Source organism: Micrasema longulum, unplaced genomic scaffold (genome assembly GCF_059751315.1).
Source record: "Micrasema longulum isolate JH-2025_06_02 unplaced genomic scaffold, ASM5975131v1 h1tg000683l, whole genome shotgun sequence".
Lineage (NCBI taxonomy): Eukaryota > Metazoa > Arthropoda > Insecta > Trichoptera > Brachycentridae > Micrasema > Micrasema longulum.
The window spans coordinates 48356-120444 of NW_028277879.1; the positions used below are offsets into that span (position 1 = coordinate 48356).

At 32.1% G+C, this 72089-nt stretch overlaps 2 protein-coding genes across 2 annotated transcripts; one reads left to right on the forward strand and one right to left on the reverse strand.

The window, feature by feature from the left end:
• Positions 1-3047: 3047 nt before the first annotated feature.
• Positions 3048-13765, forward strand: Hydr2 (abhydrolase domain-containing protein 2). Its single transcript, XM_088229592.1, has 6 exons — positions 3048-3214; positions 4957-5124; positions 6231-6417; positions 8982-9176; positions 10913-11067; positions 13120-13765. Exons 3-6 carry the CDS (start codon positions 6254-6256, stop codon positions 13389-13391), a joined length of 786 nt encoding a protein of 261 aa, XP_088085718.1. The 5' UTR covers positions 3048-3214; positions 4957-5124; positions 6231-6253; the 3' UTR covers positions 13392-13765.
• A 7810-nt stretch (positions 13766-21575) lies between these two features.
• Positions 21576-58024, reverse strand: LOC148279666 (uncharacterized). Its single transcript, XM_088229591.1, has 5 exons — positions 57726-58024; positions 30327-30423; positions 26255-26415; positions 23139-23378; positions 21576-21943 (listed from the first exon to the last, which is right to left on the reverse strand). Exons 1-5 carry the CDS (start codon positions 57948-57950, stop codon positions 21785-21787), a joined length of 882 nt encoding a protein of 293 aa, XP_088085717.1. The 5' UTR covers positions 57951-58024; the 3' UTR covers positions 21576-21784.
• Between the last annotated feature and the right edge of the window lie 14065 nt (positions 58025-72089).

Consider the following 72089-nt stretch of genomic DNA (forward strand, 5'->3'; position numbering starts at 1 on the left):
AATTATGTATAGGTGTTGTCTATAAAATAAAAACCAGAGCAAAGAAAGCGTCCTGTGGCGATCAAGCGATCTCTTTTAATAAACCGGAAAATAAAACATTTAAAACATATTACAACAGAGATGGAGAGCATTTGAGATGTGGAAATATGGAAGTCTAGGCATCTACAGGGATTATGTCTTTGGTGGTTTAAGTGGCCAATTTACACACTTTAATATTCACATTCGGCCAATGTTTGAACATCCATATTTTTTAATTCTTTGGTCTATTGTTTTTTCATGAAATTAATCAGGTGAAACATTTATAAATATATGCAAACAAATCAGGAACGCTGGAGTATAATATACCCAAAATATATTTATAACATTTATTTTTAAAGAAATATTAGCGCTCTTTAAATTTACTCGAATATTTAAATTTTAGCGGCCATTTTCAACGATTTGTAAATTATCACTATTATAAAATGGAAATCATGTTGGGGTAGAGTGGGGTTCGAACCTCAGACTCAGTTAGTTGCAACACTAGCCACGGGACCACGACCTGATTCGATTTAATTTTATACAATTAAGGTACATTTAGCACAGTTTCAGTTTCGAAACGTATTTAAAGTATAATTTTATATTTTTGTTTTTAAGGCTGTTCCTCTAGAAAAAAAAGACAAAAAGGTCTCGTACTTGTAGAGGGACTTACTCTAAATTATCGTTAGAATTTATACAATAAAATACATAAAATATTTCCATTTTTCAACTGTGTTTTGTATGTTTTCTAGTTGTTTTATTTTTAAGTGTTCCATTAATTTTTCCATGTTTCCAATATTAATTTACCGATAATTCAATAAATGGAAGGGACTCATATGCTGGGGATCTACATAAATCATATTTTTATGATTTTATGAATATTAAAGGAAGCATTTAAATAAACCGGCTTAGAAAAATAGGAAACACGTTGTGGTAGAGTTGGGTTCTAATTTCTAATATCGGACCTCGCATTCCAGAATCCGCGATTCTACCCGGCACCACTCATCTTCTGTATTTTGAATACGACTGTCATGTAATTGTTTTTTTCAATAAATAAACAAAATGTTTTTTTGCTAAGAGATCATTGGTGACTACTTCTCGCGATCTATTGTTCATAATTTCTCACATTTTTTTCTAATTCAATTTCACAACGAATATCAAAAGCGATTTAATGGCGGTATTGTGCACTCTTGTTTCACTGATTCAATCTAACTGAATGATTGCAACTTTATGCAAATTTCAAATGCTTATTATACATGAGTATTTTATCAAGAAAAGTGCACACCTACTTAATACGTGTATAATACTGGTATGAGTTACAAAATGAACACAAATATATTATTGTGAGAGTAAATAATTATCTAAATTTGTTGCGACAGAGAGGGAAAACATTTTTGAAAAGGGAATATGGAAGTCTAGGCTTTTACAGAGCGTATGACCTTTCATTGGCTGGTTTAAGTGGCCTCTTTACGCACTGTGTAACATTTACCATTCTGTCTAATTTTTAACAACCACATTCCCTAAACTCTTCCATCTGTTGACTTTTGTGAAGTAAAAGTGCTGAAACCTTTATCATGTGGTTGAGATTCTTCCGGCTTAACCAATTCACCTACTGGGCAATGCCTAAAAACATTTTTTTCCGTTTTTATACTATTTCTTTTGCCAGTTAGTTAATTCAACAATGTTTTAAGTATGTCCAAATGTTTACAGACTGGCTGGATTTCCTCCTTAGGGAGTTATTTAAATCGAAGAAATCCAGCCAGTCTGCAAACATTCGGACATATTCAAAACATTGTAAATAATTATGTTTATAATTGTCGGAAATCAAATCCGGGATCTCAAACCCTAAATTTTAAACCCTGGGTTTTGGTTCTATGATAATCTCACGGGCTTTGTGATAGGTTTTTATAACTCGATAAAAAAGTCTCTAAAAATTTTTATATTGTGGCAAATCGTAAATATTTTAATTTGAAAAACATATTATATTTGTATAGTTAAACAACTACCGTCAAGTGCCTTGACTTGAAAATGAGGCCGCACAAATCAGCTAAATGTGATGAATTGTGTAATAAATTATTAAGGTTGCAATTTGTGTTCAATATCAAGTTAATAATGCTTAGAGGAGTGGAAAAAAATGTACTGTCATTCAAATCTTCAATGCCCTCTGCTTTGTGAGTGCGTAACAATAAGTTTTCAAATAAATCATTCTAGTGTGCCTACTAACGCAAATTAAATTTCTATTAAAATATTTGAGTTTGTCCAAATGTTTGTAGACAAAAGTCTGGATTTCACCCCCTCGGGAGTCGTTAAGATTAACAAATTACAACAGGGGTGGAGAATACCTTAAATAAGAGAATATGGAAGTCTAGGCATTTACAGGGCTTATGACCTGTCATTGGCTGGTTTAACTGGCCACTTTACACACTGTGTAACATTCACCACTTTGCCTGTGTTTGAACATCCATATTTCTTCAATTCTTCCATTTGTTGATTTTAGTGAAGTTAAAGAGCTGAAACGTTTATTGTTGTCAAGAGATTCATCTGACTGAATTATTTCACATACTAGGCAACGCCTGAAAACAATTTTCCAATTTCTATATTTCTTCTTGGACCAGTTGGTTTTATTACAATATTTGAGTTTGTCCAAATGTTTGTAGGCAAAAGACTGGATTACACCCCTTTTTAATTAATTTATTTATTTATTTTTAATTTATTAATTTAAATTACAACAGGGATGGAGAATACCTTAAATAAGGGAATATGGAAGTCTAGGCATTTACAGGGCTTATGACCTGTCATTGGCTGGTTTAAGTGGCCACTTTACACACTGTATAACATTCTGTTTACTAGGTTCACCGACAGGCACTAACACATTAACATAGGGTTATCATACATTTTAACGCTCTGTACCTACGTATAATAACTTAATGATTACACTTAAATATCAAAAGCATTTTTTTTATATTTTTGCATTCTTGTGATTGACCAATATAATAAAAATAATTGCTCGAAATTTATCTTTTCAGATACATTCCAACTCGGTTATGGGGCTTCAGTGGGCACGTTCAGACTATCCTCCACAGCGTCATCGGGAGAGTTCGCTGCCCGTGGCCAATCGGCCAGCGGGTTTACCTCACCTTGTCTGATCGCTCTACATTAACCTACGATTTGTACGAGCCCCTCGGTGGCCCCTATGAAGGTATTACTTCTTCGCCCTACTAAAAAATATGAAAGCGCCAACCTCTTTCCTGAAACTGTTCATAAATACTAGTGTTTCTTCAGTTTTGCATATCCCCATCAATTTTTTTTACTAATTTAGCGAAAACTTCATATTTCTTTATAATCCAACTGCGAAAATAAAAAAACATAGAAACATTAAAAGCTTCATTGTACCCCTCACTTCAGTATTGTCCATTTGTGATCAATCAAATACACATCGTCAATACATTCACCTTAATCTAGTTTCCCCGTGTGATAGTGAAGGACACAGAAGAGCAATGTCTTTACTCAACTGTATCACTTCAGATATTGACATCTTTCATGTTACTGAAGAAAAGTTCAGAGATGATAGCTTCGTTTTACTTTAATTTCTGGGTATTTTCATGTTAACATTTTTTGCATTCAAATACCATTGTTAATTTTCCTCGTGTCATGCATGCCTTGAAATATATATTATGTATTGTACATATGAAATAAATACATTAAAATAAAAAAATGTAAAAAAAAATAAATTGATACCTACTACATCATATTTTTCAAGGTACATCATATTTTTTTTTTACATGAATATTTTATGATGCATTAAAATTATTCTTGAAATAATATTGATGTTTTTTGTTGATATTTCTTACTAAAACTCCATAGTTAATGATTTTGATAAAATTATAAATAAAGTTATCAATGAAACTTCTTTGTTTAATTTTACTTTTATTATTTTGACCAACGAGCGCTTTCGCCTAAGTAGGCATCTTCAAGACTGGTGAATTTTTACAACGTTTACAGCTTTTATACTATTCTTAACATATTTTGAAGATAAGAAGTTTAAATAAGTATTTTAATTCCTGAAATTATAAAATATACTGTGATTTCAATGAGTGCCATATTAAAAGGAATAATGAATATAATTTTTAACTTCTTTCTTAAATATTTTGTACTCCTGACTACTTTTTGTTAACCTTATTAATTTAATTTAAGAAAATTATGTTGTCCTGTTGTTTTTAGTTTTGAAATTCAGAAATTCCCAATTTTTCTAGATCTCTTACTTACATATTGTGACGTAGGAACATTATTGAGGATGTTTTATTTGTAGATTTGAAGTAAAAAAAATAATTCATAACGGTTTTACGTCTAGAACCCTGAATTCCTTAAACAATTGGAGTAGAAAAAGTATGTGTTTTTTTTAATCCAACTTTTTTGATTAATTTTTTAATTTTGTCAACCCGTAAAGTATTATTTTTAATTATTACAATCATCATCAGATTGCCCCATACTGTAATATAGGTAGATTAAATAATGCAAAGTAAATTGATCTTAATCTTTCAATTGTCAATATATTTCTTAGTCTAATAAATATATTTATCCGTTATAATAATTATTATTAATAATTGATTGATAAATTGACGAAGAATACCCAAAATATGTCCTTAAATTTGGGCCAAAATTCAATAATCAGCTATTTCACACTTTATGCTAGACTTTATTACAATTATTTTAGTGCAAATTGCATGAAAAGGTGAAGTATTAACTAACACCGACACATTTCCAGGATTCTGGCAAAAGGTTTTTAATAGTTTTGCCAATGTGTTGCCTGTATCCGACAGAACTTTTTTCTTGTATTCCTTAATAATTTCATTCTTCGAGATAACCAAACGGATTTCCATTTAATAATAATTTGAGCAACCGTTATTTCTCCATAACATAATTTATTTATTTTATTTATAGATGATATTACAGTAGCAATCTGTCCAGGAATTGGAAATACATCCGAGTCGGTCTACATTCGCACATTTGTACACTATTCCCAGTACCACGGGTATCGATGCGCTGTACTCAATCATATAGGAGCTCTTAGCAGTGTTCAAGTTACAGCCAGCAGGATCTTCACTTATGGTATTTATACTCTCATTATATCTGACGAAACACGGAAACACAACCTTATTTATAAAATCGCTGTCACTAATGGGCAATTATCATGGATTTTTTTATTAGCTAATAAATTAATCTAAAAAATCACAAGCCGATCGGTACTATTCTTATTACAATCTGTTAAGAAATAAGGGAAATATAAAGGATTAAATTCTAGTAATTTGAATGGTGCCAAAAACAAACAATTCGTGACGTCATCAAGTATGACGTCTTCTGATGTTTTGTGACGTCATCGAATTTTTTTTCATCAATGTCTATGGATTTTATAGAGTATTGTAGATAGCTTCCTTTTTCTATGTGTCGTTTGTTTACATACGGCGTTCTGTCACTTATTAAACCCTACGAGTTGTGATTTATAATTTTCATGGTAAATTGATAATTCAATTTATCATTTTCATAATAAATAAATATTTAGAAGCGGTTGAAAACCATAAAATAATAAAAGATATTCGAGATGCAACTTATGAAACGATCGTTTTCAAAAGACCTTATTTTCGAAACGAAAATAATGAATGAAAATATTCATTATAAGGGTTTATATAAACACTCGGAGCATATTTAAAAAAACTATTATTTGTAGAGTAGGTTAAATCCGATATTTTTCCCGAGTGATAATACTCTATTGATAAAATGTAGTTCCACTAGAAATTAGGTATTTTAAATATTTTTTTGCACACTTCTTTGGTATTTTGAAAAAAAAAAAAGATTTTCATAATTTCTCATTTCTTGCTGCCCTATTTGACCAGTCATAATCATCCATAACTAACAAGAAATATTATATAATAGTTAGTATTATTTGACTGATTTACTATTTACAATGCAATCTGAGAATGAAATATTTGAGTTAGTGAATCTAATTAAATTTATATGAATACCCCATTTCAATAAATCCATTGGATACTTTTTTTTCTTATTTCATGAGACCAAATACATATATAGCAGGTAACAACACTTTCAAATACAATTCAAAAAGTCAGTTTGCTGCTAAAAAGGCCTGCTTTTGGTTTTTTTATTTACATCTCGATTTCAAATTCAATGAAATATGTGAATATTTACAATGTTTGTTGCAGGTCACACTGAAGACTTCGGCTCTATGGTAGAAAACTTGTTGGATAGGTACCCGACCACACGTCTGGTGCTTGTTGGCTTCAGTCTCGGTGGGAATCTGATTACCAAATATCTCGGTGACAAGAAGCAGCCGAAACCACACCATATCATCGGTGGAATATCTATCTGCCAGGGATACAACGCGATAGAGTAAGTTTACATTGTTTTATTTACTCGATTGGTTGTTGGTATACAACCAACCAAAGGTCCAATGAATAAAATGACTCGCCTACAGTATGTATTGAATGCCGCAGCGAGACTTATTTTTAGAATCTCTAAGTTCAGTCATATCACTCCACTACTTCGGGAATTGCACTGGCTACGTTTTCCACAGAGGATGGAATACAAACTCTGCTGGCTTATGTATAAGTCACTACACAACTCTACTCCAGAATATCTAAGGGAACTCTGCATTCCAGATGAACTAGCTGACAGACGTCTTACGCTTAGATCAGCTACATCTACGTCGAAAGGAAAAGTTATTATACCTCTACGCAAACAGCGCACTAAATTCGGCGAACGTGCATTTGCGGTCGCAAGCCCTACGGCATGGAATGCTCTCCCAACAGAAGTCCGAAACTGTGAGAGTGAAGTGATGTTTCGGAAGAAACTTAAAACCCACTTGTTCTCTAAATCATTTGAATAAATTCTTAACATGTGGTGACAAAGTACATTATTTTTCTTAAATCAAAAAGTTAAAATTTAATTTATATCTTTATATAATCACTTTGTAAAGCGCCCTTGAGGTATTATATTACGAAAATGGCGCTGTATAAGTTATCCATAATTATTATTATTATCACTAGTACAGAGATACTATGATTTTGGTCTTAAATTTTAAAATTGTCAAAGAGAAGAAAGTAGAATGAGATTCAAATCTCGGATTATTCGCGATTATTCGCGGATCAGTTGCGGGTTCCATTCCCGCCAGTTGCAAGAAAAATAAATCCAACAAAGATTTTTTCTCAACTGGTCCGGGTGTTGTGGTGTATTATTAATCATAACTTGCTTTCTTTCCTACCTGCTGACAAGCCTCTAGAAAGGAGGCTTAGCGGGTTATTCCTTAAAAAAATGAAAAGAAATAATGACATAATATCATATCAATGAGAGATTTTTATTATCACAATCATAATAAGCTTAGGAAGAATTTTTTTTCAGTGTATATTTCAAAGATTGTTTATCTATTCAGATTATTCAATAAAGAACACGCGTAACAGATCGTCACATGACATACTTGACCTGCGTCCACTGTGAGTAAGGAATCATACACTCATGATTCCTAATATTATTTTTACATTGTTTATGTCACTGAATATATTCTTTTATTTCGATTCAATTACTTAACGCAACATATAAAGTTTGAAATTTTTATGGAATCTAATACAAACAAATAAAAATGTGTGGAATTTCTCAAGTGTCACGTTTTATAATAGTGTCAATTTCACCATCACAAAATAAATAAAAAAATATTAAAAAATGGTCTAGGTCATGCAAACTCTAGCTGATTATTAATCTGATTTATTTTTGACATCATTGTCATTACATATAGAAGATTAATTCATACTAATATCGACATATTAAGTTCTCATTTTGTATAAGACATTATTATTTTTCTTCTTCTAGAATATGTTATCTAAATGATCTTTGCACTTTGAAATGATTTGCAAATGACAATCGGAATCCCCGGTCTATCATTCTCAATTGCTAATCTTTTTCTTATCTCAGATCAACAAAAAATTGACATGAAATTAAACATTTTATGAAATTTTGACCCTTAGCACAGATGCTAAGAAATTTCAAATAAGATTTGAATTATATTTCTATGAGATAAATTTGTAATATTTTTACCCCTCTACGTATAAGTTAATTTCAGTATAAAATAATGAATTTACCTCAAATAGGCTTAGAACTACTGATCCAACGCCACAGTACATCCGTACTTTCTTCTTTTTAGTATGAAATTTTGTTATTTTTTTTATAATGATTAATAAATATTTGAAATGTTTCAATTTTTAAGCCATTTTCAACTAGTGGTAAATATCTATAAAATATATATAAATATCATGGGGTCGATTATTTGGGATAGTTGCTAAATCTTTAGTGGTTTATGCTATGTATATGTGCCGCATGTAATGTATATGTTTATGTATGTTTTATATGTGCGTGAATGGCTCGGAGTGTGCATTCGGTATTTTTATTTATTCTAATTTATTACCAACGATAACCTCCATGGAAAACGCAAATGTTAACAATTATTCTTTTCTTATTTATTTCATTTTTTTGTCACATTAAAAGCTTATATCTTTTGCATAATTTATGAAAACTTAATTAGTCTTTTTATGTTATTTTTTTTTGTTTTTAATGCTTATTATGTATGACTGTATGTTTTCTGAATAAAATAAAATAAATAAATATCTGTGCTGGAAAATGGGAATCAAGATATAGTAGATCATATTTATTATATTATTTTAATGAATATTATGTTCCTCGAGTATTTAAAAATATTACTGAAGAATTCGGGTTAATTTCTAACTTTCTTCAAGGTTCATTCTTTTCCACGTCCTGTTGACAAGTCTCTAAAATTGGTGCTTAGCGGTTCATTCCTTTTAAAAAATAATTTTACAAATATTCATACATTTGAAAAGTCGGTGTTGTTTATTAGGTTATTTTTCCTAATATTTTGGTAGTTTACAGTTGTATTTTATATTTATTAGGACATTAAAGGCTCTTCTTCACTGGCAGAACTTCCGACGTGTATATCTGTACATCATGACAGACAATTACAGGAATTTGATAACTCGCCACAAACATGTCCTTCTCTCGGAAGAAATAAAAACTCGCTACCAGCTCTCAGAACAAAGCATCATATCAGCCGCTACATTACCTGATTTGGATGAAGCGTATACAAGGTATATATGGCTAATTGATAAGAAAACTATTTATCTTTAAGTACCAATAAGGGTGATTATTCCCAGTTTGAATAGTGGCTTTGCTTTACATACTAAGTCAATAATATTTAGACATAATAAGTAAATAAATAATTTTTAACTTGCCGCCAAATATTTCAACTAATGTTAATAAATTAGTATATAATCGATTGATGACTTTTTAATGTCTAACGGTTTCGAATGTTGCAATCCTTGAACTGTTTTAAAACATTTTTCTGAATACTGTGGTGATGGTTAGAGTGATGTTGTATTTTGGTATTCGCATATGAATTTAGTGAGAGTTCTGACGAAGAAGCAGATACGTCTCGAAACCGCTAGACATTAAAAAGCCGGTGAGTGGTTAAATACTAATATCTAATAACATTTATTAATATTTTGTTATTTAAATTTGTGTGTATTTGCAGTAACTTATTTGATTAAATATTTGTTTTAAGAAATCATGTTATCAAGGCTACTTACTATGTACTCTGTAAAGTCAGTGGTTTAAAAATAAATATTAATTGAATGCACCATTGAATATAGTAATTATGTTGATTTGTTCCAAATTACTGTTTGTATTAGAAATTTAATCAATATCAAAAGTAATTTACAATTTCTGTTAAAAATCTAGTTCATTGATGGATAAATAGACATGCTATCATATTATCATTAAATGTTATTATATTGTATCCATCATGTACCACTAAAAAACTAGTATTTTTGTATCTTTAAAATAAAATAAAACAAAACAAAATTAGTTTTAAATGACCTCCCTTATCAAACAGCAACTAAAAAACTCTTTAAACAAACCAAACAATTAAATGTAACCGAACTCTTTCAGCTAGAATCCTTTAAATTTATTAATAAATTAGCCACTGATGTAATTGTAGACAAAGAACTAAAACTTGAAAAAAATTGTAGTAAACGTGGACACAATACTAGAATAACGGAACAGTATAATTTACAACATTCTAAAACGAGACAAGGACAGTCGAGACTAGTAAACCATGGACTGAAATTATACAATAAACTACCAGACAAAACTAAATAAAAGACTCAGACAACCTTTACGAAAGATGTTAAAAATATTATCAATAACAATAGAATATGAATTTTAAAAAGAAAAATTAATGTAATCCGGCCAATGACAGGTCATAAGTCCTGTAAATACCTAGACTTCCCTAAAATGTTCTCCATCTCTGTTGTAATTTGTTGATGCGTAAGAGTTTATAAATAAAAAAAAAATAAAAAAAATTATAACTGAAAAAATCAATTGTCAATTGTGTTATTCATAAACCTCATGAGTCAATAGACGTATTTTTAAGAGGTCTACAAAAAACTATTTACTGACTTTTTTATCATATGTTTTTGTCAAGCGTTTTCTTTTTTATTGCAATTTTATAAAAAAGTATGGGCATTATTATTTTATCAAACATTTCGACGGTCAAAGCTTGATTTGAGGCATTTAGTAAATGACATATGTAATTGCTGAAAATTAGGATTCAAGTTTTGTTCACACACATAATTATAAAACATTACAGCATTAATTTAATTTGTTTACATTTAGAAACTCAAATGTCTGACTTATTCATTAGAACAATAAAATAATAATCATTATTATGAGTCTAGACTTCTGGGGCAAAAAGCTAATGGACTCTTATCAGTTTGCTATGTTTGAATTTTTGGCTAATGTTTTACATTTATTATTATGTTTACAGGAAAATTTTCAATTTTGAAACAGTAACAGATCTGTACCACTGGAGTTCCAGTGTTAACTACCTGGAGGATATCCACACTCCCATGATATTTATAAATGCCCGAGATGACCCACTTGTGCCAGAGCAATTACTAGATCCAATAAGAGAATACACAAGTAAGTATGTTTTGTAAAAATATGCAATGAAAATATAGAATAATGTATTTATAAAAGAAATACCTATATAATATTAATGATAAATAGTATTTCAAAAAGTTGTCTGAAATAATATTTACCAATCAGCTCATTGAAATATGTAGTTCACTTTGACAAAAGAATTTTTAGCACGGCCTAGTTTTATTTCCCATTAGTAATAACTTATAGAATTCTTTAAATTAAGCAAGGCATGAAAGAAACAATAATTAACCTCTATTAATAGTTTAAAATGTCAAATATTATGATTTTTATGGAGTACTCAATAATATCACTTTAAAAAGTTTGATCTTGATGTTTTGGTTAGTTTATTTGAACCTTTTCTGTGCCGCTAGGTATTGCTATGGCAGCTCCCAGCAGGCTGCGAAATTTTAGGCACTTTTTAGAAACTCTCATTTAAATCGCTGTCCTGTCAATAGTTTTAATAATTTCTCGTGTCCTAGTGTTTTATCAAGCTTCTAACAGATGTATCCGAATGTATGAATTTAAAAATCGTTCAAAATACTTGACCTTCATGCGTAAAGCGAGTGCAAAGGCATACATCTTTTTGCACTATTTTTGTATGGCCTGCTCTTCAAGCGCGGAAACGGAGAGCGTGTTAACGCCCTAATGGCACTTAACCAGTCAAACTCCCTTTTGTAAAAGGAAAAAGTTTTAATCTGTTTTATTGAATTTTTAAAAATAACTTTGAAAGCACTGTGATTCTATGTAACAACTATGTACATACATTATATTCCTTAAATAGTTTTTTATTTTCAAATGTGTTCACTTAAGTATTTATTTTATTCGACAATATTTTGAATAAATTTAAATGTTTGTATATAAGCTGGATTTCCTCCCTAGGAAGTTATTCAGATCCTAATTTGTTGCAACAGGGAGGGAAAACATTTTTGAAAAGGGAATATGGAAGGGCTGAACCAATTCACCTACTTGGCAATGGCTGTTCAGCCGGATGAATCTCACCTACGTAATAAAAGTTTCCGCTCTTTTACTTCAAAAACGACAACTTTACGACAAAAGTCAACAGATAGAAAAGTTGAGGAAATGTGGATGTTTAAACATAGGCAGAATGGTGAATGTTACAGTGTGTAAAGTAGCCACTTAAACCAGCCAATGACAGGTCATAAGCCCTGTAAATGCCTAGACTTCCATATTCTCTTCTCAAAAATGTTTTCCCCTTCTGTTTCAGCAAATTTAAATTTATTTTATTTGCGAACTGCCATTGCAACAGGTTGTAACACACAATGCAGAAAACCTTCAAATTACTTGCGCCTTCATTTTTATAAACTATTTTAAAAAAAACATAATAATATTGTCAAGAAAACACCACATTATTTTTTAAATAATTGAGCATTTAATTTGTTATTTATCCACTTAAAATATATCTTATAAATCATAGAAAGTAATCAAAAACAAATCTTATTTAGCACCTTTATGTACTTTATTTTTAAATAATTAATATAGCTCTGACAACTAATACCAGATTTTAATCCATTAAAAAAATATAGTATGTAAATAAAATTACGTTTCTTGTAATGTTTATATAAAATTGTATTAAGCATTGTGATAACTTAATGTACACCGAAACCTCTTTTTACATTAGGGATACGTTCCATGCAGTTCCATATAAAAAAAACTATACCAAAAAAGGAACAATGCTGGATAGGTTCCCTCGTGTAAAAATCATTTGAGGATTTATAAAATGTTTACTATTTATTGTACTTTAATTTTCATTAAAAATTGTAACCAAGATTATTCATTCCCTACCACCGTTCCTTGTGCATATCTCTCTTCGTCTAGTAAGTAAAGGAGCAATGTTGGGAATTCTAAAAAAGAATAGCATAATTAAATTGCTGTTACGCATTGTTAACAATAGTTACAATGTTCAATTAAGTGAATGTTAAAAATATATATATATATTTGTATAGTATTATTTCAATCCATGTAAGAAGAGGTTCCGGTGTATTTTTTGAAAAATTGAATGAGATGTAATAACAAGCGATTCAACCTCTTTAGGTACGCATGAGAAAAAGTGTTTCATCGAGCTGGCACATGGTGGGCACCTGGGCTTCTACGAGGGTGGCTCCATATACCCCAACCCCGTGACGTGGCTGGACCGCGCCATCGTCGCTCTCACTGGTAGTCTGGTCCTCTCTCACCACAAGCTCAGCCTCCCGCAGGCTGAAGACCTCAAGTACAAACCCAATCTCGTCAGGCACAACAAATACTTAAACGAAGACGATCACATCAAACAAAAGTGCTGCAATGCCAACACGCAATCTTCGTGAATTCATCGAAACATTTTCTGTGATACGCCTTTTCTCTGATGCAGTCCTATGAAAAATCCAACGTTGGATCCGTCATCCCGCTGTGAAATTATTTGCACACTCCTCTGCGTTGATATTTGTGTCAATTGAGGTTTGATGGAAACTTGAAATTAAGCAGTATTACATGTTTCAAATGATTTCCAGTTACCAGGTACAGGTTTTCAAATTATGCATACTTTAAAACACAAATTTGTATATCTATTGTTAACATTTTAAATATTTTATTTATATTAATGTGTGCATTGTGTCGGTGTTACCCAGTTAGTTTTTAGTTTTTCTCTTGAACATAATTTTGTCATCACAAGTAATCCTCTTTAAATGGGAATGTAAAAAAATATTTAATTCATTATACAATACTTCATTGTATTTTTCTATGGAAATGGTAATTATTATTTTTTTATGATTACAGTGTTTTTAAAAAGTCAGTCAATAATGTTTGATATTATTTCAATTCTCTTTATTTTACATTCCAAATCCAAATACATAGTTTATTGCTTTATTAATATTTAAGCAGATTGCTTTATTAATATTTAAGCAGTGATAGAGTGCCAATTAAAACCTGGTGCATTTGATTGATTCAGAACTCAACAGATTTGTTATTATTCTGTAAGAGTTTTAGCATAACCACATTTTATTTTACAAATCCTTTGGTTATTAAAAGACACCATTCTTCATTTTTACCCAATATAATGTTTGAGTTCTTAGCATCTCAGGAATATAATAAAAGCCACATTTGAAAATACCTGCCTTTAATTACAAATATAATAAATTATTGTGTCAAATTTAAGAGTTATATTTTTAAGGTCCAATTGTATGAATGATTTTTTTTATTTGAAATGAATAATTAATCGTTTTTTATGTGCTTCTATATATGTACATGATGCAACATACTGAATTCTTTTATTTTCAAAGCCGATTGGGGATGTTGAAATTGGAAAAATAAAACACTAACGCACAGTGATTTTTAAATCTCCTGCTAAGTAAATAAATAAATTAATGTCCCGATTACTTTTTCATATATCTTATCGATATGTGAGTGGCGTTAGAGTGAAAAATATTGTTTCAAAAATATCAATAACATTTTTATTTTTATATGATGCCCATTAATTAATCTTAACAGTTGTTTACGCTTCATCTCGAGATCTCTAATCACTATTTGGAAAGAATTAATTCACCGTGTCGCATCCATTATATAGAGTTTGTGATATGATTTTTAGTAGGATAGTAATTAATGTAAAAATATATTTCCATGTGTGTTGTTAAATTAAGTAGTTTTATTTCATTAAGCAGGTCTAAATTATGAATGATATTATTTGCATATACATATAAATATTCTAGGAACAAAATTGCTGATAAATTGAATAAATATACTAAAATTATATCTACAAATAATATCTTAATCGCATTTGCGTATTTATTTATATTGATTCTTATTCCAATAGAAATGTAGGTTCTTAAAATCAAAATGATTATGGGTATAACATTTATCAAATATAATGCTGGTTACATTCCTGGCCTTTCTATCTGTTCGGAAGAGAAATTTTAAAATTTGATTTACAATAAATTTGAATTAAATAAGAATAATGTTTTGAATAAAAATCGCATATCGAACTTGGTTATTGCAGTTTAATGAAAATGAAGAAAGATGTAAACTTTTCATTTTCTGTTACAACAATAATCTTAAATGTCGATTTATTAAAAATGCAATAGCTCTATTGAATATATGTTTTAATATGCAATCAATGTAATTTGAATTTCATCTTCAAACTTTGAAACCGGTAATTTTAGTAGATAAAATTTTGCTTGTCAATTATAAAGAGTACCTAAAAATTCACAGTATCTTTTTGATAGTTCGAATTTGCTAATTTGTTGTGAAAACATTTTTTTTGGTTTTATTATTATCATCATTTTTAGATATTTGGAAAGGTAAACTTGATGATAAATAATATAGCATTTCAGCACTTAGATTTTAGATTTATTGTGATACAACATATTATGCATAAGTTTTTGGTGTACATAAATAGTTTATACTTGGACTGCGAATTCATATTTGCCCAATTGATTTTATCAGGGTATTTTGCAAAGTTAATAGTGTTCATGTAATTTTTCATTCAAATAATGCATTTTGTTATCAACAGACAAAATCTGTGATTAAAAATTTATGCTATTTATTTTCAAGAAAGGCTCTGTCAGAAATCTTTTAAAAATATTACTTTGAAATTTCAGAATCATTAGAAAATGTTTTTTTTTAAACAGACAACATAAAAAAACATAACAGTAATTGTGGAGAATCAAATCCTGTCTTAATTTAATCATAAAATTCAGTATTCCCAAACATTGAGTTTTAATACGATAAATCCTAAATGTTTTGGTGTCAAAATATTTTTAAAAAGCAGTAATTCCCTCAAACCTCGCCTGTTCATTTCGTTTTTCATACACCGTATGAAATATATGTTTAGTTAAGAAATATATTATTATTTTGTCTTCGTTTATCACGGATAATGTGTCTTTAAATTTTGCAAGCAGAACCAAATAAAAAATGTTTATTATTAGTATTTAAAGCATTTACTTTGTGGTCAAACATTTCAATAAGTGTTAATAAATATGAATTAGTATATAACCACTTGCCGACTTTTCTATGTCTACCAGTTTTGAGACATACCTGTCTCTTCATTAGGGCACTAGTTACACTAGCGTGCGAATCTCACTATACTTCTTCACCATGACACATGCTATTACCAAATAATGTAAAACCTGCCTTCTATACAAACAATAATGTTGGTAAATTGTTACTAAATAATTTAGAAAAAATAGCTTATCAAATAACTCAGGTGTTTACCAACTAAAATGCAATTCTTATCCTTCGGTTGACGTTGGAACAACATCAAGAAATTCTATGTTCGTGTTAAAGAACACACGAGGTTAATAACTTCTCCGAATTTACAAATCACCTAATCAATTTCAAACATGACTAAAGTCATGTTTGAAATTGATATATGTATAAAGACTTACATACAAACAATAAAGGCTCAAAAGTAAACAATACGGAAATATTTTACATTAGGAAGGTTTTGAAAAATAATGTCCCTTTAATTAACAATCTAACAACCTTTCAATATAGCCCATTTTACAATGTTTCATTGTAATGGTCATCCTATACATCGTAAATTCAGACTCCCCTCTCCTTTTTTAACTGCTTTTCCCGCAAGATTAATTTGTTTTATTATAATCAGTGCACGTCGGTGTTAGTTCCTAATAGCACGTGTCCTATCAGCACATTGGTTTTATATTTTTATGCAACTATTATGAGATTTGCATGTTAGTGTAATTATTGTCCTGTGACAGACCAGTAGACTTCAGTCAGTAAGTGGTTACATACAAATGTTTACTAAAAATATTTATTGAAAATGCTGTCACATAATGTCTTTCTGGCATTAATTTTTTTAATTTTATTTGATGTCGAATGTTTATTTTTGTTTCAAAAGTCAGAAAATGAATAAGGACGGATTTTGATTTTCTACAATTTAAAGTTATGTTTGCTTCCCTTTATTCAGAGCCTTTGTGGAAAAATCAAGTTTGCTCTCAAAAAGACAATATTTTTACCATCCATAATAGAATTTAGTTTTAAGCAAATAAAAAAAATCATGTAATATTATGCTGATAAGAATGTAGCAAGTGCTAACTTTTCGTACATATTCAGGTTTGTGGTCCCGTGGCTAGTGTCTCGGACTCACGGACCAAAGGTCCGTGGTTCGAATCCCACTCTACCCCAACTTGATTCCATTTTCTAATAGTGAGTTATTTACAACTCGTTGAAAATGGCCCTCAAAATTAAATAATTGGGTAAATCATAAGAACGCAAATATTTCTTTTTTAAAAAAAAAAAAAAAGTTATGTTCAATTAAATTAAATTGTTAAGTTAAATTTAAACGTACATACATATTAAATTATGTTAGAATATTTTTTTATGTTTTTGATTCTTCAAAATATTATAGCTTTGGAATTAAATAGTATTTTATTTTAAAGTTGAGGTTCTTGTACATAAAATACTAAAAACTAAATGTTTTTTTCTTACGTGGGAATTACGTTAAATCTAGAACATTCAAATGTGGTATGGCACCGATATGGCCATTCTTTCTTTTTAATATGTATATATTGGTATGAAATCACAAAGTATTCACAGACATAGTTCATTTGTAATTTCATACAAGTAATAATCATCATCACACCTTATCCACACCCGATGGTGTATGCCCTGCACTTGAACACCAAATGCAGCTTATCTGGATCATCTCTTACATGGAAGGTAAGGTGATCAGTCTTACACCTGTGGTACCAGTCCAGGGATAGTGAAATATTTCAGTGTAAAAACAGCTTAAAAACCAATGTGGAATCGAACCTAGGACCTCAAATAATAGGATTTAAAAAATGGGATTTTACACACGCTAGTATGTATACTGTTTTTCTTTTCTTTCTTTCGTTTCTTTTTTCAACTTTCAAATTCCATTTTGCGGGATCAATATATATCAATGGAAGTACAAAGTATAATATGACATATTATCGACGGTTCTTTTTGTGTTTTTGTGTCTCCCAGCTATATGCTCTCGAAAATATGATTGAGGTTTGGATTTCAATTGATGCGAGGTCTTTTGTTATTGAATAGTTAAATCAATTTTTTTGCAAAAATATTAATGTTTTGCATGAATAAACTTGTGAATTCTGAATGGCATCAATTATTTTACAGTACGGATGAAACTTCTCAAACTTTAGTAGTAGATATTAAAAGGTATTCGGAATTTGTTGTTTTTCTATATCTGTCAACCTACAACCCACATTGTACTTGTTTCACGGATAATTCACAAGACCTTATGTGTTTTTACAAAATTATGGCCTATCAACGATTGTTGTTGTAGATTAATCTTTCGGTATAGTCTCTTGTAAGATCGATCTTCTAGGACATCTATCATACTTCTTGAAACTGACTGCAATTAACTTAAAGAAGACTGATATTTTTATCTCTATTGCTAACATTCCCAAAGTGGATAGAGATTCGGAGAAGGTATCTTTCAATTGAGTCAGATCAATGTTGGGTTCAGTCACTGGAACTGTAAATTTGAAACTTTTTTTTGGGTTTTTTTTATTTATCGTTTGAGTTAACCAAATTGAAAAGCGATGACTTTTACAATCAAAAGGCTCGTGTGCCTATGGAAGTAAGAACTGTCAAACTTTATGGAATTTAGGTCTGAAGTATATTAATACTTCAATCAAAAGTTTTACAATATACAGTTACTTGTATGTATGTAATATTTATTCATTTCCAATACTATTTTGTTCTATCTAAGCAATTAACACTTCTCTGTGATTTGGTATTTTGACTAAAAAGTTATTGATGAAGAAGTTAATGTAACCTAACCAAACTAAAGAGTAATTGATTAAGAAGTTTATATAACCTGTACAGTAAGTTGTTAGTTTAACTTATTTTATATAAAATTCACATAGTATGATGTAGTTATTTGGCTATAATTTTTTATAAAAAAATATTTAAATTTCAACTTTTTTATTTAAAAAAACTATTTAGTAGCGATCTTTATAATACTAATTATACTAATTTAACTTGTGGTGATTTTCTGGGTTTTTGTGTGCATTGTTTCTTGTTCTTACTGACATTTCGGACAGCGTTACCAGTGTCCATCATTTGGCATCTGCAAAACGTCAGCGATAAGAAGAAACTACCCATGGGGAAAAAATCCCAGATAAACACGATTAGTTCAAAAACAGTTAAGATGCTTTTTTGAAGGAAGAAGAACGTAGACAAAAAGCAGTACACGAGATTTAGGCGCATCAGCAAAGGCTGCCTGCGCCTATAATTAATAATAATAATAAATATCTGAAAGGCCGTGAAAACCTACAAACTTATATATAATAGTTTTAGTTATATTCTGCTAGTAAAATTACCTGTTACTCTTGCAAAAATTAGTGATTTCGTTTTTAAAAAATAGGAATTGGGGAATGAAAAAGAAATGCTACAACACAAATCAGTGAAGGATTTATAAAATGAAACGGTTGTAAGAATATGCTTTAGGAAAAACAATGGAAGTGAGTTTTAGGTGTTAATAGTGCCGTTTAACGATTGTGTACTTAATTATGTAATGAAGAAGACGGAAATTCAATGTGATGAGATCAACTGTCAATTGTAGTCATCAGATTATACTCCAAATAAAGGAGAATCAAACTAAATTTGATGTTATGAAAACAGTCCTGTTGTTCATTTTTTTTATACTGGAATGTTCCATTTCTTGTAATATAATTGTACATTGCTTTGCCATGCTTATTATAGGGCACACAAAATATTGCACAACAGCCAAAGACTACTAATAAATACATATATATTATTTATAATTAAGTACGTTTAACACTTATGTTTATAAACTGGATAACTAACTGTAATTTATTTGATATCTTGTGTCAAATAAAATTAGTATGATTTATTGATTGCGCAACCTGTTTTTTTTAAATTCCTTCATGTTACTTTACAAATATTTATAAACTATAATAGATTTGATGTTTCTGAATAAATATATATTGCTCATAATATGTATTAATTATTTATTGATTCATATTTACAAATTTTATAATTACCACCAGTGCTGTAGAATAATGTCTCATTGACTTGACCGTTTATGTGTTGGCTTTAAAAGTTTAATTTTATTCGGAGTTCAACATTGAAGCCAGAATTCTAAGAATGGTGGTCAGAAATTTGGTATTTTTTTAACATTTTGCTCCACATATTTTTAGTGAAGTTTTAAAAAGTAATTGTGTTAAAAAAAAATCTGATTATAGTGGCTATAAAATTTTATAGCAAAATTAAATTGTTTACAACTAGTAAGTAAGTAAATCTGATTTGTTATTTTATTTAACAACATAAAACATACTCGGATAACTCCGAGTATGTTTTATGGCAGTTAAAAATTGAGGTAGCTAAAAAATATGTAATGCATACTTGTCCTAAAAGTGTCACGTTACATCATCAAATTTGAAAAATATTATTCACAATTTATTATTTATTTGTTCTTTAGAAATATTTTATTTCAAACCCAAAAATTAATGTTTTTGAGATGCGCATTATGTATCGCAAAAAATATTGCCTTTATTGTAAACTATTGAAAATTGTATCAAAATAAACATTTATAACAAAGTTGATTTTTATTTTGTTTTTCTATCAAAGCTTGAATTTATAAAAATTATTGAAGCAAAAATATTTGTCACAATATAAAAAATATATTTGTATATTGCGACAAATTATCCGAATGTGCCATACAATTTTTTGCCTTGGCAACCCGTTCTCAATAGGCTGAATGTCACATCATATCTCACATTGGCATTTTATCTATGATTTACAATATTCACATTAAATTCTTAGTCAACAAAAAATAGATTTTTCTTACTAGGCATCAACATCAGCAATGTATTACATGAAGGTATATAATTTGTAATGAAGCATTACTTCATAGGTCATTAGCCTGTATACTATTGGATGAAAGGCTGGTAAAAAAATATATGGGTATTTAGCATATGTGGACGAGACTTAGATGTTCAGTCTAGCATTCCTTCTCAAATTTATAATCAACTGTATTTAGCTGGTTTCGGAACATTTTTGAGATATATTGTTGTACAATCTTGGTGTTTACTGGGTCGAACTCCTCTTCTCATAACATGTTGGGTTGTGCAATGCTGCAAGTCAGAGTGGAGTACCTTAGGTTCAATGTAATTTCCCCAGGAGTTGAAATGCAAAGGGATCGATACCTGCGTCCCTCATAATAATCAAATATGAATATGCAAAAGGATAATAATTACATTTAAATATGTATAACAATAACAAGACGAAAGGCCATGGAAAAATGAATTTTTGTTTTAGAGCTCATAGTAAAAATAAAACTGCAAGATATTGTTTTTTTTATGGCTTTTAATAATTCATAAAATCAACATCTGATTTCTATACATATTTGTATCGAAATATATATATGCACACAATGTATTTATGTAATATGGTTCACTATTTTTTTAAATATTGATATATCTTCCATTCAATAGCTTAATGGCTACTATTTTGAAAATTTTAAGATATGTTCTCAGATTCATGTAAAATTTCTTATTTATTGCAAACTGAATATTCTGGCTTCATTTTGATTATTTTCAATCAACGGAAATAAATAAATAATTCAGTATAAAATCTTAATATACTTAATTTTACTATCCATCCATCATAATTAATCCTAATTGAAATCTATTTGCACCATGTAGGTTCATAAAGTTATTAATTAAGGTAAATAAATATATTTGGATAGAAGGAGAGTTTACAGGCGAATGCCCGGGTTCCGTGAGCGAACAAAGTTCAGCAGCTCGTCGCTGTCCTCGCACACGAAGGGCTTCACGTGGTGGCAAGCGACGTCGTGCCACTTCACTCCGTCGTTGTAGAAGTTGTTCAGGATGGAAAGGCAGGATTCGTCATTTCCCTGGAAAATTACAATGGAAACATAATGTATCAACAAACATAGTTCTGCCTTTTTCAATGTTCCCTCGAACATATTAATCCACAGCATTTGAAAAATGTTGAATTAATTCATTTTTAAAAGGGAATATTATAATTTAAAAAAAATAAAATTATCACAACTATTTCAACATATTTTTTTTAAATTTCCCATTTGTTAAATTTTTATCTCAATTAAATTATCAATTCAACATTATACCCGGGGTCCTCTTTTTCCACAGTTTCGAAATAACACAATACAAACATTTGATTAAAGTAATAGCTATTCGTTTTTGGAATTTTCTACATCGCTCTTTAACTTACTAGGCGCAGAGAGGTATAAACCAGGAAAGGGTGACAGTGAATAATATTTAACTAATGTTAATTAACATTAAACGGTTAGTATTTACAAATTGGTGTAGTGAGTGCCCTGACAAAGAGACGGGTACGTCTCGAAAGCGGTAGACATAAAAAGTCGATAAGTGGTTATATACTTATATTTGCTAACATTAGTTAAAACGTTTAACCACAAAGTTAATGCTTTAAACATAAACATTAATCTTTGTTATAATCTTCAAAAGGTTTTGTAGTCATTTCATATTTTTGAATACAATTAAGGTACAATTGTTTTGATTTTTATTGTCCTCTTTTTAGTATATTTTTTACACAATACTGCGTGGAACGAGTAAAAAAAAAAAGATTACACGATTCTAAAATAAAGCAAGGTTATGTTGTAAAACTATTGCATCTTAAACGATATTTTAAGAATGTCCAATATGTTAATGTGTTAGTACCTGTCAGTGAACCAAGTAAAAATACAATTTTTGCTAGTAGTAAAAGGACGCACATTCAAATGGTTTAATATGATTTTTTTGCTACGCACACAGAAACAAAGTTTATTGAAGATTTGAATGGACTGTACTAAGTTCAATACTAACAACACTTCAGCTTTATACACCACAAAAATCAAGAAAAAATGGAAAATTTATTACAAAATAATGGATGTTAAATTTTGAAGTGATCACATAAACTTTCCAATGACAGTTTAGAAGTCCTGTGACTAACTAACATATTTTCTTCTCAAAGCGGTTCTACGTCTTATTCATCTTATTTAAATTCTCCATCTTAACATTGTATCTCCGTACCTATTTAGTTCAATTGAAGAAAGTTAATTATGGTACCTGAGCGGCTTCTCGGTTGTCAGGCTGCTGCTGGCCGTAGCCTCCCGTGGCGCTCCAGTCTCCCGTGTTCCTCTGGGTGGTGGGCCCTATCTTGGCTCCGGAGCCGGACCAGAACCACCCGTTCACGTTGGGCGGCTGCAGGTCGGGGCGGTCGCACCCTGCAAAGTTACACTTGCGCCCTGAGGTCCAGATGAAGCGGACGTTCCCGCGAGATATGCGCTGCTTAATGAACTCATTTTCCTGCAATTCATTCAATTGATCTCATTAATATTTTTGAAAATATATATAAAGATGCGTTTATAAGATGTGCATATCGCACCCCCAGAATGCATGACAGCATAAACTTCTTTATATTCATTAATGCTCGTAACGTAATGTATATTGACATTATGCTTAGTACTTTTGCTAATTTGACTGTTAAAGAATGAAAAGAATTCTAAAACATTGCTGTAAGTTTGTAATACTCGTATATCTAGCTTAAAAGAATTTTTGTAGAGAAACGTGAGTGTTCATAATTCAAAACAGCCAAATTTAGACTTACGATAGTGTACTTCTAGGGGTTCGATGTATTTTGTCTTTCTTTATATTAAACCATCCATGGTTTCATATTGACCTATATATATTGAATAAATATTGAACTATCCATAGTTTAATTTTTTTATAGTAAAAAGAAATATTTGTTATTATGATTTACCCGAAATTTAAATTTTGTGACCATTTTATTTTAGTCGTAAATAACCGTGTTCGAAAATGGGAAACAAGTTGTGGTTAAGCGGAATTTAAAACTAGGGCCTTCCGGAGTCCACGAATTCCACGGGTATTGACCCACAAGATGAAAACGTTACGTTAGGGATACGTTATTATTTTGTTTGTAAATGTATCCTTATATATTATTTTTATTATTATACATAACAGATAAATAGTTTTATTTTTCCTTTATTTGTAATTAAATATAAGTAATTAACTTAAAGGACGGTCTTGAACACTAGTAACAAAAAATGTCCAATTAGTTAAAGAAGAAATAAATTCATTTTATTTATTAATGAAACCCAGAAAATCAAATCAAACTCATTTGAACCCAGAATCTTGACTAAAAATTTTTTTTCATAATACAGCAATCAATTTTTACAATTCACTTTCTAATGATCTAAAAAATATACAAAACATGTACGTACTTAAAAAACACCTAAATAAAACAGTTCTTACAGCCTGTGTGACAATGATATGTCATGTTATTTTATTGAATTTTTATTTAAACCATTGTGTTATTATATATAATATCCCCTCATACCAGCACTTTTGCTTTTTGGGAATATTTCGTACAAATAAAATATGTAATATAATGTAATATTAAAGTTTAAAAACCTTGTATTTTGTCATTTTTTTGTCAAGATTTTTTTTTGACATGATAATTGTGTATATTAGAATAAATTAAATCAAACCCAACTCTAGTTCCAGTTCTATAAAGACGTAGTTTTTTTTAAATAATAAAGTTTATCAAAATACGCTACGCTTATTGTTTTTTTAATTTATAAAGATACTTTCAATTGACCTAGTTTGCGCTATAAAAACTGTGTTAGTTCCAATTTTAGTACATGTACTGCCGAAGCGAGTACAAAATAAAAACTGTGTTATGCATGAAGCATATACACAGGAGCGCTAACGAGTCGTGAAAAACTACATACTTGTCAATAATAGCATTTGTCAGTATTCAAAATACTTTATATAAGTATCATAAATTTAATTTTTAAAGAGATTATTATGGCTGTTCAAAATAAATCATAATTACGTTACGTACTTTTTTTTTCTATCTCGACTGTCCGCGCATCGCTTATTTTGTGGTTGTATTTCACGGAAATCCAATCATATTTATGGTTCTTGCAATTATCCATTTATTTATTTAGCCCTCTAAACACTTAAATATCAATCAATTTTCACAAAATTTTAATGATTGAAGTTGCGAACTCATTTTATGGAACATACTTTGTTTGTTTTTTTATTAAACTTTTATTTTATGAAAGAAAGTTGTTATTAAATTATTTTTTAATGAACAAGTGGGTAACCAAGTACCTATTTAAACATCTAATTTAAATATCGTCGTTGTGTTGGCAATATCTGTCAAGTTTTTTTTTTCTTAAAAGTATTTTTCATTTTTCATTATTATTATTTATTTTTTTGCACCACAATAGGCCAGGAGGCCCAATTACAGTGGTGAATTACATCACAGAACACCCAGGCTTGAGAAAAATCACATTTTAATTTTTGTGTTCTCACCGAGAATCGAACCCGGAGCCTTCCGTGCGAGATTCAAGCGTCTTGACCACTACACCACGGAGGCCGCCATTATGATTAATTATTATTACAATGGATAACTTATATAGCGCCATTTTCGTAATAAAATAATTCAAGGGCGCTTTACATAGTGATTCTTTTAAATTTGTAATTTAATTAAAATAATTTATTTTGTTTTCACATGCTACGGATTTATTCAAATGATTAAACAATGTTGTTCCAACAAAATACGCTGAAATATATATTTTTTAATCTGTATTTTTCTTTTTTGTTACCAATTAAAAAATACGCAAAGAAAAATCCGTCTTCAAAAGGTACATTGCTTTATATTTATAGGAGATTTCTCCTAAAAAAAATTACAATGTCACTATGTAGATATTGCCAACGCAACGACAATATTATGTTTATATTAATTGATAAATTGTGTCCTGTATTTGCTAAAAAAAAATGTTTTAATATGGCAATTCGGATGTTTTCTGTCTATTTTTGCTTATTCCTTTAAAACATTTTTTCGATACAGTAAATGAGTACCTACCATCAAATAATTTGATATCTCACAGGTACAAAAATGGAATATTTTTGGTTTGTGCAAAGGCAGGAGGGAAAGCCCTCGCACTATCGCATCTTAATTTCCATTCTCTAACCTATGTTATGCCTATGCATTTACGAATAATTGAAAAAGGCACAAAAAATAAATATGTTCGTATATAAGTTTAATAAAAAACCGCAAAAATAATTATGCGAGATAAGAAAAGAATTCTAGAGAATTCAATTTCTACGCTTCAGATAAAATTTGGCATAAAATATCGGTCTATTTCCGGTACCTGGGGAGTCTCGAGGGAGACTGCATCCATGCAGTGTCTCCTGCAGATGTTCCTGGCGTCCAGCCAGTCTACCTCCAGGCTGCGCGTGGGGGCGTGTTCCCAGCTGAAGAAGTAGGAGTGCGCCACCCCTCGGGCGTCTCGGTACGTCGAGTGTCGCACACCTGACCACACACATACCACATTTAATTCGCATTATGTTTTCAAATAGATTCAAATTACTATTCTGATCCTGGTAGAATATTCCATTATTGCATTTTTATACCACATACATGCATGCGTTCCTCAAAATTATTAAATATTTTGCAATGTAACAATAAAATTATAAATATTTTTACAATAAATATTTTCCAAATCCTATTTATAACCTTACATAAAATATCTAATAATACGCGTCGCTTCCAATACCTGTAGACTAGAGTCTATGTAATATTTCTTATTAACCTAGAGGTTAGTAGCGAAATATTACATACTACGAATACCGATAAAAATATATGAATAATAATTGCATTTTCAAAATCAATATAGATATTTTGAAGAAATGTATACATAACTTTTTAAAATAAATCATTAAAAAATATGTCCCTACAAAAACGCGGCATGTTTGGCTTTGATAATTGTGACGTCAAGAATCGTGACGATGTTCTATTTAAATTTAAACAATTTTGTTACTTTGAAAATGTTAACAATGTTCAAAATGTACACGAATCGTGACGCATTAGGGGCGTGGCCAATACAATGGATCGTTTTCGTGGGAATTCAAAATTTCAATATATTTTTTATGTTACTTATAAGTAGTGATAATTTTCTCAATTAATATTTCTCAATTATAATCACTAAACAAATCACTTTTATTTCTTTTTATTAATTACCTACTTTTTATTATTGTTGCATACCATAGGTCTATACTTATATATCTATATATACTCGTATATATTAAGCTGTTAATTTGTATGTGTAATCGATTCGTAATTTTTCCGTTCATAATATTTTTTTCATATTAATAATTTATTAAATATTATTATGATCATATAATTTATTGTGGTATTTGGTATTAGAAATATTCTAATGAACATTCTCCATGACTTATTTACTTTTAAAGCTATATATTTACTTATAAAAAAATAACAAAAAGGTCTTAGAATATTTTTATGTTCCTCTATCGTAAGTCTATTTAAATAGTTTTTTTTTTTAATGTATAAGTATTAATACAACAAACTAAACGGAGACAACAGCATTGTTTAAAATGCGAAAGTTAATAATCACATTAATTAATATTTGGAATACTTATTAAAAAAACTTATGGGAATTTTAAGCTAATACGCACATATTTATTAATACATATAATAATAAATCTAATATTCCTATACTATCGTACAAATAATTGGCGGTTCTTCTAATGGCCAAATAAAAATTAACGATAATAATATTAAAAAAACGATGAATTTATGAAACTGTCCTATTACGTTTATTTTATCTACGTGTTACGTCATTTAACGGTAATTGATACTGTTACGTTTTATTATTAAGCTTATAGTAATACCAATACCTATACATTCCTAGGGAAAACAGATTGGAAAATGAATGTGTAGATATATACAGATGTCTAGATAGACTGAAGAAAACGTGAGATTTTCCCACAATAAAACTAATAAAATCTTTCAATTGTAAAAATACAATATAATGTTTCCGTAAAGCGCAACAATTTCGATAGTTAGGTATATGAAAAACATATTTATGTACTTGTTACGGAATTTCGCCAGAAAACATTGTAGTGCGTACCTTAATTACGAGTAAATTAATGTCATGTTCTCCGTATCTGTCAATTTGACAGAATCTGCAGTCGGTTAGAATTTTGACGAATAGGTATCTGAACATTGTCTTTCTGAAGATGTCTCCCCGATACAGTGCGAAAAAGACAACTGCATGACGGACTGATTTTTCCTAAATAAAATCGACAAAATCATCGTTTTGCTGTCCCGCTTTCTGCACCTCAAAACTGAACCAATTTTTTTTTTAGAAAAAGTATCGGAATAAGTTTTCTGTGCCGTTACTTTTTCCATTTATCAAAATTATGTATCATATTGGAATACCGTATGTCCGAAGACAGCAGATAGAACTGGTAGCTTTTTTGTGTTTTTGGAAGTCCTAGCTTCCATAAGGAACAATTTATCAAAAAAGCAAAATGATAGAGATACGCCAATCTAAAGTGTGTAAAAAAATCATCGCTTTAGTCTAGTGCCATGCTACAGGGGGAAAATACGGGATTAAGTTTGTACGAAAAAAAGTAAAACCGCGTTTCCCCTTAAGAGTTTAATCCGGTATTTTTCCTTTAAGATTTTTACATTGAAAATATTGTTTATTTAAATATTTTTTATTGGTATTCTAACGAGTAAATTGGTATTCAATAAATTAGAAACAAAAGCCACACAATTGTAACTAAAATTGGACTGTCGTCATTTCATAAAAGGCCATAATATAATTAAGACAAACATGACATTAACTATGCGCGAGTATATTTGGTAACATCCCGTTTGTCTCCCTCAGTGAGAGCCCGCGGGAAACTATTTATTGATGACCAAATATAAATAATTCCACGTTATTCTCAATGCGGTACTCGATGAGTAACCGATGTAGCCAGTAACCGTTTAATATCAACGAGTTGTTGATTTAACAGAGAAAGTATGTCGGGTACCTAGTACCTAGTACCTAGTACCTACCTATACCATCTGTAATGAGAAGCCTTCGGCATGCGCTTTCACGCCCTTTTTACATTTTATAATACGTAAATAAATTAATCCAATCGCAAATCGCGGGAAATATAATCCCATTGGGCCGACGTACTTCCAGCAACTACAACTGGTCGAATCTGAAATACGTGCAAATCGTTAATTTGTAGGTCAACTCTGAGATTTCCATCGGTAAATGTTACAGGGTCAATAGACTGGTTTCATGAACATTCACGGTTGATCTCTTCTCTTCTCTCACACTATTTTAGGAGAAATGCTTATTATCGCTCATTATTATTGCTATCCAATTTGCGATACAATTAAATAGCGTACAGTTTTATGCTGCCCAAAAAAGCGTAATTATTGTGATTTTTTCGTATTATATATTTCTAAAAACCACAAAATGATGCCAATCGCTTCCTATTGAATATCATACAATGAAATAAGATGATTAAAACCAAGTACTTTTATATTCGAAACCTCCTATTTGGTAACTCTTTCGCACTTCTTAAAATGTTTAATTTCATTTCAAAATCCATTTGTTTAATATTTTATACAACTTCTTATTTTCGTAAATATGTGGTACAATGCATATGTATAGAAGGTTTTTGTAGGTATAACAATAACAGTAACAAATATCAACCAAAAGATTATATCATCAAAATACAATTTTTGGCATACAAACCAATAAAAATGTTAAAAAATATATTTTACTCAACTTTTCTTCAAATTTCGGTTTTAGATTTCCCAAACCATTCCCAAAAAGTCTGTATATAAAATACAGTATGTATTAGGTAATTTATTCATACGGGGTGAGCAACCTGTAACTATATGTTACAACTCATTATGGTTTCAAAATGTAAGTTAAGTTCTTTCCATATTCTATTGTATAAGATATGAAGCATTGTGTTAAAAGTGTGGCAATGTCAGTCGTCATTAAAGTCTGTTCAGCAGTCGCGACTTTAGTGTAACATGTTGTGTGAGGTCCGGAGAAGGTCAGCATTGCGTAACTAACTCAATTACGACAGAAATAAATAAAACAAAGCTGTACAACAATACGAGGAGGATATGCCCTCGTGAAAATAAATTAACGACGTACAATAAAATAAGTGCGCTATTCGTAATGCGTTTTTAATACGGTGATTACAATTCACGAAAAAGGTAATAAGCGGTTGTATGAAGGATCAAGGATGGCGGACTACAGATAAAGAAAAGCAACATTCGAATATGCATCCGGGATCTTTGTAATTGTATGTACATATGTATAGCTCGTAGCTCGGGGTATGGGGTTCCGGCTAGAGCATAGGGCTGCGGTCGGATGCTACGGTCAATTTGTCATTACTCACGGTTTGCACAACTCCTGGGGTCAGGGAGGGCGAGGCGCCTCTGGGCTGACACAACTACGGCGGCGAGCGCCAGCACCAACAAATGTCTTAACATCATCTGTAAAATAAATCCAACGATTAATAAAAATGAACTATATAGTGGGCATTTGTATCTATGCAGCTAACATGTTGAGCATCTCGCCATTGCATGTAACTTCGCGAGCGCACTTGACTTCTAACCTCTTTTTACAACACTCGAAAACCTTCGTCAATATTTAATTACTTACGGAGTATTACTCAACTTGTTATACGTACATTGAAGCATTCAAAAACATAACTACCGATGTACCGTTATTGTGTACGAAAAGTTTCTAAATTTCGACTGTAATTTGTCATGAAATAGATGTTGACGTTTAATAATGGGCGTAAAATCTGTTCGAATTAAGTGCCATATTCTCGATCCCAGTGAAAGTGATACCTTCGCATTGTACCGGAAATTTGTACCGTGTGAACTCAGAAAATCTTATTGCACGCCACCGCCACCGGCGCCCCCGCCGCCGCGCCATGCCGCGCCGCTGCACGCCTCGTAAAAGCTTTACACGATTTTGCAAACATTAAAAATACAAATTTCCATATCTCTGTAACGATAAACGTTCGATTCGCTTCCATTGTAAGGATCTAAATTTAATTCCCCCAGTTTAACTATTCGTACGTCGGTTTAGTACGTGATGTTAATGATTGTTTTATCTTTATTAGGCATGTGAAATTTAAAGTGAAACCTTTTTAGGCCTACGTATTATATTATATACTAGCGGACCCGACAAACGATATCCTGCCCGAACGTTAGCTTGCTTACTATCAGATAGGAAAAAGACTTTTCGTGATAAGTATTAGGTTCTTGTTTATGATTGAATTCCAAAATTAAAAAATATTAGTATTCAAATATTGAATTTAAGTAAGTACCTAGGTACTTGTTTACAGTTGAATTCCAAAATATAAAATTTTTCATTTTAAAATATAGAATTATTTTTGCAAATGTTGAACTCGGCTCTTCTCACCAACGGGGGTGCACTTTATAAATGAATGCGATTTTCAAAAATGTATTCAATGTCAGTTAATATTATTTTAACATTACCAAAAATCTAGTAAAAAGAAATAAATGGGAAGAAATTATAAGGAATGTGAGGAAAGACTCTGATTGGGATATAAAAAAACAACATTCTTCCATTTTTTTCGTATGTGCATTCTCGTCAAATACAACCCTGGTAGGTCGATGAAAAAAAGATTTATGCTTCTAACTTTTTTTTTACGGATTCGATTGAAATTTTTAATATCTACGAACTCGCGTAGAGCAAAGATCTACATTTCGTTGAAAACCGCACGTAAATCGGTTAAGCCGTTTAGAAGAAGTTCAGTGACAGCACACGTACAGAGGAATTATATATATAAAGATGTTTCTGTACCTGTAACTCACCCATACACATGTTTGTGCAACACCATGTACATCGGAGTACTCAGTATCTAACGAAGTGTACACGAAGCGAGAAATGAACTTTTCAATAGCCGAAATCAGTATGACAAGTGGTTATTCGCTTTCAGATGCTTCTCATTGAAGAGGTATAACTTTCCCTAGCGATTGTCACGCTATTGACAATATTGAGATAGCTCACTCCCGACTGCGGAGAAACATTTCCCTCCAATCACGACTTGTGACTGATTACGCCCAAATTGAGGAAGCGACTAATTTGATGAAAAACCACTTTTCCCAGATTAGATACCCGCTTATTTCCGTGCTTCAATTTTTACAACTCTAACTATACGTTCAAACGCTTATGGAAGATTTCGATTATAAATATACGCAAGAGATAATAGCAGGTTTGTGAATTGTTCGTAACATATTATATTTTCTGTATTTCACGTCCTTACAACACACAGACAGATATAATCCATTGTTTCAAGTTTAGATTTTAACTCGCTTCAGTTTCAAAATATTTCGCGGGAGTTTATTGCGAGATTTTGAATACAGGTTTATAAAAGTGCACTTTGATGTAACGATAATAATGATTATGAAATAAGTAAAAAACCGCTCTTGAAATAATAAGCTTAACGTACCTACTTCTACCTTTCGTGTACCTATGACTTAACCGTACCCAAACCTAAAAAATCTCGAGCGACAGATTCGTATGAAAATAAATCAAATGAAATAGTTACCAAAATGATAAATGACGGTAAGTAGTGTAAACGCGACATCATCTAATAATTTCAATAAGCATTTTAATTGGTTCATTAACGTTAGCGTAATGCATAATCATAATGCACACGCGAGAGTCTGATAAATTGTTCTATTGGTTTGCAGATAAACCTCGATCAAAAGCACGTCTCGTTCCTATTACGGCAATATGGCGGTGGCGGGTGAACGTCCTATTGTACGGCGACCCACTACCCGCCGGTTACTAACTCTTAACTACATACATACTAGGTACTAGGTACTAGGAACTAACTACTCGGAGGAGGAAAGCGAAAGGCTCTACTATTGTCGCTGTAACGAGGCGCGAGCTGGCGATCAGCGCCTACCTGACTACTCGAGTAGCCGAGTAGCCGAGTACCCGAGTATCGGACGAGTCGATGGCAATCTTCTGATCAATCGACTCTACCTGCTCGGGTGGCGGTGTTGGAATGGAAACTGCGAGGCGCGAGTATTCCTAATTACAGCGGTGAAGGGCACCAAACCATCTAAACATAATGTTATTCGTGCAGAAGGTTTATTGCCGACGCAGACATTTGTTATGATAAAAGCTATGCTAAGGTACTTTTTTTTTACTTCACGTACTCGGTCGTTAAAACGAAAGTTCTCTTTTAAAATTTGTAACTCATTGTTCTCCCGTCGAAAGCGCGCAATTAGATTGTCCAAATATTATTAATCGTTTATCATACAATAAATTCATTAAATAATCAACTGATCAAACAGTAATTTCAATGTGTAGAAATCTGATGCACTGGTCAAATAAAAAATCAATCAAGGTAGTTAAGACGTGTAGACTTAAAATTATTATTATTTATTTGTCGTCGCTCCTATGATGTAGGCAATGCGATAAACATGCTTCGCACAAACCTACGAGTATTTATATTCAGAATTATTCATAATTTATGATTTTTTATGATTATAATGCATAACATTTTAACATTCATATTTGACCAGAAACATGATACATGTTTGATGCTTGAGTCACTTTGATACGATTAGTTAACATTATAACGAAAATAAGAAAAAGGGAATCCATTACAAAATCTTGTATATTTTTTTTTTAAATCTGGATTATTGAGAATCAAAATCATAAAAACAAAACGGCGTCGGTCTAATCATTAACACTTTTTGATAAAATTGCGTAATGTAGGGTTAATTATTTACATTCTATGGCTTTCAGTGTATGTTAATATTATTTATCGTATTCGTTTTGCGTACAAATATTTCGTTACACAATTTAAAGGGAAATTGTTCAGAATGCACTAGTGAACCATTAAATATCTATAGTTAATTTCATTTCCTGAGTACTTAGTGAGAATTATGCATACACCTGCTAAGGTTTGTACAGAATAGTAATGTATGCACACACAATAGAACAAATACACACCTCATATAATAAATATTGTGTCGCAATAAATTCATTTGTTGGAGAAAATCCTCCCGGAAGACCTAGCTTCCTGATTACCCAACGCATTATTAACTTAAGTATTTATTTTATTCATCCTCTACTGCGGTGAAATAATAGTTGTTTCCTTACAATACGTCTAAGCGAATGGATGTATCTTATGACTTTGTAATTTTTGGTACGATGTATTGTAACTTAATATTTTGTAGCAAAGTAATTTACAGTCCTCGAAACAAAACTTAAAATGTGTCTTCGGGAATTGCCCACAAATTTCTACGGTAGTCAGGCATTTAGAACTTGACTTCAGATCCGGAATCAAGAACCATCCTCATCCAAAGGTTTAGTGAAATCAACTTGATAACAAAATCAATCTGATCGTCAATTAGAAACTTATATATTATTAATTAAATCATAAATTAATTCACATGTTATTGATAAGTTTTGTGTGAATTTCCTGGTCATTTTTGGAAAAATATTGAATTATTACGTTAACGAAATACTCATGTATCGTATTGAGAGAAAAATGTTCGAATAAATATTTTACATTCGTTTCACCAGGGCTGGTATTCCAAACGCTCTCGCGGCCGTATTATTTCGTGTATTTACATACAAAATACACGAGAAAAACTGTTTTTTCATGCCACGAGAGTGGTTCAGAATAGCACCCCTGGGATCGAAACCGTCAGGGACAACATACTTACCAATATCACATTTTAATGGGTTTATGAAAATCTATTTAGTAAGAAAATATTTATTTTTCACATATTTCTAAGCATTTTCTCAGCATCAAAAAAAATAAATATATATATATTTTGGGATATATATTGGGATAACAAGGGGCGTTGTGTTAGTATCATCATCATCATGAAACCTCGATCATCACCTGATGGCGCACAGGGCACTGCTTTGTGAAAGTACTTAAAGCGTATCTCGATTATGTGTTACAGGAAGGTAAGGTGATCAGTCTTGCGCTCAGATGACAATCCAGATACAGTAAAATATAGCAGTGTAAAATCACCTAATAAATAAATATTTTATGTTGACCCTCACAGTAATCGACGCCAGGATTTCAAGCGTGTTAGGCGAACACGCCAACCACTACACTATGAGTCCGACTTTTCTCCACTCAGTTTCCTTTGTAAGGATTTTTACTTGATAGTAGCCATCGAGTCCAGCTTAGCTCAGTTTAAAGGGCTACCTTTACGGTAATCGGGAGGCTCTAGATTCGAGATTTGGAGTAGACATTCATTTTTTGTGACTTTATCAATTGTATATTTATTTATTTTTATAACACCTGCACAACACCTATTCTCCTCTACGGATGTTAATCGTGGCACCTCACTAAGGCCTAAAACAGCAAAACACTAAGTTTTGAGAATAGGTGTCTCAGAAGAATATTGGGTGTGCGGTGAAGAGACTTTGTGAGGAATAAAGTACTCAGAGAATGGACGCGACAGATTCCGGTGACAACTGTCATCAAACGGAGGCGATAGAGTTGGCTGGGCCATATACTGCGGATACCTCCTGAGAGCCTTCACCACGCTTGCCTACTTTACAAGACATCCTGTGCCCTGACCTTGTACAATCAAATATATACTTTCGACATCGACATCCTACTAGACTCTGCAACATCTTTTACAGTCATCTCCACTTGTATAATTTCTTTTTTATGTTACTCTCTCCCACCCACTCTATCTCTCTCTCACACACACACCCTGTTATGACGGTTTTGACTTACCTAGTAACAAATTTATACTCTTATTAATATAACTAAAATGACATTTTATACCTAAAAAATATTCTCGCCAACTGTTGTTTTGATATATTTGTTGTGTTGTCTTCTGTTTTCTGTATAAAATTAAATAAAAAATAAAATCAGGTTCTCGATGTCCTGGACGTCCACTGTTTACCGTTCGTCGGCAGTTTATGTCAGAACTACGGGACGGGAACCTGATTTGGGAGGAGCCATTAAGAGCACGGAGGCTATTTTTGGGCACCATATGCTCCAACTAAGGAGCGGACACGGAATGATGATATGAATTCAAGTGTTTAAATGACACAAGCGCGTAAAATAATACGTCCTTTAGAACATGATATTTTGCTCTTGAACTGATACGTTTGTTACAGATAATTTTCACGTCATAATATTGTCTGCAAGAAAATGAGTTCGCGAGGCACGTGATGTGATGTGTGTCAGTGTGCGTGTGTGTGTGTGGATGTGTGGATGTGTGGCCGTGCACCGGAGGAAGTGAGATGAGATCCCGGCCGGCCGCGGCCTGTGAATGATGTTAGTATGGCGGTAGAGCGGGAACTGGGGCCGGCATGCGGATGTGCGACTGTACAGTACGCCCGTACACTTTACACTATACGCCGCGCCGTGCGCACTAGACAGTGGACAGTAGACGCTAGACGCTAGTAGACGGAGAGGAGGTGAGGAAGGTGCCGCAAACACATGACGGTTTTTGACCGCCGACTCGTCAAATTTACCGTCAAACGTATCTAGTCTAAATTTGTCACAGCTTGGCCAGAATGTCGTTTAGTTACCGGTAGATGGTAGTCGGCCGACAAGCGGCTAGGAGCGGTAACCGAAAACAGCTTTCCCCCACATACCGCACACCGCATCTGAGGATATAAGTCTCCTTGGCGGCGCGCGCCCACATACACGGAAAAATTGCACGTTGCCGAACGAGAAAAGCTGCCCGAAGAAGCTCTCCGTAATCTGGTTGCAAAAAGGTAATCCAGAAGTACAAAACACGCAGCAGCGTTGGGAGGATCATTACCAACTTCTTCTAGAGGTAAAATCACTAAAATGGTTTCCCAACGCTGGCTAATGCAGCAAACTTCCGTCATTATCACCAAAGTACTTTCGAAACTACCCAAATTTTTACCGGACACGGAGCTATGAGAAGTTATCCATATAGGTTTAAATTAAGGAATGATGACTATTGTCCATACGATGATATTTCTTCACAGAGTATCGAACATCTGTTATTTCAGTTCCCATTTTTCAGTTTACAACGCCATAATCTTGAAGCAGAATGCAGGAAAGATGAAATATCCTTAACAGATATCCACACTGTAGTTAAAAGTATTTATCACGCGCCATTGTTCTTGAACTTTGCAACAATGGTGATTGGACTCATAAAGGTAAGAAACCAAAATCAGTGATCGAACACCCCATTTCCAAGACAAACAAAAATGATTTTTTTTCCGAGAGAAAAGAGAAAAAAAAAACAGAAGAACATAACATGCACTACATTGGGTTGAGAAAAAGAGGAACGTGGATTCATCACTGACTGGAATGAAATCGATCGGACATGGATCAATTCGCCGAGATGTTTTACAAAACTTTTTAAAAGCCTTGAAATTCTTTTTGGAAGCCACCAGATCCGTATAACCGACAGGACCTATAACAGGGCCGCGGATATTAGCGAGAAGCTCTATTCGGTTATCATAGAGAGGGGGAAAGGGGCAAGGTCGCAGGATGTGTTCAGATAATTAATTAGGATATCCGCAGCAGCACGAAGGGGAATCAACAATACTAAAAACTTTTTTTTTAAAATTAAATTTACCATGACCTGATCAATATTGCGTAGTCCAGTTAACAAGCTTAGGCCCAAGACACAAACTAGCAAGCCGCCGACGCTAGGTTTATGTATTTTACGTTTAAACACGGTCTCACATCCCGCCATTTACATTTTTTTAAATTTACAATTCAAACCTACGTGCGTCCAGCTCGAAGTATTTCTCCGAACTAACAATTGAATGAATGTATTTGTAGAATTATGCCAACGTGTGTCAAAAACTCTAATATAAATTTGAATGGACTAAAATAGATTAACAGGCGACTCTAGTGTCCCGTAATATTCCTAAATTTTATTAAATTACTGAGAATATTAACGCAATTTGCATCGAACTCATTTTATCTAGGATTATGGAACGTTTTTTTAATAAATCTGTAACAGGCGTACGGAGCTTGACAGAAAGGGAGTATTCGCGTGTTTTTACGCAAGTTCATTAATTTATCACTAATAGGATTTTAAATTTTTATATTTTAAATTTATTTATTTTACCAAAACAGCGTTAAAAATAACAAAGTATTTTAGGCGTTATATTGGGTCAATGTAACAAACCAAAACACCGGTGAGCAATTCTTTGATATTATTAAGGCAAAATACTATCCAATAGCAAGAGTATTTGCTTCTTAAACATACGAGTATGTAGGTACATTGTTTCACTGATGTAAAAGATGTCGATCTTAATGCGACTAGTAACAGACTTGCCAAAGACAAAAATAAATTACGGGTAGTCACTACAATTTTATTGCCCCTAAAATTTATTATCGATTAATCATGGAGACATCGATACATAAAATAAATAAAAATGCTTTTAAGAAATTTATCAAAATATTTATGATTGGTAAAAAAAAAACTAGAAAGGAAGCTGAGGAATATGCCTTATACATCAGAGTATAAATTATAAACATTGAAAGTATTTTAATTTAATTAATAAGTGTTTTTTTCTATTAATATATTGTCAAAACCAAAATAACAGATTATATGTGAGATATGTATAATGCGCCTATGGGCCAATGGAGTGGTTACATTCACAAGAAATGTGAATTTAAAAAATACTACAATGTTTGATTATGTCCAAATGCTTGCAGACTGGCTGGATTTCCTCCCTAGGGAGTTGTTCATATTTAAATTTATTTCAACAGACAGGGGAAAAAAAATTGAGAAGGGAATATGGAAGTCTAGGCATTTACAGGGCTTATGACCTGTCATTGGCTGGTTTAAGTGACCAAATACCTAGACTTCCATATTCCCTTCTGAATTTTTTTTCCCTCTCTATTGAAATAAATTTAAATATGAACAACTCCCTACGGAGGAAATCCAGCCAGTCTGCAAGCATTTGGACATAATCAAACATTGTTGAATTACTACCTGGTAAAAGAAGAAGTATAAAAATTGGAAAATTGTTTTCAGGCGTTGCCTAGTAGGTAATTTGGTTCAGCCGTATGAATCTCACCCACGTGATAAAGATTTCAGCTCTTTTACTTCACAAAAGTCAACTGGAAGAGTTGAGGAAATGTGGATGTTCAAACATGGGCAGAATGGTGAATGTTACACAGTGTGTAAAGTGGCCACTTTAACCAGCTAATGACAGGTCATAAGCCCTGTAAATGCCTAGACTTCCATATTCCCTTCTCAAATTTTTTTTCCCTCTCTGTTAAAATAAATAAAAGAATACTATTTTACACATTTGTATTTTTCCATTTTTTTTATGTTAACAAATAATAACAATCACATTACTTAATATATTTTTAGAAGTCTCCATAAAACATTTAGGTATATTTTAAATTGTGTGGTTGAATATAGATACTATTTTTAAAACAGTCAATGACGAGTCATAATCCTTGTAAATGCCTAGACTTCCATACTTCTTTCACCAAAATGTCTCCACCTCTGTTATTTATAATAGTTTTATTTATTATACTAGGCATTTAAGAAACATTTTTCGGAAAAAAACAAAAGTATTCTATCTAAAAAGATAAATTTGAACATACATTGAGTTTAATTGAAATTAAGTTATTTGCGCCTAAAACTTAAGAAATTCCTGTTATTAATGAGAAAGAAAAACTCTCCATTTAAATTTAACCCGTAATTTCTAACTCGTCTCCTATTTTCAATCCATTTCTTTATCGTCACTTCCTAATTTATGACTTAGATATTTGTATAATTATTTTATCTAATATTGCTTTATTAATAAATTAATTGTTCACTTCAACATTTTTTATTTAATCTGCATACTACTTTATGAAAAACACCTTGGTATTTTTAAAAAATCATTTGTACTTTTTATTTAACTAGTTTCTTTAAATACCAGAGAAGTCTTTGCTAACCTTATCTAACCTGAACAACCTAACCTAGCATAGCGTCACAATATTATGTATTTGGGACGATGGAGAAATATTAGACAAAGAAAATTGAGTGATTGGAGAGAGTTAACCACAAATACTAAAATGTCACTGGTTCAAACCTGAGTCTGTGATCCTGTTCACATTTTAACACTAAAATATAAAAATTAAGTTTAAGATTGAAATAACTAGATTTTTAGTATAAAACAGCGAGTTTTTCCGTAATTACTAGCCCGTATCCGGGTGGATGAAGAATATAGTACTTTAGGTGAAATGGCGACAGAATTCTGGACGAGTGCTTTTGACTCTTTGGCTACTCATGACCGTGACTCTACTCATAGCTACACATAAATAAAAATCCTGAAAAGGAAAATCGAGTGGAGATGAGTCCGCGTTGTGGCGTACTGGTTTGAGCATGTTATGCCTACCGTGCCTGAGGTCTAGGATTCGATTCTCGAATATTTATATGTAAAGGGAATTTTAACCGCAAAGTTTTATAGTTTCTGGTATGGATCTGAGGCGTGAGACTGATCATCTTGTCTTCGTGTATAAAATGATCAAGATATTTTTATTTATTTATTAAAAACATTATGCATATGTACATTAGCTGATTGGACACATTTTATAGTGACGTGAGTTGTGCTGGCATTTAAGAGTAAAACCCCGGAGCTATAAAAATTCAATAAACGTTGAAAAAAAATTGCTACCTGGAAACCGGAAATCTATCACAACACATAACAATGCTATAATTGATTACTTATTATTAACAAGAACCTGTGACGTCTCGAAGTAGTTTATTTTTATTCAAAAGATTTTTAGTATGTTTTCGTACATTTTCGAGAAACATCGCCGTAACAGCTCAATTTTTACCGCGTGTAAGAAAACATTTTTTGTATTTAATTTCCCGAACATCCACATCTGAAAAAAAATTGAATGGTATAGAAGATGTCTGCTCGGGTAAAAACGCTACACGGTCAATAAAAATTAAAACCAAGAGGTTTCTGCTTAGTCAAAATTATTAATATGCCATTTGATATAACTTGATCGATTCTTCATTTCGAATTTAGTGGTCTAAAATAATTCAAATATCACAACAGAGATGAAGAGCATTTTATTGAAGGGAATTTCGAAGTCTTGCATTTACAGGGCTTATGACCTACTGCCATATCATTGGCTGGTTTAAGTGACGAACCGGGTTGTGGTCCCGTGGTAGTATTGTGGACTCGCGGGCCAAAAGTCAGAGGTTTAAATCCTACTCTACCACAACTCGATTTCCATTTTTCCAGCACAAGTTATTTATGACTTTTAGGAAATGGTCTGAAAATTTAAATATTTGAGTAAATAATAAGAACTCAAGTAATTCCTTTTTTTTCATTTAAAAATAAAAAGTAGCCACTGTATACAGTGTCTAACAATCACCATTCTGTCTATGTTCTGCCTTATATTCTAGACCTTTGTATTTTCTTCTGTAAAATGTTCTTCCTCTGTTGTAATATATTAATAATGATAACTCTCAAGGAGGCAGTTCATGTCCACAAAGTTTTGACAAACTCAAAATATTGTTGATAAAATAATTAACATGACAATAAAAGCATTGTTTTACAACAATTAAAATGTGGTTGTTCTCCGAATTACAAATTACTTCGAAGAACGAATACTGAATCCGTTAGACCAAGATTATTCAAATATCTCTCAAAGACTTTTAACGATGAAGATCTTAAAATATAAAAAAAGAACTCTGAAATTACCTTACATTTCATGTTTATGATTCTTAAATGCTCATACACCCAATGGTTATATGTCCGAATATATTGTGTGTAACAAATCTGTTAAAAAAAAACGTGTCCCACTAGAAAGTCTCTAGATTATATAGGTAACTAAAATTATATAACATGTTTCCAGACGCGTGAAGAATACAGCTATGTGTGTGAAATAGAACCAGAATTCAAGGCGAGTGCTTTCGACTCTGCGGTTAAAATTTGGAAAAATGAAATTGAGTCGTGATAAGTCCACCTCTTAGTGTATTGACTGGTGCATTCGCCTACCCTGTTTGATTTCTGACAGCATGAAAATGAAACGTGGTTTTTTAAGGTGGTTCTACACTACAGTATATCATTGTTTCTGGACTGACACCTGAAACGTAAGACTGATCACCTTATCAAGAACATTAAAAAGTATATTTAATAAACGCTGTTCTCCAACACTGAATGCGGAAAATACCTGTAGCGATGTTGTAAATATTCAGTCATCGAAAAATATAATGTTACAATCGGATTACGAAGAAACTGTAACTTTCGACGCAACTAAAACCAGTAAGAAGGCGTTAACGTGATGACATATATATTATTTCTAATCTAACAACTACGAAAGACATTTGGGCCAAATAACGGTTCTGATATTTTTCTTCCTAATACATGGTTGTGGTTGATTTATATTTATTGATTAGTTTATTCATCTATCATTTACGTTTATTAATCGATGACTAATAAAATATCATATAGTAAAGTGAGCAATAAAATTGATTAAATACAGGTGTGTATTACCCATTTAAAACACATAAAACACATTTTATTGGGTGTTATTATCGACCATTAATGGTTCGATGGGTGTAAACTTAAGTTGCGTTTGTTGTTTTCTAAATGAAGAACATTTTCTGCTCTAGAAAATATTTATTGTGTTAGTCTTCAAAACGAAATGTCAAGTACACGAAAGTGAGCATTTTTGACAGCGTACGGTGAAGATTCTATGAATTATTCCCTAATTTGGTGAATTTTTTGTGTTTTCTTTACTTGGAAAAAACGGACAAAACTTATGTTAACACCTAATATTACTGCGTGTGAAATAGAAACAGAATCGACGAACGCTTTTGACTCGATGGCATCTCTCAGTTAAAACCCTACAAACGGAAATCGAGGAAAGATTAGTCCGCTTTATAGTCGGTTAAGGCTTCCGCATACAATGTCTGAGGTCCCGAGTTCGATTTCCGGCAAGGTCGACATGGAATATTATGTACTTATTTTCATTGTAATATTTATAGTCCCTGGACTGGATTTGAAACGTTAGATTGATCATTTGCCTTCACGTATCAAATTATCAACAAACATTGCAAACGTATTAAAACTATGCCCTATGCACCACCGGGTGCGGATGGTAAGATGATAGTGAAAACATGTATGATTGGCGTTGATGTAAATACGTATTTCTATCAAGATCTAAATTTGTTGCAACAGAGAGGGAATTTTTTGTTTAGATAGCAGTATGGAAGTCTAAGCATTTACAAGGCTTATGATTACCATTATGCCTATGTTTATACCTACATCCACATTTCCTAAATTCTTCCATCTGTTTGTTTTTTGTGAATTAAAAAAGCAGAAACATTTAAAGTTTAAGTGGCCATTTTACACACAGCTTGCCCACCGCATACCGCATCTCCTTGGCGATGCCCACATTTACCGGAAATTTGCTCGTTGTCAAACGAGAAAAGCTGCCCAAAGGAGCTCTCTAAAATCTGGTAGCCTTAGCATCTTTGTGCTGAAAGAAAGTAATCCAGAAGTACATAATATGTACTTCATTGGATTGAAAAGAGAGGGAAGTGAATTCTTCATTGACTAGGGTTAAATTGTTTGGACATGATCAATTCGCCGAAATGATTACAATTTTTTTTAAAAGCCTTGAAATTTGGAAAGCCACCAGATCTGTATATCCGACAGGACCTATAACAGGGCCACGGATAGTAGCGAGAAGCTCCATTCGGTAATCATAGAGAAGGGGAAAGGGACCATTTTACACGCAGTGTGATATTCACCATTCTGTCTGTGTTTAAACATCCACATTTCCTCAACTCTGACTGATCTTAACTCCTTATGGAAGGAATCCAGCCTGTCTGCAAACATTTGGAAGGAATCCAGCCTGTCTGCAAACATTTGGACATAGTCAAAAACGTCGTTGTATTTCTATTTAATTGAAATCTCACGAAGAAATAACTGAATCATTTTATCGCTTTTGGCCGCACTGAATTTAGCAGATCACGTTTCATAATTTCTTTTATTCGTTTTTTTTACCGACCGGTAAATCACTAACAAAAAACAACGGCCTCATCTCGGTAGTTTTAGAAAAACGCGAACGGATTGAAAAAAGCACATCTTCAGACATCTGGAGCGTGCGAAAATCGAAATCAACTTCTGAATACTACTATCGAATTTGGGCGTAATGGTATATTATTATGTTTAAATATTATGTTATGTCTAATGAACTCATTATTTAAAACAATAATGTGGCATTCTAGTCTCCCGTGTGTGGGAAGTCATAAAGAAGGGGGTCAGGCGCTGGCGGCGAGTGGCGAGTGATACCATCATCTGTACGTTCTATTCGCCGGTCTGTTGAGGTGCTGTATGCACCGTAAAATACACATAATTACATATCATTATTCCCTTTTCCGCGCCCAGTGATGCAAAGGGCGAAACAAGGGTGAATTGGTCAATCAAAACAGCGGACTTCGATCATCTTCACATGAAGGTGAACACTCTTGTGCTTCGGGTAGTCCAAGAACAATGAAATACTGCAGTTCAAACGATCTTAAAAATCAATATTTCACGTCCACCCCGCCAGTAATCGAGCCCAGGACCTCAAGAATAGAAGACGAACGCGTAAACTTAAATTTTACCTGAGATCATCCATTAATTCGAAAACACTAGTTTAGGATTTTATTTATTTAAACGCCTTGTAGGCTTTTACATGTTCTACATATATTTATATATAAAGAACAGACATATATAATATCGAAATAAATAAAATAAAATAAAATAAAAATAAAATATATTTTACGCAAAAGTAGCAAAAAAATTTAATGAAGTAATAAGAATAAAAAAATTAAAAAATATAAAAACTTAACTAACGCATAGTACAAACATACATATATTTCAGTAGAGAGAACAGAAGTTCATTTTTTCCAATCGGTTATATTAAAAGAATCTTTAAATTAGAAGAACGTAGAAAAATAATAATTGAACACCGACATAAGTTAATAAAAGGTATACATATACAATATATAACAACGCAGTATTATTTAAGTATTTAAATTTAGAGATAATAAATTGATACACTGCCTTTTAAAAATCAAAGGTGTTGTATTAAAAATATCTATCTAATTTGATTCTATTTCACACACAGAACTGTATTCTTCACCTACATTGATGTATTTTTTTTTGTCGGCCTCGTGGTGTAATGGTCAGCAAGCGGTCTCGGGTTCGATTTCCGGCATGGTTGATATGAAATATTTATTTAAAAAGGTGTTTTCACACCAGCATATTTCACAGTCCCTGGACTGGTACCTGAAGCGTAAGACTGATCACCTTATCTTCATGTAACAAAAAATGATCAAGATACGCCGCAGTTGGTGTATCAACACAGTGCCCTATCCACCATTAGGAGCAGAAAGGGAATGATGAAAATGACGTTCTTTTAAACGCGGAATAACCCGCTAAGCCTTAATTTTAGAGGCTTGTTAAAAGTAAGTTGTGGTAAAGCGAGGATGCGGATGTACCACGAGACCCAGACCAATTGGGGAAAAAAAAATTCTTGTATTTTCTCCTTACAACCGGCGGGTATCGAACTTAAGATTTTTAAATTTCCAATAAGATTAGTAAGCAGATCTTAAAAAAAATGTTGAGAAAACTTTTAAGAAAAAAATGAATAAATGGCTAATATGTAACAAGGCTTTATATTGATTATTATTTTATGTTAAGAGTCATCTATTTAAATTTTTGTAAATAAATTTTGTGTAAAAAAAAAATGCTTTTAGTTTTTAATAATGTTTATATTAATTTTTAAATTTATATCATTTCTCTAATGTTTTTCTTTGTAAATGAAAAATAAGAAACGTGCTGTTTAGGTACCTGTTTGTTTAGTGGGTTTCATTATTTTTCCTTTTATATTTTCGGTTCGTGTTTACCTTTTTAAATAAAAATAAATACAAAAAAAATAAAATAAAAATAATCTACAAGACGTGACATATTAAGCTAACCCTGTTGGTGATAAGGCAAGATCCTCGTGTGGCTATCGGACGCTTATTGCGCGGTCTCGTGAGTGGAATAACAATATTTATAAAATCAATATTTGGAAAGCGCAGTGGTCAGAGAGAATATTTGGAAAGCGCTCCGAAGTGGATGTCCCCTCCCGTTCCTAGCGCGGCCGGACCCGCCTTATCCGAGTGACAGTTCGGTATTTCTGTCATTACCATAATATTTATTTTACTTTTGAAAGCCGTCCATTGGTCACTTTCTTCGTTTACACTATAAAATATTACACACGACGGACAGCATTATTATGCATACTGTAGATAAATTATAACATAAGAGTCTGTTTGTCGTACATCATGTTTATTCATGTATTTTATTTTGATAATTAGTGAACCGCGGTGACTGCGCGCCTGAAAACTATCGAAGCGTCGCTATAGCTGTATCGATATATCATATACACGTGTAAATAGCGGGTTTGAATATGATATTAAGAGGCTTTGTATCCGGTTAAAGCGCGTGACAAAGCAAATATAGACTTTCCCAATGCGACACGGGGAACAAAGAATTCGATGCCATTAGCGAGTTTTCTGACAATCTCGGTTCAGTTAGCGCTTGTCGCATGTGGTCCGTGTTGCGTATTCGCTTTTCCGGCGGCACAACTTTCTCAGCCGGATAGTCCTGAAGCGCCGCCGCCGCCGCGCACCGGAAGGAAGCGGGGAGCAAGGAGTGCGCGGAACACCTGCGCCGCCCCGCCGCACGCCGCACGCCGCACGCCGCGCAGCGCACACCTGAAGTGACGGCCCGACGCACGACGACACGTACATTCGGTATCAGCATTCGTACTACATACTAGGTCACACTTTCTCGCGATGGAGCGGGACCGTTGAACCCGACTTTTTGCGGACTTTTTATTTACGAGTATTATCTTGAGCGATGATTCAGTGAAAGTTCGAAGGTGTAATCAAATGTCTCATTAAAATTCTCAAATGAATGCGAGGCAGTACCTACACACTTACGTACTGTAATACAAATGTATAAAAGTACATACGTTCACAAATATAAATAATAATAATAATAATAATCAAAGTTTATTAACAAAAATAACAATAACTTTATCTACTACATAAACACTTAGGTAATAGATTTCTCTGGATCATGTCTAGTCTGCCTAACTAGGTACAACCTGTTTTACGGCAGACATTTTTATGCAAAATTAACAATAAAATGACTACCTACTTGTTAATATACTATACAGTTATACAATATTAATTTATTAGGAATTTATTTTTAGTAAATTTTCCGATTTTTCTCGACCTAAATCCAGTAGCCAATTTTTTACAAATTTGTTAAATGCTTGCAAACATATCACCATTCCCTTTCCGCACCTAATGGTGCATAGGACACTGCTTTGGTACACCGATCGCGACATATCTTCAACAACGGCGACCTTCGTGGTTTAGTGGTCAAGACGCTTGACTCACACACGGAAAGTTCCGGGTTCGATTCCCGGTGAGAACACAAAAAAATTCAATCTGATTTATCTCAAGCCTGGGTGTTCTGTGATGTAATTCACAAGTGTAATTGGGCCTCCTGGCCTTTTGTTGTGCAACAAAAAGAAAATTGAAGTGAAATGAAATATCTTGATCGTTTTTGTTACATGAAGGTAAGATGATCAGTCTCACGCTTCAGGTGCCAGTCCAGGGACTATGAAATATTCCAGTGTAAAAACACCTTTTTAAATAAATATTTCATGTCAACCTTGTCGGGAATCGAATCCGAGACCCCTCGAATGGTAGGCAAATGCGCTGACCACTGCGCCATCAGCCATCAGGCCATGCAAACATGTACCTACATAATATTATATACATATGTAGGGAGTAGCGCATCTAACCTCATAATATTACTTTCATTTAAATTATACTGAAGATGCCCATTAGAGGGTGAAAGCGCTAATTGGTCAAAATAAATAAGTGGAAGTGTACCAAGTATTTTTTTAAATTAATAACTTATATGGAAATATAAGTTATTACATCATCATAATATTACATTAAAAGTTTACCTCTTTAACCGAGACGAGATATTTTTACCTTTATTTCTCACCTCCAGATTATACAGTGTAGTATGTTTAAATTCGTTATTTTGCTGGAGAGCGAAACAAATTTTTATTTACTTTTAATGTATTTATTATTATTTATCAATGCTTTAAAATTAATCTAAAATATAAGAACGCGGTAACGTCATAATTACTGCAGTATTCTTCTATATATTTTGCTTAATTAATCTCAAAGAAAACTTATGATCTCACTCAACAAAATCGTAGAGATACGTTAGTGTTAAAGTGCATTCATGACTCAAAACAACCCAATTTAGATTTACGATGGTGTACTTCTAGGGATGCAGTTCATGTAGATACATGAATCAATTATGTATGTTGTATGTAAATAGATCCTTGTTTTAGTTATCAACGTTATCTACTTTATTAAATTATTTAAATAATGTCATTGCTTAAAATATAAACGCAAAGCATACGTACTAATAGAAAAACATTTATAAGATATATCTATAGAATTTACATGATTTGTTTCATATGTAAATTAAAAAAATATTTTTTTAAAGTTTTCAGAACGTTTTCGAACATGGGAGTCCTGAACGCGGATAAATTTAATAAACTTAAAATATAGTACAGAGGGTCGCTGAATTTTTCACGGCAAGTCCTTGCCGAACTATAATGGACAGTGATTCATTGCCAAAGGTTGCCACTCCTCGAAGGTGAAGGTGGTGGCTGGTGCCATCATACAGCGGCCAACGACCACTGCCTGTGGCTGACACATGGCGTTGGCGGAACCAAACATTTAAGGCTTCACAGGTGCACGACATTGGCCTTGCCCCTGCGGAATTACTATCGAAAAATGCAACTTTTTACTATACTATTGAAATTTATTTATTTATTCATTCAAAATTACACTCGTTTTAATATAAATGAACTTACTAAGGCTTTTTAGGCTGTACCCGTGTCAAGCCATAATAATTACAATAAAAATTACATAGTAAAATTAATTATATTGAATTATAATGACATGTGAAGCAATAGAATAACAATCCAGAAAAACAAAGTATTAGTAATAAATAATAAAATTCCAAAGAATACAATGTAAAAAAGATAATAGATATAAATATTAAAATATAAATTACACAAATTTAGATTCATACATTATCAAATATACAAAATAATAGTCTAATTGAAATAAACAAAATGATTTATTTTTACTATTGTAAAATATAACAGTATTGAAAACAAAACAAAATAATAGGATCATTGAAATCTATAGAAAAAGAATATGTATATATAAAAACTTGATTGAAATGATAATTGCGCAATACATATTTTTACTTTGGCTTTGTGCTTTTGAGTTTGGCTTAAATCAAGGGTTTAATTGAATGGATATTTTATGCAAACACTTGGGTTCAATTACTGATTAGTTCGCAATAATAAAATGCATTTTTCTCAATCCTGGGTATTTTGGGTTGAAATTTGAAACTGTGGTCTATTGGAATGTTGCGATGTAAAAAAATGATAAAAATGTATTTTTACTGAAAATCATTATCTAAAAAAGAGCGCACATACCTAGGAATTTTTACTTTATTTACTGCGAAGACTATTTTTGTAGTGTCAATGAAATTGAGAAAAAATGTTCTTGAGGAAAATAATGTAGGAAAATAATAATGTGGAACATTTCAATGTTTGTTTGTAATATTTACTACTGTATCAACATTTTCGATCGCTCGGGTTATTTGTTATCTCCACTCGATTTCCCTTTTTAGGATTTCCACTTGAGAGTTGCCATCGACTCAAAAACACTTGTCCAGGATTATGTCCGCCTATCACACTTGAGGTCGGATTCCCGGTAAGGACAACATAAAACTTATTATTGATTCGAAAATTTATTCTCAAGCAAATTTCCATAGAAGAAACAAAATTTGAGTGACATGTGAAATACGTAAATTAAATTTTGAAATCTGAAGTCTATACACTGTACATTCCTCCTTAGAATAGATTTCCCTAGTAAGGAGGACTCTTAAATAAATTTTATATAAAAAATAAATTGTAATATTTCAGTATCCGTGGGATGGCACCAGAAGCGTAAAACTGATTACCGTATCTTTAAGTAAAATATGATCGGGACACGCTGCGTGAGTTGTACCAACGCAGTGCTTTTGCATCGCTGGATATGGGTAATGATGATGTGACGAATTTTTTAGATTTTTGTTTAACTAAAGGAGTACATATATAGAAAAACGCCGTGTAGATATAAATACGTAATGGAGCGGAAAAAAATAATTACCAATTATTTTTAGTGATAGGTTCGTGTTCTCCGTGATACAACATTTAATTTGTTACACATATGGGTACTTTAAATATCAAAGAAAGTAAATGGAGACCCAGATGTTACGAATATTTTAATGAGCAATTAAAATTATACATTAATATAATTATGCTCTTTATACTGGACATCTGCAAAACTGTCCGATCGGTGTTAGATTTTATGAATCTGGTGACATTGACACTCGGGGAAATCTAAATAGATATACGCGCATGTTCATGTATTCTGTATTCAAACGGTATTTATTGCTTTAGTCTCCATGATCATTGTGTAAAATCTGAATGGAAATGTTCTGTTGAATACCTATGAACAACGTGTCGAATACTACATGATAACATTATCTGTTTACGGATACCTACGGGTACCATGCACAAGTGTACCGGTGTCCACCCATGTCCTATGTATGGGTGACCGTGTTCCTATTCCCTACATGCAGTATTATTATGTATATTCAGCTAGGTGTGGTGATATCACAAGAGGAGTGTCACCACAATCAACTATTTAAATTAGACACTAAGCGATGAAAAAACAGTCGACTAAAAGATTTATCAAAATTTTCGCAAGATAAAAATAAAATCCGCTACAACTTTGAAAATGTCAAAACGAAATTGACATAAATTTTTGTACGTAAAAGCGTAGCTGATTTATTGAAATCATTCATCGCGGAGATATTTTGCATTCAGATATGAACAAAAGGAAAGTAAATTATATTATTTAGGTAGATGTTTGTTGAAATAGTAATAAAGAAATCGCCCGTATGAATTTCTATACATTATAATGATTCGCGATACAAAAAGATTTTTTTCCCAAACAATTGCGTAGAAAATCATCAACACGTCGTTGAATTTTCGTTGAATTTTCGCTGATGAATTTTTCACGTCTGAATTTGAGTTGTAAATTTATGTTTTTTTAGAAAGTTCGCGGAATGAAATTGACATTGATAACGTCAAATTTATCGATTTTGTTCGTTCGTTGGAGATACGGCAGGGGACCGGGCAGTCGGTAGGAACCGAGCACCAGATGAATAACATAAACCATCACTCTCCCCCGCACACCACACTCTGCACGACCTCTCCCGCTCTCCCTCGGGCTACGAAACCAAGCTCTGCCGAGACGGCTGCGGCCGCGGCAATTTCTTTCATCTCCAAGAGGAAACTTGTCATGATATAAGAGAGAAAGCAAAAATGCACTGACAAAATAATTATAATCTTCGATACTTCGGAGAATCACTCACGTCAAAACGTAGCACATTGCCTACAGAAAAGCATCTGCATTTTTTAATTTCAGTTAGTCTCTAAGAAACAGATACTACATCGGTACCTACGTAATTACGTGAAAATTATACTTACGGTTATTTTAGCGGAAAGAAAGTTGGTGTAAAATGACGTCAACCTTTTCGTGAGAATTTTCATAGCGAGTTTGACTTTTGATCCCACAGGTTCTTATACCAAGTAAAGCGCGATACAATCCGATTACGTTTATAATACTCGGAGGCTTCATATCATAAACATAATCCAAATCAGGAATTGTTATTTTTACAGTTGTAAGCACAGAGCGAGATACGCTACGTGCAGATATGAGAATTATACATTTTTCTAAGATTTTAAAGATTTACGTTTGATTCATTCATATTTTTTTATAATTTAACAATACCACATAGAAACGCATATCATATTCGACAATTACTATCAATTATTCATGATATCTCTCTTTAAAGAAAGATGATCGTGTTCACACAGGTGTTGTTTATAATTTTTTTTAAATATATTTTTACTGAAATATTGATAGTACACAGCATACATTCCAATACTCTTATTTTTTTTTTTAAATAAATTAATTTTTGATAAACATCACTAATTTTTTTATAATAATCTCAGAAATACTCATGTTAAAATTTTGAGTGAAAAAAAGTTGTTTTCAGGCGTTGCCTAGTATGTGAAATAATTCGATCCGATAAATCACTTCACAGCAATAAAGGTTTTAGCCCTTTAACATCCCAACAATCAACAGATGGAAGAATTGAAGAAATATGGATGTTCAAACAAAATGGTGAATGTTACACAATGTGTAAAGTGGCCACTTAAACCAGACAATGGCAGGTCATAAGACCTGTAAATGCCTTGGCTTCCACGTTCTTTCGCTAAAATATTATCCATCCCTGTTGTAATTTGTTAAAGTAAAAATGTTTAAAAAATACAATAATTCAAATAATTTATGTAGGTACCTACAGAAATTAAGATTTTTATGGGAATTTCGGTATAATTCTTTGTATTAGTACTGTTATCGTTTCAATTTTAAAACACTACTTTTAAATTTTATGTCCGTTCATAATTAGCGCCTGTTTCCTTCAAATACAAAACACAGAAAACAGTTTTTCCTAATACCGTTAAATATAATATGTAGATAAAGTTTCTAGATTTTTACGGTCTTTTGAATACTAAAGATATTTTAGAGCTACTACGTCATGGGTTGTTCGACCTTAATGCCAACATTACGATCAACATTGCAGCGTCCATCATCTGGACTGATACAAACAGCTTAACACACATGGTATAGTAACCCAGAAAAACATAAGTAGATTGATGATACATATTGCTACCGTCAAACCGCTGAAAGTATTTTTAAAATCCTGTTTATTGTTCTTAGATGTTTGAGATTTTCTCAGAATGAATGCGCACATACAAAAGCAATGTACTAGGTATTAATAATCATGAGAAAAAGGTGACATGGCTAGTAAAAGGAGCTCAGTGTGTTGTATCCGCTAGAGGGAATACAAACCTCGATATAATATTGTCGCCCCGTTACATTTTTTCTGACAATATGCCCCGCTTAAGCCTATTATTAACTAACCGGTGATTTGGATTCTAGATTAAATTCTGCTAATCATTAGAAATAAGACTACTGGGCTGCGTAATACATTACAAAAAAATGTACATTCTACTTATGAATTGATACATACTAGTCTTGCACGTTGCGTCTATAGTCGCTGATTTAAGAATTATGGCGAAAAAAATAAAAACAAAAAAGTACGCTTAATATTTTTTTTCTGACAAAGTAAATACCTAAACGAATAAAAACAAAAATGATTAAAAAGCTCATACTAAAAAATCATGTTATGACATTCTATGCCGTTTCTAAGAGACAAACCAAATCATCTGAAGAATGCCTTAATATCATTAACAAATCACAACTATCTTTTTTAAAATAGGGACTCCAGATTTGGTATATATATCCAAAATTATTAGATAAATAAAACCTTCCATTATATTGGTTGTCGGCCTCGTGGTGTGATGGTCAGCGCGTTAGCCTGCCATGCAAGAGGTCTCGGGTTCGATTCCCGGCATGGTTGATGTGAAATATTTATTTAAATGGGTGTTTTCACACTAGAATATTTCATAGTCCCTGGACTGGAGCCTGAAGCGTAAGACTGATCTTCTTACCTTCAAGATACGCTGCGATTGGAGTCCCAATGCAGTGCCCTATGCACCATTAGGTGCGGATAGGGAACGATGATTATGATGAACAAATTACAACAGGGATGGAGAACATTTGAAAGAAAGGAATATTATTAATTATTTAAATTTACAGTTTTAACGATTTTCGTTGTACTTAATAATTATGTGGATCCGATCATTATAGAACCTTTATCCGTACCCGGTGGTTAATAGGGCACTACATTGTTAAGCAGCGTATTGCCATCCCAAAGCAACAGTGAGATATCTCTGAAGAACATATTCTGATATAATCGGACTTTTGGGTTTGAAAAAGGACTGACGTAATTAAATTATTTGATCTAGATTATGATTACTAAATTTTCAAATAGGTAAATAAACTAATTTCAATATTGTATAATTTGAAGACATTACAAAAACCATCGGTGTCATTAACGTGAGCCTTGTAAATAATAAAAAAAACAATGTGTATGTTCCATATCAAATAGAAATTAATATTTACGTTATATTCATGGAACTGACAAAGGAAGGATGAAAGCCGAGTGAACGCGGTTGAAATGCGATCTCTTCGACGAATGTGTGAGAAATCTATGTATGACAGGGTTACGAGTGATGAAATCTGGCGAGAGTGTAAATTAGAGTCAAGTATAACTGATAAGATTAAGAAAGGGTCTCTGAGATGGTTTGGTCATGTAGAACGAATGGACGACGAAAGAATGGTAAAACAAGTATATATGGCGAAAATGAACGGTAACGTGAGACAAGGACGACCAAGGAAGACGTGGCATGATCAGATAAACCAAAATCTTAAGTCTGGTCATGTCAAAAGCAGACAGAACCGAAGGGCAAGTATGACAAGATGTATGAACGTGGAAGAAGCTAAGAATATATGCCAGGATATACGTGTGTGGCGGTCCATTCTCTCTGTCTACCCTTACGGGGGAATGGCGTGATGGTAGTAGTAGTATTGTATTATAATATTATGTACCTTTAAACTTTTACACTGTTTGTCTTTAAGTTACATATGTTTAAATTTTATTTGTATATCTTACGTTTATTTTTTTATATTTTGTACACAATTTCATGTCTTTGACAGCATACTTAATTTAAAAAAATATTTTTCCATAATAACTGTGTTTCTAAATACTGTTCTTTATTTTATTTCTTTATACTGCGTTTTCTAAATTTAATGTAGTTTATATACCAGTGTTATATATAACTCTTATGATGTAAAAGCCTTATGGGCGTGAAAAATTATTAAAATAAATAAATTGATCACATAAAATGTTTTTTTTATTTTTATAATAGAGATATAATATTAAGTCTTGTATTTTATGTAGACTCATGTGACATCGTAGCCACACAAGATTATTCGAGTTGCATCCATTTTTTTTTGTTGAGAAAATAATTAATTTGAACATTATTAGGTAATACCAATATTTGGATTATTGGGCTAAGACAGCATAATTTACTTTCAATTATACATTTAAAAGTTTATTTTTGGAGAGACTGTTTAGTAATGTTTATTATTACTAAATATAGAAAAATTTATTCCCACATTTAAACGGTGATGATCTTTGACTTAATTTTGTGAAATAATTTGAGCAATTTAAGACATTCATAATCAACGTGCGATTTTGTCATGTTATGATTGAGATCCTATTGTTACAAAGAATCTCCGCCCCACGGAAGTTAAGAAATTCATTTTTCTAACAAATAAATAAATAAATTATATCAGAAGATTTGTATCGGTGTTTAATTTTTACAATCGAACAACATTTGAAGTCACGTGTTGCTTTCAGAGTTCAGAAAAAACTGACGGCAACAGTTACCGAAGTAATAAATTAATGCGTTAAAAAAGAGTTTAATAAACTATATTGGAATGTAGAGCAAACTAAATTCATAAATAAACCGGTATACTTCGTAAGTAATAATACCTCGTTTTTATAAAGAAGTTAAAAAAAGGAATTTAAAATCTGACGAAATAAGAAGAATCGTATTATTATAAACATACACTTAACTGGATAGTGACCCTGTGGCTAGTACCGCCGACTCACGGATTATAGATCTGAGGTTCGAACCCCCCTTACCACCCTTGATTCCTATTTTCTAAGAGTAAGTTATTTACAACTCGTAAAAAATTTATATCTTTGGGTAAACCATAAGAAAGCAAATATTATACATTGTAAATACGAGAAAAAATAGATCTTAACCAAACTTAGATTATATAATAGACACGGTAAAATGGTTATGTGATTTAAATCCTATGCATTAGTTTACTTCAATTTTGAAAATTACGGAACGGTTTTGCTTTAATATTAAGAAAACCGTTAAATTATAATTGTATTAGAAATTTTACATTTATTAATGCAGCATTAAATTTCGGGTGGCTCTTTTCATTCAGGAGATAATTATTATGGTGAACAAAATTTAAAATTAAAGTGAATACACATTCTATTACACAAGGTCATTTCAAAAACAATACTGTTGTGTGTATTTGCGAAAATGCGAATAATGTAAATAGTAAAACGAAAAAATTAAATAGTATTTGAAATAAAGTAACGCCAAATACTTACAAGGAAATACCTCAGTAGATACGAGTTAGTCAAAATTATAACCCGATAAAAATATACTTATAAAATACATGGAATTGAAAGAAATACCTTTAATATTATAGTAGAATCTACGAAATAATACAACATATGTATGTATTCACTAGTATTTCCTCATTCTACAATTCTACGTGAATGCAGTGCATTAAAAAAAATTATTTACAAAAAATTCATAACGCTTTTTTTACATTGAACTTAGAGCGTAAGTGTATTATGTAAACGTATCTGTGAGTACCTAGTAACTATATACTTAAAATTCGTTTCTTTTGTCAACAATTTTTTTTTTTTTTAATACAAATATGCTTAATCTTTATCGCATATATGTATGTATGTTTAGAGTAGAAATGCGATTTTTGACTACTAAAGCAAGAATTAAAGATTTTGCAATCTTCCGTAAAATTAATAAAATTGTCTTTAACAGATTGAATAATCAAAACAGCTAAATACGAGGATATTCACAAGACTGTTTTTTTTAACATATGTTACAATTTTTGTATGGTAAACATAACTAACTTGATATTATATGACGTATGAAACGCAATTTTATGATTGCTTAACTAAATTTTTGGAAAAAAATAATATTTTTATCTATCAGCCAACATACAAACAAAACTATATTATATGTTTACCATTGGTAAATAAATGTTTTATATACATTCATTTATTTAATAAATAAAAGCTCTTAAGCTATTAATTTCACATCGAGCACATAACGTTTCCTCTTTTTTGATGTGGTATGCGTTTTGTTTTCTGCATTTGTACTTTCACGTTTATGTATTTTTTTTGTACAAAAATTGTAATTTTTTAAACATGTTTAATAAACAAAAAAATAAATAAAAAAGAACCCCTTCAATATAGGTATTAATTGTAACAATAGTAAAGAATAATTTATTTATGCAGAAATATTGTATAATGTTAGTTATATCAGCGTTGTGCAACAATAATCAGGAAAATGTTTTAAAAATAATTATACGGAATGTATTCCCATACGGTGGAAATAGTTTACTCTTTTATCAGAGTTAGGTGAAATAATCTTGAAGCTTGTAAAATATTTATTTTTTTCTGTTTTTAAAACCAATATTGGTATGTCATATAGTAAATTGAATATAAAACGATATTAATATAAAATCTATTACGACAAATCACCGCCGAGGCGTATTATATATACAAGTATGTAGCCTGATAACTGATAACATCCCGAAGAGATTTCCCGAAGGGATAGCTAGGCACTTCACGACACTTTCCACTTATCTAACCAGTCGGACTAAATATGACTCCAGGCACGGGAGAACTGAATACAGAGCGGGTGCGAGAACAAAGCTGGCGAGGAATCTGGGAGCCACCACCAGGTACAGGTATAAAGTAGTGCGGGTGTTGGTTGACGTACCTCGTGTAGAGTGAGCGGTAGCGGGTACAGAGGAAGAGTGAACTGTTGTCGACAGTCCGCCGCGGTGTATATAGGCGCGGGCCGGACCGTAACCCACTTTCGGCCCCTCCTCTTCGTCTTCGCTCCGGGCCCGTCTTCCGAGCCCCCGCCTGGCAAGGGCCCCCGCGCGCGCCGCCCGGCGGCCCGCGCCGCCCGGCCTTTCTGCGCCGCGCCCCCGCGGTGCATCTCCGTACACCGGAGACCCGGTGCGGCTGCACTCCGCGGTAGATCGTCCGATGATGACACCAGGAGCCGGTTCTCTATCTCTATGTGGGAATAAACTATCGATTTTCGTTACCAAACACACGGAAGATAAATATTTGCGCATCTATGTCTGTTCTACATATCCATACTATGTATATATATCTGAATAAGGGAAAGTATGCGAAATACCATAAATCTCGTAAAAATGCCGCGTTTCTGCCTGAATTTTTTTATATATTATACGACACGGCAGTGTGCAGATATAAATGAATAAAATACACGAGGAAACATGGAAATAATTTATATATTCACCTGCACATTTTAAATATAATATATTTATGAGTATTACACATTGTACATTATTTGTTTATAAATTTGTATAAACCACATTAATTTTTAAAAACACGTCGATCTTTTTTGAGGTATTTACCTCATCATTAGGACTTTTATAAATTTCAAATTAAGTCAAGCTATTAATTAAAAACTTCCGATGGTAAATAATAAATTAAATTTAACTTCGAGTCCTCTTCTAAAAGTATTCCCGTTATTTATTTTATTTTATTTATTTGGATAACCAACAGCTATAATTATCTTATATATATATATAACAAAACAAATAACAAATAAGCCAATTACAGGTTTTCGCAAGTAGCATCACAGTAAGTTAAAAAAGATTCTCGAACATAAAATAAATAGAAATTAAATGTAAATTCAAAAGAAAAGAAAAAATACTACGAATGATGTTATGATTCATATTATTTTCTTCCTCTCTTTCTCCCTTTCTCGTTCTTTCATTCTTCTGTTTTTTTCTAACAATATATCAAAATAAAAATAATAACGCGAGTGATTCTAAATTAATATAAGTTCTAATAATGAGGTGATAACATCGAAACCGGTCGCCGAATAACTAAAAATCAAAGCATTTTTTTTTTCTAATGTCTATAGCGCTAACCTTGTGGATCATTTTTAATAACATAGAAATAATACTGAAGAGGGCAACGCGTCGTTGCCGAAACTAGTCGGTTATGTAAATAAATAAAGTGATTCAGAACCAAAGTTATTTTATTTCTCAAAAATATTATATAAAATTAAGGTGTTTTATGCGACGACAACAACAAACCGTCACGCCGTTTCCTAGTAGAGATAGACAGGAGGATAGAACGCAGTATCACTCTGTCTTTGCATACAGACCTCGCTTCCAATACATTCATACAACCACGATGATCCTTTTAGCCGTTTTTCGCTGTCCGTTCGCTTGACATGTCCAAATGAACACAGCACCCTTTTCTTGATTTTGTCGATAATGCTTTCTCAACCTTACTTAGTGCACAGCTCTCGACGTTTGTGCACCCTATCATACATCATTTTACCACACAATCGCCCGAGAGATCGCATTTCGGCAGCATTCAACTTACTTTCGTAATTATTTTTTTCTAATTCCATGCTTCGCTCGCATTCATTAGGGTCGGCACCAGAACTCCATTGTTAAATGCTAGTTTTGCCTCCAGCGACAAACATTTGTTTGGCAATGTAGATTTCAGTGCACCGCTCACCCTGTTTCCGGCAATCACCCGCCTTTCAATATCTTTCTCAGTCTTTCCATCCCTAGTAAACATACTTCCCAGATTCACAAATTCTTCTACCTGTTTCTGAATATCTTCGTTCAAACTGATCTTTTATTTAGTTATACATTTATCACTTTCAAAAATCATTACTTTCGGTGTATACAAATGTATATATAAATGTAAAATGTTATACTACAAAGTAAAAAATATTTTTCATATCAAAAATATCAAACATATAATATATATTCAAACTCATATGTAGAGGAGATGTACCGAATATGGCATACGGCCCTAATATGAGATATCGGCGTTCCTTAAAAACTTAGCCAGAACGCCCTCCATAACCCAACATATCCATTTCCCCGCCTACCGACCAAAACATGTTAGTACACGACACGCACCCAGACGCACCACAAGCGTCAAAAACAGTGATTACGTTTTTGTGACTTAAAATTAGATATTTGCGTAAGTTTCACGTTTTTTTTAATTTTTTTAAATTCTCCTCAAAATTATCGAACTTTTACTGATCGATAATGTTATAATCTAAATGGTAAGCTTTCAAAATGTTTTGAAATTAAAGAGATTAGTAGATTTGTTTGTGTGAATATATTTGTTCGTACTGACCTTGTTCCTAGTATGGGATATCTGGACGACCGTAATATGGAATACTATCTGAAACCAGGAACGTTGTTTCTAATATAGAATTTAGGAAAAACTAAATTTAAAAATCATCCCATATTAGGATCACTTTTATGAAAATATATTTCTATGACATGTTATGTAACATAACCATGTTTTTAAAGATTTCAATGCGTAATACTTAATTAACAATTTAATTATAATTAATTTTAAAAAATTGACAGAAACTGAAGTTTTTTTTTTGCTCTACAACATATTAAGTGGTGAATGTTACACAGTGTGTAAAGTGGCCACTTAAACCAGCCATTGACAAGTCATAAGTCCTGTAGATGCCTAGACTTCTATATTACCTTCTCTTAAATGTTCTTTATCTCTGTTGTAATATGTTAATATAAACAGCTCCCCAAGGAGTTCAATCCAGTCCTTGTTTACAAAAAATTGGACCAACTCAAAATATTGTTGATAAATCCACCTGGTCCATGAAGAAGTATAGAAATTGAAAAAAACAAGATTTTCAGGCGTTGCCTAGTATGTAGGTGAAATAATTCAATTAGATGAATCTCACTCACATAAATAAAGGTTTCAGCTCTTTAACTTCACAAACATCAACAGATGAAAGAATTTAAGGAATATAGATGCTCGAATATGGGCAGGATGGTGAATGTTACACAGTGTGTAAAGTATTTATTTTATTTATTTATTTTATTTTATTTTATTTTATTTGGGATTTTTACAGCTATTACATAAACAAAATAAGTAGAAAAATATTAACAACGCTAAAGCCAATTAAAAAAATCCACTGTAAATATAATGACACCTAATATATAAGAAAAGAAGTTTAGTAATTGTATTTGTGTGACGTTTGTATTCATGTGTATGTGAATGTGTGTATGCGTGAATGAATTAAGGAGAGGATACATGTGCGTATGGGAATGAATGAGGGAGAGGGTGCGTGTGTGTGGGTGCGTAAGTATAAAAAAATAATTGTTTAAAACTTGTAAATTGTATTAAACATGGTACAATAAAGAGCTGAGTAAAAAGTTAAAATTCAAATGACGAAATGATGTAAATTGTATTTTTATTTTTTTTTTTTTAAGTATGTTAAATTTCAAAACCGTATTTTGAAAAAAAGCATTTTATTTTAAAATTTAATTGATACACATCGAATGAATAATGTGCGACGAGTCCTATACAATACGGTGGGTAGCCACTTAAACCTTTGATAGGCGCCGTGGCGCAGTTGGTTTGACGGCCAACTGTGAAACTGGCGTCACGGGTTCGATTCCCGCCAGTTGCAAGAAAAAAAAAGTTTTTTCTCAATTGGTCTGTCTTAAATGTTCTTTATATCTCTTGTAATATGTTAATATAAACAGCTCCCCAAGGAGTTGAATCCAGTCCTTGCCTACAAAAATTTGGACAAACCCAAAATATTCTTGACATATTATGTTCTTGACGTAAAAAGTGTTCTAATGCCGATATGCCTCTCAAACTACAAAACAATTATGGCTTTAATGTAGGTACGCTTGAAATATGAATTAAATTAAGCAAAAATAGGATACATCGAATCATTAGCAAGAAGAGAATCGGAATACAAAATACGCTATAAATAAAGCGGACGGCAATAATATGAGCATAAACAATAGTTAATGGCGGTTTCGGACAAAAAAGCATTAATTCTGTGGAATAGGATGTGAAGAAGAGCTTCTTACGAGCCGGATGTAACATACCTACTGGATAAATGTAGGTAGGGCATTGATTTTTTTTAAATATTGGACGAGGTTGAAGAAACGTTTTCCATAGCAACACAACATCGGAACCATTGTGGTATGTACGTAATTACAAGTTTCAAACAAGACCACGATTTCGTGGTCGAGTATTGGATAGGTACTCGTAGATGGTAGATAAATATGAAGCACTCTTATATCGTAATTTAGTTTATTTTCTAGATCATCGGGACCGATTTCATGTGTCCAAATCATGGCCATGACCTCACCTGATTATATTATTATGAATCACGTCGTTTTTTGTTTATAACTCCGGTATGAATAATGTATGCGAATTATGTACATCTACTCAAATTTAGGTGAGAGACATCAAAATACGTCTTGTGCCTACCATGAAAAGATCTCGGGTTCGATATCTGATATTTCTGACATGAAATGACGGACGCCGTGGCGCCGGTTAGACGGCCAACTGTGAAACTGGTGTTCCGGGTTCGACTCCCGCTAACTGGCAACTGCGAGAAAAAAAATGGTTTGATGTTGCAGTGTATTTTTCATAACTTCCTTCCACACGTTCTCTTTCCTACCTGCTGACAAGCCTCTAAGATAGAGACTTAGCGGGTTATTCCTTAAATTAATAGGTAGGTGCATATATATATATATTTAAGCCGGTGTTTTACAGTAGAATATTTTGTATTTGTATTTTTTAGTATTTGTATTTTGCATTTTTTTTTTGCACCACAACAGGCCAGGAGGCCCAATTACAGTGGTGAATTACATCACAGAACACCCAGGCTTGAGAAAAATCACATTTTAGTTTTTGTGTTCTCACCGGGAATCGAACCCGGAACCTTCCGTGCGTGAGTCAAGTCACTACACCACATATGCCGCATTTTATAGTCCTTGCAAGACAGAAGCCTGAAGCAAAAGACGGACCATGTTACCATTATGTAACAATAAATCATGCGCCTTTAGGAGCAAACAGGAAATGATAATAATATTATTTTAAACATACCCATTGCTAATAAGGTAGTGCATATCAAAATTTTTTTTTGGTTTAATTATTTATTGACAATTCTTGATGGAATTCCATTGTAATGATGTAATAACTTATATTTTAAATGCATTCGTGAAAATAAGACAATATCGCTTTGTTAATGGGTAAAATTCAACATGGAATAACTGGATACGACGCAAATTTAAATGCTTTATTTCATAGTCCTAACTGGCACCTATCGGCCTCGTGGTGTAATGGTCAGCGCGTTTTCCTACCATGCAGGAGGTCTCGGGTTCAATTCTCGACATGGTTAATACGAAGTACTCGTATTTCTCGAATGATAATCTAGCCTCTAACTCTAGACCAATATCACTTATAAATGTTATTTCAAAAATCTTCGAATCAATAATGAAATCAAGACTACCTGGACAGTCACAATATAATATCCAAAAATCAATTTGCTTTTAGAAAAATGTAGGTACACAGGACGCCATCGAAAAATTTATTGAAGATGTTACAAAAACAACGGTTATTGGAGACAAATGATTATCGGTCTTTCTTAATTTAGCGAAAGCTTTTGACTCGATCTCCATTGAAATCATTCTCAAAAAATTATATCACACATGAATAAGAGGAGTAAGTCTTAATTGGTTTTAAAGTTATCTAGAAAATCGAAGGCAATAAGTTAGAATAAATAACCAAGAGAGCAAATATAATTGTCTTCATTATGGCATACCCCAAGGAAGTACACTGGGTCCTTTTCTGTTCCTTATTTATATATCCTTATTTATATTTTATAAAATATTTTTATAGACATATTTATAAATTTTCATGTTTTTTTTTTACTATGTTTTCACTGCATTTATTACTTTGTTTTTATAATTTATTTTTTTTGCTACGTTTTTTTTACTACATTTTTACTATGTTTTTACTACATTTTTACTATGTTTTTACTACAATTTGACTTTGTTTTTATTACATTTTACTGTGTTTTTACTACATTTTTTACCATGTTTTTACTCCATTTTTTACTTTGTTTTTCACTTTATCCTGTATCTTTATAACTGTTTCTATAAATTTATTACTGTTTTTTATATTTTTTGACTGTTTTAGAACGGGGTAAATAACCCTAGTTAGACAGTCAAAGCAACTTTACATAAATTATAATTTTGTGTATGTAATATAATGATAATAAATAAAATAAAATAAACGATCTTTGCAATATGCAATGAGATAGTGCGAATGTAATTTGTTTTGCGGACGACACAGTCATAACTTTCAAAGGTCTAACGTGGGAAGCTACATTTAAAAATGCCAACGAAACCCTTCAAAAAGTAAAATACAGGCTTAACAGGAACATGCTTACCCTAAATATATAAACAACTAAATATCTTTATAGCCCAGGAACTTATTCATTGAATGCTCATCAAAAATATCATTTTATTCATGATAACCACAGCAAAGATAAACCGTGCTCGTGTCAAGTAATAAAAAATGTAAACAGTTTTAAATTTCTTGGTATATTAATTCTAATTGATAGTAAACTTAACTGGAAGGAGCACATCAACAAAATTACGTTAAAAACAAAAAAATATATTTTATTTCTTCCTGTTGATGAGAAATATTTGTGATCAAAGTACTCTAAAAACACCTACTACGCTCTATGCCAGTCCACATTCTCTTATGGCAAAATCGGTTGGGGCGCTGCAGCAAAATCGAACCTAGATTCCATCAGTAAATCACAAAAAGCCATAATCAATCAAAAAAACCCATCGTTATTCATCAAATTTACTGTTTTCAGAATATCCTGTCTTAACCATTAACCAACTGTACAATAAATGTATACTTACATTTATACACAAAAACATACACACGCAGAAATATACAAACCTCTCACACCGCACTAGAACTATCTCAAACAAATCCCTCATTGTCCCCAAAATAAGGACCACATCGGCCCAGCGCTACCACTACTATAGTGGAATAAAACTATACAACCAACTTCCTACATCAATTAGACTTATGAAACCACTACGGAGGTTTTCAACAGCTGTGGCCATGTGGCTCTTGGACAAGGCACAATGCTCTTAAAACACAGTTTTTTTATTTATGATTATGATTTTAAAAAAATTTAATTATTCGTTTATTTATATCACCTTGCTCATATATACAAGGTTTAATTACAGAATACAGAGTTTGTTTCATATAACTACATAAAATACCATTTATACATGTGTTTAATGATAAATATGATATGTACTTATGATTATGTATATACTTATGTATATGATTATGTATATGATTATGTATATGATTATGTATATAATTATGTATATGATTATGTACTTGTGGGAGGTATAGTGAGCGGCGACAGCGGGGTGGTCCGCTGTCATTCAGTGAATATAAAAATATTTAAGCAAGTCACTGTGGATTGCCTTGCTGTCGCTTCTTGCTGTGCTGCCTGCGGATGCGATACCTTACCGTTACCACACCATAATGTAGGTACAACTTGCATCTTTTTTAGTACGGGTTTACCTACATAGATAGATGCAACAAAAAAAATTATATTGGAATTATACAGACAACATTGTTATCTTAGGGATTATAAATAAATATTTTTTAATGTAAATAAGTATTGAATTAATATTATTTTTAGTATGTAAAAGTATTTTTTTCTTAATGCCTAATTAATATTTTTATTATTATTAAAAAGGGTGTTTTCACACTATTATATGTGGCAATCCCTGGACTACCTGAGGCGTAAGACTAAACATCTTACTTTCATGTAACTTGGCCCACTAAAGTATATCCTTCCTGATCCCCAACAGTTGGCTAAATTTAAAGTAAAAGAATAGCAGAAAAATTCACTTATTTGAAATATAAACCTTGTATATCATAATCATAATAAAGCAACTCCCATATTTAAAAAAAATCAAAAAACCTTAATGTTAAAAAAAAATATCCACGATTGGTGTACCAATGCAGTGCCCTATGAACCATTGGGTGCGGAAAATAAATGATGATGAGATGAACTGGCACCTAAAGTGTAAGACTGATAAGTTTACCTTCATATAAAAAATATAGTCAAAATACCCGGCGTTTGGTGTACCAAAGCACCAATGCATCGTGCCCTATGCACCATTTGGTGCGGATAAGGCGACGATAATGCACATCCTGTAATTTTCTTAGCTACGCAACGTATAGATTACTTGAAGCGACAAACATTTTGGGGTGGGTGTTGAATATTTTACGCTGATTGAAAATAAATATCTAGGTAATGATTGCAATAAAACGGTGTGGAATTATTTAGCAATGGCAGAAAACATATTTTTTTAAAATAAAGTGTAAGTAATTACGAGGTTAAGTAAGCCAATTTGATGAGAAATAAATGGTGGTTAAATAAAAAGGGAAAATACGATCAAGTATTTTGCAATTATTATTAATCATTTTAATCTTTAATCTCAGATTACATAGAGGCAAACAGTTTAGGATTTCATTTAACTGCGTACATTTAATAACAAACATTAAGTTAAAGTATCGTATTAATACGTAATAATAAATTGTATTTAAGTATATTAAACAGTAAATAACGAAAAAATGTTTTAAAGGCTATACAAAATGGATAGTGGATAGTAGAAGTAAAATGGATTGTGTCATTTATCCAAACCAATTTTGAAATCTCTACTCCATTACAATACTGTAATGGTATTATATTACAACTATTTTACAATATCTTCAACAACAACAATAAACCATCACGTCGTTTCCCCGTAAGGGAGGCAGAGAGGATAGAACGCCACATCACTCTTTCTTTACAAACAGATCTCGCTTCCTCTATATTCATACATCTTCTCGTGTACGCGCGCCGAATATTCTGACATTTAACATGTCCGTCTTCAAGTATTTGTTGGATTTAGTCATGCTATGTCTTTCTCGGCTTTCTATTTCTGCATCCATCAACATTCGCACTGTAAATATTTTGGCCGTTCTTTCGCTGTACACGTCCAAACCAGCGCAGAGCTCCTTTCTTGATTTTGTCGATAGTGCTTATCTCAGCCGTATATAATGTACGAATCTCAACATTTGTGTATATATCGTAAATAGTTTTACCACCCGTTCGCCTGAGAGATCGCATTTCGATAGCATTGAGCCTACTTTCATCCCTGTTTTTCCACGTCCATACTTAGCTCCTATACATCAAGGTCGAGACCGGGACTTCATTGTGGACTGCTAATGTTGCCTCTTGCGACAAACATTTATTTGTCAAGGTTGATTTAAGTGTACCGCTCACTCTGTTCTCGGCACGCACCCTCCTTTCAATATCTTTCTCAGTCATTCCATCCCCACTAAACATACTTTTGTTAAAAAGTATAATTCATAATATTATATGGTATGGAGAAAAATTTCAGATATTTATAGAGCTTTAAAACAGCGAGTAATATTCTCTTGATATTTTGTGCATTATCTGTCTGTGCATATAGTTTTCTATCTGTATTCTCATCTGTAAACAAGTTGATTGTAAAGTGTCATCTAAGAATATCTGGTTTGCCCAATTGGACTTGGTTCTCCCGGTTTACTAACAAGATAATGAACTAACATACCCTGTCACCGTTATTTTGACAAATTTCATACTTTATTCATGAAATTTGACACATTACTATTTTTCTATCGGTTTATACATTCTTGGAGTTATTTTCTATGATTTTTTTTTTCAATTTTATATACTCAATAGTTTCATAATTTGTGTAAGATTTTCATATTTTTAAATTTTATTTCTTCTGTTACAAGATTTACATATTTAAATAATCTCTACACACTACTAAGACTAAATATGGTGTATTATATAAATAAATAAAAAATGTTGCCTAACTCAGAACAGCTATTTACTATACCTAGTGATAATAGATCGTGTATATTTATATATACGCCCAACGGGCATTTTTAAGGACATATTTATACATAGAAAATTATTATAAAGGAAAGTAGAAAGACACAATGGTATATGGTAGACTCGGTGGGAGTAGAAGCGGGGGAGAGGTGTTTATAATTGAATTTAAATGTATATAATGTAATGTATTTATTGTAAATAGATGTAGAAATAAAATTTAAGCACCTAGTTATACCTTAACTAATAAACAATATGAATACAAAAATAATTTTAAAAACAAAACATTGTTATAAAATCCAAACGCTTTCCGATGACACTCTATCTATTTATATGTTTTTTTTTTAATTATCGCAATCCCTCGAAGCGATGCGATAGACCCAGCCAGCATCCCTAATCTCTTTTGGTAACTCATTAAACATGACTGTTAAATCCTTCATGATACAGATTGTTTTGAGTTTACAGTATGTTTGTTAAAAAATTCATTTACAGGCTAACGATAGCCCTTATGGATTGGCTTTAATGCTATACAATACATTGATTAAACTTAACCGAAACCATTTATTTATTTTATTTTATTTTTATTTTATAAATTAATTGCATAAAATTATTAAACATATTTAATAACAGGGAATCTATATAAAACTAATTAATATAAAATGAAAATGGAGTGTTTTCTGTTTATGATAGTCTCCATCTAACATAGCTAAGCCTGTTCTAAGATGGAGATTTTTTATCATTTAGAGCATAAGTAATAAAACAATAACATAAAAAAAACTAAAACGGCTCAATTATAAATGCCTAGCTAATCAAATGTAAGAAATAAAAATCGTTATTATGCAAATATAAAGTATATATATGTGCCAAAAATACATGTTACTTAAACATATATTATTATATAGTATAATAAAAAACAAATATAAAGCAATGAAATACATAAAAATATAAATAATATGTGTACCAATTATATAAAGTACTACATTTTTTTATTTACATAAATTTGAAGAAACTGTTTAATATTACAGTAGGTACGGTCATGCTTGATCTAGGCAGACATAGCCATCATCTTTAAGCCAGGAAAGTGATAACACCGGTTGCTTGCCTTTGCTGTAGGAACATATCGACAGTATTTGATTGATGGTGAGGCTCGAAAATTTAATATACATATATACTGAGATCCACTGACGGTAATAGGAACATTGAAAGCAGTTAATTAATGTGCCTTCTACATAACGCAAATCCTAAAAAAAAAAATTAAAATCCACATTTTTATGTTTTGTAAAAAGTAAAAATTAATTAAAAAATAAGTATTGTCAGTTTTCTTCAAAGTGAAAATCTCATTTATATTAATGCTTCAATAATTTTTTGAATTGAAATTAATGAAGTGGGTATTATTGACAATCAGCTTTCTCCGTGAATCGCGATGCGAAATTAATTATTTTTTCTCACTTCAAGAATTGCAATTACACCTACATATATGTAGATTGTATATACATAATGGTATGCAAAAACATTACTTACACGTCACACCAGTGGAAGTAATCTGATGAAGAAGTACTTGTATATACGAATACAACAGAACGCCATGTTTAATTGCGTAGGCATTTGTAAAGTATACGGAAAAAATAAATGACATGAAATCATCACCACCGTTCCCCTATTCGCACCCAGTGCCTCGATCATCTTTTAAGTTAAGACGATCAGTCTTACGCTCCAGGTGCTAGTCCAGGGACAATGAAATATCGCAGTGTAGAAAGAACCACCTTTAAAACTAATATTCCCTGAGCATTGAACGCTGAAACCACTACACTACAAGGCAGAATCATCCCCACTCGATTTATTTTTTCAGGATTCTAATCTGAGAGAAGCAATCGAAATCAAAATTCTCGTCCAGTGTATAGGTTTGATTTCATACACAGAACTGTATCTTCATCCGCCCGTAAACAGACATGGAAAGTCGCTTAATTAAACCTATTTTTAAAAGTTAAAATAACTATTAATAAAAAAATAACAACACGCAGATTAACATAATTTTTCTGGGTTATTGTAACGTGTGTCATTCCTACTCTGACAATGTTTTGGAAGCGTTTTGAGGTCCCGTGGCTAGTGTCGCGAACTAACAGATCAGAAGTCTGAATACCGTCTACCACGTGATTCCTCTATCCTAATAGTGAGTTATTAACTCGTTGAAAATGGCCCCCACAATTGAAATGAACCCAAATAAGTGTGTCAAAAAAGATTCGACGAATATTTCACCAAAGGTAGATATATAACTATTTTAGGAGAACTATGAAAGTCTGGGCATTTACAGGACTTACGACTCGTCATTGGTTGATATATGTGATTATTCCACACACTGTACTTATCATTTGGTCAATATAATAAAAGCTATATTCTTTAATATTTAGGTGTTTTTACACTGTAATATGGAAATATGAACCATATCTCAAACGTAGAATTGATCAACTCGCCCTTATGTAACAAATAATCCCAACAAGAAGCTAAATTACTAATGCAATGCCCTATGCACTATTAAATGAGGAAGGGAAGGATAATTTTTCTTTAAATCTGCGATCCGCCGTTTAAATATAAACTTAATTGAACATATAGTTTACTTTAATCATAAATTCAATCAAATCTATTTTTCGAAATATATAAAAGATTGGAAAATAACGCGATTTATATCATATAAAAGGACATGTCATTATTATAATACTGTTCTCTCCGGCCACGCAGACATTTTTCATCTCTCCTATATGAAATATAGAAGATTCCTTATAGACAGTACACCCGCTTAGTTATACGATGCCAGTAATTATATATGTACTCGTATGTTAATTATTATATTTTGTACCATTTACATTATTTTTATATAACTTTTTTCTTTTCTCATTCTTTAAATTTAAATTTATCTTGTTTCTATTTACTTTATTTTTATTATTGCATATAAATATATATTTTATTTGCAACTTCTAAGTGCCTAACATTTCTTAATAGTTAAATTTCTTTTATTTTGATACCGATAATGTACTAATCAATAGCTTACACCACTGTGGAAAATTTATATCGACTGTTTTCACAATTTTCGTTTATATATATTCTTATTTTCTGTACACAATATAAATATGTAAAAACTGTTGTTTTTTTCCCAAATAAAAATATATAAATAAAATGAAAATAAATAAATAATAAATGTTTGTGGAATTTTTCACACTTTAATATTTCAAACCTACCCATATAAAATCTTTGCTAACTGGTAAAAATCAATAATATGGAACCGGGCTCGTCGCAAGGGGTACGCGAAAATGTTGTGCCTGCCCTGGCCGCAAAGTATTATTATAAAAATACATTTGGTATTAGAGATAAAAATAATGTTATTAATTTACCAATTGAATTAACTGCGACGTTCTAAAACATAACAGATATTTAAATGTTGATTTCTTTTATTAAATAAAATAAAAAATAAGTAAGTCTATTGCGCGAGTTATTAATTTTTTGGCTGTAAATGAACTAGCGTTTCGCGGTACATATAAACGGTTTATTTGAGAGTCTATAAATTAGAATATAAATTGCCTAAGAATAAATCAAACTTGCTGAATGCTCTTAACACATACCAGCTAATGCCTATTTATCTCCGGAAATACCATTGAAATTTTGATAAAAAACGTGGTTCTTCACTTTAATATTATATGTTCCTGGACTGGCTCTTGAAGCGTAAGGCTGTTCACCTTACCTTCGTGTAATATATGATTGATGTGCGCTGCATCACCATCAGGTGCGGATGGATAAAAATAATGATATTTTCCGATATATACGTATATGTGTATAAAAAATCAAAAAATTCAGTCTGCATCGACAGTTTTTGAGCCTGCTCTGATTACAAAGTCTGGCCAGGTATGTAACAATTATTGAAAACTACCAATCAATTACTGAGCATTGTTTTTCGCTTGGAACCAACATCGCTTTTCAAACATTAAGTAGGTACCTTTACCAAATATCTTCTTCTTCTAGTGCCGTGCCGGGTCCCCCGACGTTGGCGATCACTACAGCGAAAGCATATGTATCTGTCCTGCGCTAATTTTACATTTCGCAGCCAGGACGACTGCTTATTGATGTACTCGCCGTAGTGATTCCTGAGAAAAGATGACCAGAGTGGTTTTCCGTTGCCTTCTCTGGTGGTTTTCTGTCGGAGTTACCTTCCCTTAGCTGGTTGGTTTTGGTTTTGAGGCGCCAAAAACTCGCCTTTCATCATCTCGTTATCTGCTGTGATCACACCGCTATGAGTGTGATCCCATTGCCCAGGGTTCGCGACGT

Coding starts and splice junctions, on each gene's coding strand:
- Hydr2 (XM_088229592.1), top strand. CDS start 6,254: ATGGTAGAAAACTTGTTGGATAGGTACCCGACCACACGTCTGGTGCTT. Junction 6,418..8,981: donor CAGGGATACAACGCGATAGA/GTAAGTTTACAT, acceptor TATATTTATTAG/GACATTAAAGGCTCTTCTTC. Junction 11,068..13,119: donor TCCAATAAGAGAATACACAA/GTAAGTATGTTT, acceptor CAACCTCTTTAG/GTACGCATGAGAAAAAGTGT.
- LOC148279666 (XM_088229591.1), bottom strand. CDS start 57,950: ATGCACCGCGGGGGCGCGGCGCAGAAAGGCCGGGCGGCGCGGGCCGCC. Junction 26,416..30,326: donor CCCCAGGAGTTGTGCAAACC/GTGAGTAATGAC, acceptor GTGTGTGGTCAG/GTGTGCGACACTCGACGTAC. Junction 23,379..26,254: donor TCTCCCTCGAGACTCCCCAG/GTACCGGAAATA, acceptor AATGAATTGCAG/GAAAATGAGTTCATTAAGCA.